The sequence below is a fragment of the Punica granatum genome, chromosome 5, assembly GCF_007655135.1.
Source record: "Punica granatum isolate Tunisia-2019 chromosome 5, ASM765513v2, whole genome shotgun sequence".
NCBI lineage: Eukaryota > Viridiplantae > Streptophyta > Magnoliopsida > Myrtales > Lythraceae > Punica > Punica granatum.
In genome coordinates, this window is record NC_045131.1 from 8,320,101 (window position 1) to 8,382,502 (window position 62,402).

Consider the following 62,402-nt stretch of genomic DNA (forward strand, 5'->3'; position numbering starts at 1 on the left):
TTAAATTTACTCTTATGCCTTAGGTAGGATCTAAAGTGTGTTTTTTGTTTTCTTATTTTTATTTATGAAGTATAAATTATAATATATAATATGAATTGCTAAAACAAATTTATATATACATAAAATCTGTCCGATCCACTTCCTTTCAATTTTCTTTCTTTAAAAATTTAACCCGACCCTTAAGGTTTTTGACTTTTGAGATTTGTTGATCGATTTGGGTCGGGTTTTTCTGAATTTCGGGTTATGGTTGTCATTGCATGACTATTCCTAAACATAATATTTCTATTAATTATTCTGTAAACTTTTATTGAAAATTTGAGTTCACTTCTCTAATTTTTCTTTATTGTATTCTATTGAAATGAAAGATCAAGTAAGAAAAATATATCAACTAGAAATATTTCCTTGAAATAAATTATTTTTAATTGCATTAATTTCATTTTTTTAAATCATTTCTATTATTTTAGTCGTGCTTATCAAATTTTTACTATCCATACACTAGATTTTGCATCAGCTTTACGCGCATTGTAAAAAAACATACTTTAAAATGTTGCCTATGTATTTTCATCATTATATACCATTTGTAATTCTACATAGTTATGCTATTATTAAAAAAATTTAAAGAAATTGTAATAAAATTGAAAAAAAAAATTATGAAAGAAAAGAAAAGTAACTTAGGTTGAGATAGAGATAGAGTGGGGGTTGAAGAGAAATAAGTAAAAAAATAGAGTGAAAGATGACACGTGTGAATTGATAGAGGAGCGAAATAAGATAAATGAGTTTAAAATTTGAATAATTTTATAGTTTTATTCTTACTTTCAGTTTTACTTTTCTTCAATTGAGTAAAAAATAATGGGGAATAATTTGGTAAAATTATACAAAAACTATACATATACTTAGATATAGTGATTTCATTAGTCTGCTAATTTTATATATACATTTATGTTGCGCATATGTAAATACTATTATCAATATATATGCATATATAAGTTCCCATATGTATATATGTTTAATATTATTTATTTATTTTATTAAATTACATTAAATATATTTGCAATCTTAGTGTCATATTAGACAAATCCGTTAAAATTGACAGGAAAATGATGGCATGCTAGACGTGATACGAAACTCAAAATTTGTAATTTTTCTTACAATTACAAAAATTCATGATAGAAATAAGAAGAAGGGCAAATTTTTTGCTTTTTTTGGATCAACAACCTTCATAGATATTATTAACTATTTTTTATTTTATTTATTTATAACTTAAAGTAAGAACAGATTTCTGACTAGAAATTATCACAAATCCATTCAAAATGAGATGCTATTAATTTACTTATAATTTATATATTCCTTTTTTAAAAGAGTTTTTTTTTTAAAATTTTGAACTCATGAATATATTGTGACCCATTAATTTTTTGCATCATTTTACGAGCATATATTATGTCATTCGAGTATTAAGTAAAGGATTTTCGTGCAATGCACGTGTAAATTCACTAGTATTATAAATGTTGCCAATTACTTGTCTAAATGATGTATATGAAAGGTTGACATCCGCGATTAACACAAATCACACAAACACACGGACCCTCAAGACACACGACCACCTCTTTACCGAATGTGAAAGACATCCACGACCGTGTAGTGTCTGTGTTCGTCAAAATTTGAAGTCGTCCTTCCCGCCCCGAGAACAAAATCATGTTGAAGCTTCAAATATGATTAGGTTGATGTCTCTAAATTAATATAATATAGATAGAAGAAACTGATCATGAATGGAGGGAAATAGCGATAATTGCTTACAGCTTGGCGTAATTATCGTCTACAAAAAATGTTTAATTAAAGAAAGACATTAAGGGGGCCCCCAAATGTTAATTTATGGCAGTCAATTGCCTAGGTGACCATTGAATTAATTCATGTTTTTCTTAGAGGTTTCTTAGCCAAAATTAAAATGTCAATCATCCATTCCTTCTGAAAATTTCAAGGTTAAAAGTGTTTGCTGGACATCCTCAATCATAAGGTGTGGGCGACTTTTGCCTGGAGTTTGAATTTAAAATCAAGTTCTGCTAATGACAGATTTATTTATCCTAGAAAAATAGACAAGTAAATGGCTTGTAATTGTCTGATTCTCTAGAATGTTGACCCATGAATAATTGGCATGGAAAGCCAGGAAATATTAAAATAATTACGACATTGAGCCTATAACTTAAAAATACCTATTCCATTAAGAAATCGGCGAGACGTGCTGTCTGGCTCCTTTCCGGCATTCATATCCTACGTCCAGTTTCGAACGGTCTAGGATCTTTATTGTTAAGTGATATTATTGGGACCTTCACGACTTATCTTTAAACTTTTGATTTGTTATAAGGCTTTAATACCGGTTATCTATCGAGGGGAAAAAATGAAAAGTTAGTTGAGCAAGCGAGGCATGTTCTATTACGCAACCTAGTATACAAAACTGCTATCCAAGTATCCATGGCGCGTCTTACTACGGGGTCTCTTAAACTAATTGAACTAAACACTCTCGACTCTTGATTTTTCAATTACGGCAAAGGAAAGAATTGAAATCGTGATGGAATTACAATTCTGAAATCCGATGTTCAATTCTATTTGTTATGATCAGTCCCTGCATTTTGAGTTAATCATCCAAGCAGAAGGGGGGGAAATAAAAGTGAAACGTGATGTCCCACAACATCGATGCTGCACAGATAATCATAGAATTAAGGGGGGAAAAAGAAAAGAAAAAGAGCAAAAAGAATAAGACGGGGGGGAACAGTGGGGGCAGTTATGGGCAGTTATGTCAATTTTGAAAATAAATTATTTTAATTATGGCGAATATATTTGAAAAAAAATAAAAATTGGATGGTGACACCGAGAGATAGAGATAGAGAGAGAGAGAGAGAGAGAGCGTATGGGAGGGCATTAAGGCATGGCAAATTGGACTTTCTACGGAGAGTCAATGGTCAATGGTCCATTTTGCTCATATGCTGACCTTTCCATTCCCTCCTCCACTGATAGTGAAATGTCACGATTCGCCCCCCGCTCATTCTTCAAACCCTTTTTTTTTTTTTTTTCTATAGGCAGATATTTTTTTCTTTGAAGACATTGTTTGGCCATTGTGCATTTTATATCTCCACTCTCTCATGTTTTGCATATGTTAATTAGCTGAGCAATCCAGCAAAAATTTTAGCTAAGTTATCTCATCATGGCATCCCAAAATGTACACGCGACCGCACGAATCAATAGAGAGGGCCGAATTAATGGCATACAAACTTCATATGAACCGACCGTACTCGGACTGGTCAATCCGATACATCTTATGATCGGCACCCGCTCTAACTGGACGAAGTCAGTTTTACCTATAACACAACAATGTGAAGCCATGGTGATATTGTACAATTAAGGCCCTCGGAATCGAGGAGGCATATAAATCAAGGATCATACAGAATTTTTAAAATGTTCACTTTTCAATCAGTGATACGGGGACTTAAAAGTACCGTATGTAGACAGGACGATCGATTTTCGAGTTTCGCATATAGTGATTGATCGGCAAAACATATAGAAACAAATCGTAGATCTGATTATTTCATAGGATGCGCATGGAAACCTAGACATTTTTTTCTTTCTTTCTTTCTTTCGTTGAAAGAGACGGTGGGTGCAGGACGAGATTCGAGAAGAGAAGAGGGCCAGGGCGAGACAGTGAAACGGCCGACACGGGGTGGATTCTTGGACGTGACGACGACGTGTCGTGCAGCTTTTCTTTTTAACCCCCAACATTTAAAACGATATCTTCCGTATCTTAACGGCATTCATTCATTCTCATCTCTCATGCATTCATTCATTAACCTACTACCATACGAAGATTCTTTTTTCCTCATATATATTATGTGAATTAAAAAAAAAAATTTGTTCTTGCCTTCGTCGTTACATTACAGACCTCCACATCTTCTTGGAAAATTCCCCCCCCCTTCGATTTGGGAACTTGCCATTGGAAGGATGGGGACCTTTGCTTGGTGCTTTGGGTTGATGTAGTCGTTGGCATTAGGCGCACGCGATAAGACCTATTTGTATAGGTGAGTCCGGGAGGTGTCGCCTCATGCCCGCCTCGTTAAGGAAATCGAACTAAAGTTCAACTCTGCAAGTTTGTGTTACCCGTGAGTCACGTTATGGTCCTCGGACATAGTGGTATCCTATCCTCTAACGGATTACATCGTGATTTGATCATTTGTAAGGAGACAACGATCTCTCGCGATTGTCGTTGTCCTCTTGCAAGCATCAACAATCTTGGAACTTTATTTTTTTTATTCTTAATTAGAACTAATGATCTAAGATACAAATGCACTCTGATCATTGCAAAAGTCAATTTACTTTGCTAAGTTATAACCGTGAGTAGAATAAAAAATGATTTGACACTTCTTCTTCTTTTAAGTAAATTCTCTAGTTTAAATCTTGTAAATGTAAAAAATCCACAATTTCAAGAGTTTTATTTCTTATGGACCGACTAGAATAATCGTTGAACCCTTTAAATTTCGGAATATCAAGCGGTGAAAAGTTAAAATTACTTGCCAAGTCCTTTTTACGTTGGTTCCATTAATAACAAAGGAGGGCCCACCCATCGCCAAAGACTTCCTGCAGAGCCTCGTTTTGACTTAGTGGGCCGAAACATATCACCAGGCCCAACCTCTCCATCACAGAATTAATTATGCGAACTGTCTTTAACATATCAATAAATGACTTCCTTGACTTGCCCAACATGTCTTTAATCTTCACTTAATTGCTTTTGATGTTTGCGGGAGTTCTAAATCAAATTAATCGCTAAGTGCATGTCGTTGTCGGCAAAGATCAGTCGAAGTCCAACAGATTTTGGCCGAGCTTGTTTGACAAGTTCAGCAGATATCACGAATTCTTTAATAAAGTCGTGAGTGTGACAAGGATACATCATGAGGGCAACGATGATGAGGGTAGAACGAATACACTTCATTAAGGATCTGTGATGATCCAAATCTTGTGTTTTTTTAAAGATATTTGTAACCGTGTGATAAGACTCGTTCTCTAGTCATCATCCACGAGTCCCGTATACGAAGCTCTCAGACAACCGAAGGCGAGAGTAGAATATATGCTTCTACAAGCCTTCTGTAGGTTCGACGGGGAGGAGAGGTTTTTTGCTTCGGAATTCCGATGTCTGTAAACAAGACGAGAGATCTCCAAAATCATAAGCTTGCGGGTTTTATACATGATGATGATGCCAAAATTGTATTAACTGTGATGCGAATCGTAGAGTTGCATATAAGTTGATCCTTGCTAACCACTAGCGCCTTATAGCCTTGGTCATTGTTACATCATATGAAAATATGAGTTTTTTTTTTAAAAAAATAACTTCAAAGAGACAATAATTGAGAAAAAAAAAAAGTACGTAACTCAAAAAGTTGCAAGCTAGGTAAAATCTACCAAAGGGTCAAAAAGTTAGCATTAATAATTAAAAAAAAAAAGGATAAGGAAAGGGAAAGCTGCTCCTGTGGTATCTTTCTGTTTGGGCAAGACAAGTAGTACAGAACTCATCCGACTTTGAAGATTGAACATGATTTCGGGATGATTTTCGGACTAAGACCTATGATTTCGGGAGAGAGCAGCCCTGGCCTGCCTAACCGGGACTTCCCACTCGACTCTAATTCATCTAGAAAATCGTGTCCGAGTTCGACTCGTTTGTTTGGAGTTTGCCAAAGTGGATATCTTTTCATGCAAATAATGCGAGTCTTAGGACACGAGAAAATATTTAACGAGTATTACTCATTCATTTTAAATGAATAAGAATCAATTAAGATATTTATAAGTGAGAAACTGTAAGCCTATTGTGGGATAAGTTTCTCACTTTTCGGGAATTTTCATGGGGGGATTGATTCATCCCAAACATCTTTCACGTGTCTTTCCATGTAGCAGATGCCGAAATTGGCAGCAGAACTTCTGCAGGAAGGACAATAATGGTCTTGCTTCTTGGACTTTCAATAGGAACAACCTTTTCTTCTGTTCCCGTTCTTGCCGAGACCATTATTGCTATCTTGTTCTACTTTGGTCTTTTCGGTGTAAGAACAACAATCAAACAAGCTTTAGGAAATTTTTACGTACCAGCAATGCATAGGATTCCACGAGGCTCCTCCAAACCCGTAAACGATAAGCTGCTGCTGGAAATCAAGAAACAGAAATCTGCGCATTATCTGATTTTACATTTCAGAAGTAAACGCAAGGCATTCCTGCACAATGATCTTGGTATGGTCATTCGCTGTCGCCTCCTCACTTGCAGTACTTTAACCCCATCAACCGCGTCAAGACTGTCTGATCCCGACATTTTTTTTTTCGAAACTTCCAAAACATTGGAAGCAGCACAAAACATATTGATCGACTACAATTTGAACAAGTGAATTCGAAAGGTATAATAGATAAATAACACGTATATTAGTCAATGTTATTTTTCTTTACACATTGTTTGATTCCGGTACAGTAGCGCAGCTTGCATAAAAAAGGTAGAAATACTGAACGAGTGTCCTGCCAATAGTAAATATTCACATCAGAAGACCTGTCTCGAACATTAGGCGATTATGGACACGAGATGCGATTCCAATCTCATTTGTTCTCTAAATATCCTTACGAGCTGAAGATAACTAAAAATTCTATAGACGAGAACTCAAACTCTCCCGACTGGAGAAAGAGGAGGACAGGGTGCATATTTCTCGGGCCCTTCCCTCTGGAATATCAAGGGGGCCTTCAGAGCTCCATTTCTGCTGAGAGTTGGTTCCTGCTGTGCGTTCACTCCAGACAAACAATTAGCTTCTGGCGAACCAGGCAGTCCCTGACAGCTTATGAAAGCCACGCAGATTGAAAATGCTTGTAAAAGAGACATCGATGAATCAAATTCGATGGAGTAGATCCCTTTCCTAAATGGCGTCAAACTGAATTTCGGCCTGCTCGATTGAGCTTCCCCCTGCACAATGTAGAACAAGTTGGAAAAATCAACGAAGGAAACGATTGGATTGGAGACAAACTGCCAACTAAATGCACGTCAAGTACCTGAGCAAATAGTTCGAGATGATCCGAGGTTGAACAGTTTTTCAATTTATTTGCATTTTTACGGCAAATATTCTGATTAGAGAGCATGTGCAATGTGCACCCAACATCCCAACCTCCACAATCACACGATCCGCCTGATTTCCATCTATCAATCAGTGGTGAAGGTTCCCCTTTGTCAGGAACCCCATGAACACCTCCTGGGAGAATCACCGTGACAGAATTTGGATCACTATTTTCATTAGCAGAGATCTTGAACACAATGGCGGCAAGTTCCTTGTTGGGATTGGAGTTTGCTGGCTGTTTATCTGCCTGTCTTGAGTCAACACTGAACAAGACACACTCTGTGGTAATAATCTGCTGGTTCAAGCTCTTCAAGGTCCGATCAAGGCAGGGACTGGACAGCTTCATCTGACCAACAACATTGTATGCAAAATCTCCTCCCTTGGCTTTGTTGCCTTGACCAATCCAACTAATACTCTTCTTTTTAATTTCATTAACCGAGTAAAATGTGCAACTCCTGAAAGAACCATCCTTTCGAGCAGACACTGAATTAGAGACAGTCGCTGCAAGAACGTCGCTGCTGTTATCAACCACGAACTTAAACAATGGGCTCCCATTCTTAATTGTGAGCTGCAGAAGAGCTTGGACAGTGAACTTCTCATGCTTCTCATGGAGAAGTGGCCCCGTAGGATTCACTGGTTTCAGAGGCTGAATATTTTCAGCAGAATGGTGAGAGCGCATCGACCTCGATTTCAGCAATGGGTCTAATAATCTTCGTAGCGGGCTAGATCTGCCTCTGGTCAAAGAATTTGCTTTCTCCTGATTTGAAATGTTGCCACAACTAGTATCTTCATTGGTCACTGGACCAGACTTGGCGCTTATGTAGGTCGGACCCAATTGTGGGACTGACGTTGTTTCCTTGAAGCTAAAGCTCCTTGTCATGCGACCTAAGCTAAAGCTAAATCTGCGGTTTGGTGATGAATTTCTGCTTCTCCTGGCTTCTTGTTCAGGGCTTTCCCGTTCCCCAATTTTCAGTTCAGCAGCTAAATCTAAACTTGCAGCTTTACTGTTTGACCCATGCCTTTTGGCATATTTGAATGGTCTAACACTTTGAAGCTCATCTGATGCTGGCTCAACTGTCGGAGAAACGGTCTCACTTTGCATCGCAACTTGAGATGGAAGTGGGCACGACTTCGGAATTTCCGAGAATATAGGCCCTGAATGAAGTTCCCCTGAAGAAAAGGAATCAGAAAAGCTACTCCAATTTGGTTCTGTCGAACAGGGAGCAGATGGTATCCTTTTCTCATTTTTCTTGAGCACATCTGGAATGCTCTGTGGAAATCTTTTTGGTAGTAGAAGAACAATGCTTTTTTGCTTCCTGTGACGGGGCTGATGAGAAACCTCTTCATCTAACTCTTGGGCCTTCTCTACTCTTTCCTTAGTTTCACCATTAAGAGGGCCCATTTGTTCCCCCGATCGGGATAATTTAGAAAATGAGGAGGCTCCAGCATCTGCAAAATTTCTTCCCTCTTGATCAGTCTTTCGGACATCCGCTTTGCTCGATCCTGTTGCTTTCTTGACAGGTGCAGACGATTTGACCGTCTTCAAATCAATTTCTTGACTTAAATCTTTTCTGTTCCCACACTCACCAACTGTAACCTGAGCCCTATTTCTTCCGGAAGAGCTACTTGCTGAAAGTATCTTTTTGTCATGGTCCAAGTGTATCTTTGGAACACTCGCACAATCTTGAGAGTGCGTGACCTTGTTTTTAACTGGTTTCAGGTACTGGCTGCCGCCATCTTTATGAAATGAGCAAGGGCTGGAGTTAAGAGGACCCTTCAAAGCACTTCTCTGGGTGGGAGTCTTCGTGGAGAGTGCAGTGGGTAAGCTAGAAGGCACCCTCGCGACACTCGACGACTTATTACCACCAGAAAATGACGAAGTGACGGCGCCACCTCTTTTGACGTCACCCTTTTGGTTGAGCTTCCATTTCTCCAGGCGTGTCCAATCAAGAACTCCAACACTCAACACCTTCTCCTGAAAGTTGTCACTTCTATCAATCCGCTGGAGATACGCCGGCAAATTGGACATGTGCTTGACGAGCTCATCATCAGCGGTAGTCATCCCCTTAACAGGCTGCCTGGGACGGCTTTCAAAGATTTTCTGGTGGACCCCCCGATCATCTACATCCTGTCTTCGTTCCCGGTGACGATGAATGAACGGCGGAGCTAGGCAGTTTTCTGCCTTTAGCTTCTCCGGGAACTTGATAGTTTCGGTCCCTCGAGGCGATAAAATCCTCTCCTTTCCTTTCCTCGAGCTCTGCTGGGGGTGTGAACTTCTCTTTAGCTCATTGTCTCGTCCAATGTTCCGAGCAGCGCTTGAATACCCAGCACCATATTTAACATCAGGAGCCATGTGGAAAATTTGCTGTCAGCAATCGAGAAAGAGAGACATTCTTCTTAGAATTCAATGCTGCAAATTCATATAGGAAGACATTAGCGGGTAGATGAGGAAAATAATATGGGCAGAAGAAATTCAAAAGGTTCTCCAGGTAAACCGCATGAACTCAGAAGGCAAACGGAAAGGCAACAACCATTAACCAGAAAAACAACCAGCCGCGTATAAATCACCCGACGAACAAAACGTGCCCAACTCCGAGACAATGCAGGAAATCTTTACCCGGCGAAAAAAAGAAGAAAAACCAGAAATGCACCGTCGAAAAATCCCAAAAATGCCGCAAGAAAGGGAAAGGAAACAAATAATGCCGAAAAGGAAAATATTTTATAAGGAATAATTAAGCTAACAGCATGCTTAGCGTGACCGTCTAAGCTTGAAGATTCCAACTATGGATTCAAGTGTTCACACTGTTCAGAAGGAAAAGCACCCTGATTTACTATCCAAGTCCATGACGAAGAAGCTACTGAAGCATATACCTTCGCCTTACATTCACTCGAACCAATCTTCCTAAAAGAAGCAGCAATCCATGGGGAAATCCACAAGATGAAGCACAGTAATGATAGAGCTGATGCCAGAGATTCACAGATCTACGAAAAAGCTACGGATAAATGCTCCCATTTTGATAGCCACAGATATTAAGCAGCCACAGAATCATCATCGGGAAAAGACGGAAACGGACAATCTGCAATAAATGCAGCGGAAAAGGAACGGATGAGTGATGACGAGTTTCACTTACCGGAGAATGTACGGACATAGCAGGCACGCGGGTGGCCGAGGGACGCCAATCCCGATGAAGATCTCCAGCTATTGCCGCCACTCCTCGCACAATGTGGATTGGAAGCGAAGGAAGGTATTGAATGTAAATGCAGTGTTAAATGCTGGGTTACCAGCAGAGTGTGGGGGAGGCTTCAAGGAGCAGGCAATGGCTTCAGAGCCCGGGAAAGAGGACGGGGTTTCTGCTCTGCTTGCAGAGAGGAAGAAGACGAAAGGTTTCTGCTCCGCTGTGCTCTCCTTACTCTCTCTCTCTACTTTCTCTCTCTTTGACCTGCCAGCGAAATGGAGAGGGAGGGAGGGATCGTGATGACGGAGATGGAGGGAGAGGGAAATATGATGGAATGATGTCCCGCGAGGGGCCGTTTCGTTTTCAATCGGACGGTTAAGGATGGATGGGGACAAACCATTAACCTTTCGGACCCCCCGAAGTTTCACCATCTCTTCACTTCGGTCCCCTTTGATTCAGTTCTCGTTATTTTGGCTCCTGATGTTTGGATTTTGTTTCGATTTGGTGGTAAAATGTCCATGCCCTCGACCGACCGACTCACTCAAGGATCGTCTGGGTCACCTGATACTGGGAATTAGATCCGTCGCATTTGCAAGTGAACTCCAAAAGTTTAGGAGAGAACTGGATGTCTGATCTTGTTGGATAACATATGATATTCATCATTCAATTTGAAAACTTCGTAATCCACGCTTGCATATAACTTCTTTAATATTATGCTATTTCGGAGCTGACAAGTCCGCTACAAGCTATCATAACTACACATATTCGATGCATGAAAAAATGCTAATTTTAGATGTGGTGGTTGATCAGAATGATTTATGGCTATCATACCTCGTTTTACACCACACGGAGAAAGCAAGACGGACTTAAATATGGACTTGGGGGCGAAAACCTAGAGAGGACAAACAACAAGATGATTTTTTCAAGTTAAGGAGAAAATAAAAGAAATTTCATCAAAATTTGAAATATATATATATATATTATATTTAAAAGGGGACGATTGCTAATTCAGTTCCCCTCTCGACCCATCAATGAAAGATGAAAATGTGAAGAATGGCCAAGAGTAGCAACAAAGTGCTTATGAATGGGAGTAGAGAGTACCATTTAATTTCATGTCGTGGTAAAATGCGGAAGAGGAACGCGTGGTTAAGCGAAGTAAAGAGATGGGCCCGAATTATAATTTAAGGAGACAATGATGAAGACGCGTAAAATCAGAGGCGTGGAGTGGATGGAGGTGGGAAATGAAGGGGGCAGAAGACAATTTGGTTTGGGCCATGAAGGAATAGGAAATAGGATAGGGAGTGGGGTGGCTGTGGCGGGGCCCTCATGGCGACTAAGAGGCGTGTATCGTATCCCGATGATGGAGCTTGGCCCCACCCCGGGTCCCATTTGTTGCGTCACCCTCACCGTTCGTACTGTGGAATCTGTGATTGGATGTATTACATATGACCGAGAGTAAGAAAAACGACAAAAAAAAAATAAAAAATTTCGTGGGGACAAGTTTGGGGGTAAAGCGTCATTATAACCTACGAGCTGAAGGATGAACATATGTTAAGCTACAAATATCTGCCCTAATAATTATCATCATTAATATTTTATTAATTACATCCACTATATATCTTCTTGCATTTCTTTTTCATTTGAGGAGACTTACGGGCATGATGGGGAATAGGAGAGGGAACTGTGAATAAAAGCTCCGCATATGAAAATCGAATTGGAGAAAGACCTCTTAATTTTTATTCGAGAATGTTACCGCCGCACATAATTGCATTTTGTATCTCTTATATTTAACTTAGCACCTTGCCCTAGTGAACAACCCAATGGAGCTAATGTTAAATTTCTATCTTATAAGAACCCTTTTGTTTTATTTTCACTTATAAAAATACAATTGATTCTTTTTTTTTTTTGAAGACTCAAAATAAAAATAAAATAAAAAATAATAATAATAAGGGCAAACCAAAATTAGATGGGAGGCTGTGGCTTAGCTATCCATATTGGCACTCTGTTTTGTCTTATTATGAATGCAATAACGCATACTGTTCCCTGCAAAGAAAATGAGTGCAGGCAGATTCTCATCCAAGTTGATGAGGGAATTTTCCTCTGCTCAAATCATTGATTGAAGCCTTCCCTTCCATTTCTGGTGAAATCATCAGTATTTTTCAAAAAGCATACAGTCTATAGCTTGAAAAATTAGCCACTGCCTCGATGGAAGATAAGATCTGTATCTTCTTTTCATCTCTCTCAGTATTTAAGCAAGAAAATTATTGTTATTACCAAAAGATTACTGCATCTCGGGGACGTTTAGTTCGTCTGTCTTAAGATGTGTTACGAATGAGTTCCGCCGACTCTCCACTTCTTCCCCACGCCAACAATGCAGGTTGCAGTATAGAAATAAGAAACTCTCGCACGGCGAAAGCATATGATGAAAATTGTGTATTTTAAGATCGTCAATCACACTGATCACGTACTTATTGAGAAACACTATTCAGAAAGTCGGGTTTAGTAATATAGTCGAGGTAATATATCGTGTTGGTAGAAATTAGCTAGCATATCGAGGGATTTAAATTGGCGGTTGTGCATGTGCTCCATGCATGAATGTTTCAAATATCCTTAGATTCAAGTCCTAGGGGTAATACTAAGGCCCCGTTTGTTTTTGTTAGAAATTTGATTTTAACTTTAACTTTAACTTTAACTCAACACACTATACAACAAAAACACACGTTTTCCAAGTCAAATTTATAATCACATCTCATTTATCATTTTCCACAATCAAAATCAAAATCAAAATCAAAGTAACTTTAACTCTGAATCCAAATGGCCTTCCTTAGATCGAGTATGGATAACCGGTCTTTGACTTGCCCGGGACATCGATGATCAGTCAAGTTAAAATTAAGAAATTAGTGAAGGAATTTTTTTTTTTGTGGATTTACATATATGAAGGGAATAAAGGCACCAAAGCCAAAACCCTACATACGGAAAATGTGGGCAGCAAATTCTTGTAGTTGGTAGTCATAGCTGAGTATTTTTCTTTTTATTATTCTTCAAACTTTAATTTTTTAGGTTTGTCTTATTCCAATCTTGGCATGCCATCAATTCTTTTTCATCACTTTTGTTCTTAGTGTGTGATTTGCTTCTTTTGTCAAAGAAAGAGGGCGAGAGAGAAAATCCCCAGTCCCCAAAAGCAAAAGCACATAAATAAAGCCCTCAAATTATAAAGCAAACAAAGCATGCAGCAAAATAAAATAAAATAAAAATGGCTCTTCGTGTTAATTTAATCAGAAAAAAAGAAGAGGAAAAAGGAAGAACATCGAAAGGAAACTAAAGCCATTTCTTCCCTCCTTCGAAATTGAAATTTTAAGAACACCAAATCGAGCCAATATCAGACTTCAACGGATCGAAGTTACAGTCATATTAGAACAATATTATTGAGAAGAACTATATGTATAACAATTTAATTAGTTGATGAATTTATTATGTTTTATTTTGTAAGAATGATAATTTGAGGACATAAACTGCCTGACATAAGATAATGACGCCAACAGTGTGGATATTTGGCATGCGGGTGCTTGCATGGCATAACCTTGTTATGGAGATTATTTTATTTATTTTTGAAAAAGTGGTGCTCCTTCTCATTAATCACGTCAATATGTACAAATTAATTATCAGTACCCCAAGGAGGTTATTAACTAATAAACATATATAGGTGTACATTTATGACCATCAATAAAATAGAAACAAGAATCAAAACGCCATCGTTCGATTAATTTTTTGCTCTAAAAACTCTTATGGAATATTATCATCGAGATCTCGCAAAGCCTCGTGAACCAAGACAGCAGAAATGAACAGTTCCACACCCGTGAATGATATCTTGCAGGGAAAAGTCTATGTATAGTTTATAGCATGAACTGTATGCGAGACTTTCATAACCGATGGACCAATACTTGGTGGTGGGTCAAATGTTAGTCCGACGAACCGTAGGGATGGGCTGTCATCTCAGCATCGCAGGCCCACATAGCCACTTTGCTGATTCCCAGAAATGACCGGGCTCGCATTCTCAATTTTGGCCCATAATTGAGAGACAATCCAGATTCGAGATAGATCGACTCATTAAGGGGTAAAACTCTCTTGATCGTGAATTTTATCCATCCAAAAAATTGGAACATAAAATCTTTGTTAACAGGATCAAGCATTGAACTGTTATTTTAACAAATTCACGTTGGTACTGGCCGAAGCCTCACTAGCCGCGTGAGGTGAATTTCATTATAATATAAAGTCATATATAATGTTCTATGTATGAAAACTATCTATACATGAGTAAAATACATGATATGTACAAGGTAAACCATAATGAAGAATATTCCTAAAATACAAGATATTCTAATCATCTCTATTAACTTCCGCATGCCATGTCTTGTTTAAACGAATTTGATTTTGGTCCGGGAGAGGAACAAGGGACATTAGGCTTCTCTAATACATGGCAAGATAGCTTATAATCAACGTGAACCACAATATGGATCCATAATCACATGGGTAATGGTAATTATATAGTACTAGGAGTTACTTCATAGGTCGGTTGCATTATTGGATAGATGCATATCTTAACTTGTTTTCCCTATCCTCTTGCCCAGACTTATGTTGGGGCGGTTTCTCTCCTATATGGATAATTGTGAGAACAGATGTTGGAGGTAATCCCATATGGAAAAAGTTAAGAGGAAATCCATAGATAGATTTATAAGAGACAAGGTCTAGCAATCTATCGACTAAACTTTTGAATTGCGGATAGATCCAAATTCGAAGTAGGCCTGTAAATTTTTCCTAACAACTTACTAGTGTCTTGTCATTTACATTTCCTACACCTTGGCCATTCGTGTTACATATTTAAAAGGAGATGAACACGAATCTTTAAAATGCGTATCGAGAAGAGAGGTTATCGATACTATTATCCATAAACTCTCCGTCACATCCGATGCCAGGTTGTGTTAACATTACGATACATGAAATAATCCCTCTTTCCAACATTCCCCTTAGCTAGCACGCGAACGATGAATGGCTGAAGAAGAATCAAATTCAAAAAGCATAAACGGACCCCACGGACGAACATTATGAGAGTGACTGTTAAATCACATATACTCATATGTATGTATACAGATATATTTTCATCTCCCCATCAAAGAGGATTCCTCAGGTCGGGAGAAATAGAAAAATGCATTATACAATAAAATGGAATCCACAATCTCTCTGTAAAGTAGATGCTTGCTTTTACTCGGTACTCCTTTCTTTTTCATCCTATAAAATGTCGACTGGTTCCTCTTCATCCCGTATAGAAAAACAAGGAACCTTTCCAATACCACACATCAAACTAGAACCATCTCCTGCTACGCAAAAACATGTTCAGGGGCTACAACTACAGGCGCGATCACGACCATTTCAACAACAGACCCGAAGTCCGCCATGAAGGCAGTCTTGTTAGAGCTCCGACCTACCATGGGGGCACTCATGATCACGTGGCTCCGACCTACCATGTGAGCGCTGAACATCAGATGGCTCCTCTTGTCAGCGGGAGGATCGATTGGAAGGAGGCCTCGACTGAGCATGTGTTCAAGGTCGAGCTTCCGGGAGTGAAGAAGGATGAGGTGAAGGTCGACCTGCAGGACAACAGGGTCCTCAACATAACCGCGGAGAAGTGTGTGGATATGGAAGACCATGCCGACCCATGGCACCGGATAGAAAGGACCTGTGCCAGGTTCGTAAGAATACTCAGGCTGCCCGAAGATTCCAAACCCCACCAGACAACGGCGTGCATGGAGAATGGGGTGCTCACTATCAGGGTGCCGAGGGAGGAGATAAGGATGAACCCTCATGCCATGTCGACCCGCATTCCCGTTCAGTAAACATATATAGCTAGTGTACAATATATATATATATATCAAACCATGCCGCGGTGATCACTAGCATGCGAAAAATAACTGGAATCTAGCTATATACCGTTAAATAAGTGGTTTGTGTTGTACCTATACAAATTATAAACTAGTAAATCATAAAGATATACATACTATAGAGGCGGTGTTGGCGTATTCGTGCCTCTACTAACGAGATTTCGGTTATTATACTCGAATCAAGCTACAGCAGCAATCCATGACATTGGACCGTCGATTGCTGGACTGATCCAATACCAAGTGTGTATATGTATATGTATATGTATATATATATGATCATTTTCGTTTGAAATGATTGGATTGGCCGAAGTGTATTGGATCAACCCAACGAGATGTTGAGGCCGGTCTCGGACAGCAGTAAAATTTGGTTACGGATCGATATCGAAGGTCATGTTTAAGGCTTCCATGAAGCTTAGCGTAGTGTTCCCTGGGCCTAATTTTAGCCCAGTAAATGCTCCCTAAGCTAGCCCACAATATCCTTAATATTTATCCCTTTGAATTACATAATTTACATACAATTTAATGGTTCTTAAGTTCACTAATGATCCGTGGCCTTAAGGTCAATAGTGACCCCTCCCTTCAAGCCCCATAATAGGCTCAATCACCTATTCAAGTCGGGGCAATAAAATCCCTACATCATCTCCAAATAGTAGAAGTACGATATCAATCGGCGGCCAAGGGCTCGACCTCCATAGGCCTAATGGAAACACGAGAGCCTATCAAGCCAGTCTTCGCAGCTAATGTCTTTTTCCTGTAGGTGTTCCAAACAAGAACCAACCAATCGCAGAACAACGGCCCACACACATCTACCTGAAGAGCAATGCTATTTGTGCCGACCTAATCTGCCGAAGATTAGCGCTACAAGACGTGGTGGCGTGGCTGTAATTTTCTAACAAATGATGGGAATCCATATTGATCAGGGATTCGGCATCCTCCGAATCGGAGAAAAAGTATTTTCCCCTCCCAAAATTGATCCGTCTTCGACATCTCCGTGCAATTGCTAATGTAATGTGCGGTGTCCAATAATTATCTGTTATCAACAATAATAAATATTAGGTAACAACATCATAATACACTTGTAACTGCGTCATGTTATCGTTCAAGTCTTATCTGTTTTGATTACTCTGATGCACGTCCGCACGAAAGATCAGCCTATAGCTCATCGAACTTTACCATCATTATCTGTTTAAATATTCCCCGTGGGGATGTCAAACTTATAATTCTATAATATATTGCGTCAATCAATCGGGTATGAAAGATATATAAATGTTGAGGCCCTACCTAATTGCACAATAAGTCATCTTTCAAACACATAAAACCTACCAGAGCTATAATTGGTACGTTCTTCCCATAAATTATTGCCATGTTCAGCAAAGACTAATGTTATTAACACTGTCCTACGTGCACGTACGCATCAATCTTCTGGGTTCACTACTTAGATCTGATTAAATTAATCACATTAGGCATGGATCTTGAACGGTATTCTTGACGAATATATATTAATATATATGTACATATGTTACGTGCATATATATATATATATATATATATATATTTTAGGGTGATTCTGCATGGTTGGTTGAGCAAATGTGTTGACAATACAGACAGCTATAGTGACCCCGCCCGACACCCATTCCTTTTGAACATTGTAATACGGCCGGAAACCTTTGATGTTTCACTGCATCGTCAACCAAAACTAATATTTAGTTTAAATTATCTTCTCTGGGGACGCCAAAAAGAACTATTAATTTCTATCATAGATGTGCGGTTGGTTAATTAGGACATCAAAATAAAATACCATTTCTAATGCATCATCCCGTGCTTCGCTCCTCGGGTTAATTAAGTAAGATTTTGGATTCGAGTTCTTGTGAATGCAAAAAATTCACGCGGGAGGAACTTTATCCCTTAATGGACCGACTCGGCTCAACTGGATTAATCTAGACCCAATTGGACTTCTGGATATCATGGTTCACACCGATAAAATACCATTTCTAATGCATCATCCCGTGCTTCGCTCCTCGGGGCTTGACCGTGCGTGGACCAGCAAGTTTTCAATCAAAATATATGTTTACTGAATTATTCAATGAATTTAAGGTTCCATCTTTCATTAGTACGAGTAGCAGTTGATAGCCGATAACAACTGGAGTCTGACATGTTGGGTCAAGCTCGATCAAGGCGGAAGAAATACGTACATAAGATACTTCTTGTGAGAGTGTGTTGCGGAGAAATTTGGGGCTCGTCAATTTGTCCAATCGATTCCCAATCCAATAATAATTACATTAAAATTTCTTAACTATAAAATAAATGACCCTATGATGGATATATATCGATGCATGTGAATTTCTCATGTCGTCAAGGGGTTCTTCCAACTACTCCCCATGTGAAGTGGAACTCCGACGACGGACTTCAACCTCATTTCTTGCCAATCATGACGGATGCTAATTCTTCCCTTCTTTCGATATAATACATACGGAGCATTTGCTACGTTCTATGTACGAAATCAAATTATACTCTACATATTTTCGTCGACCATATGGTTCAAGACGCAAATAAGCCGATTCCCTTAAGGACGCGAAAGAGAATGACCAGAAATGCTCGAAGGATAGATAAGGTCCAAGATGCAAGACCATATATATGACTTATTATCTGCCAACTTTATAATTTTTTACTTAGATCGTGTAGAATGTCGGATCTCATACCTCCGACGGACATAAATAAGCAAAAATAACTTGCAAGATCCGAACGATCCTAAAAGAAAAATATAAACTTGCGCTAAAAATCCATTCAAGAAAGCGAAAAGCCACAACGATCACAGCAGGTGCCATAAAATTCTTTTTCTAAACTATCAGCACATACAGAGTAATTCTTTTAAAAAATTTATAAAAGAGGTCCATAAATCAAGAGAAGCTCTAAACGGGATTTGTGTTTCGTATAATAATTAAATAAAAAATGAACGAAAATTGTAAGAGGGGAAGTTCAGGGAGGAGGAAGATGCCAAAACGACAGTGCAAACAAAGGAAACGCATGACCTAAAGTCAAAACGTAGAAAAAACCCCATGGGCCTCATTAAAACGCACAATTCCGACCAGCAAAACGACAACCTCGTCGACCGGCCCTAACGTCGCTGTCCCCTCCTCCCGGCTGCGTCACGCGCACACGACAGCGCGTGAGATCGTCACCACCGGTCGTGCGAGCCACTATTAGTGTACTCTGGCCCGGGGGGCTACGTCTACGACATCGACATGCTTCCCTGAACGGCAGGCTCGCCGGCTGCAAGTGCAGGCTAGGGGAAAATATCAATTATTGCAAGAGTAGGGCCGCAGCTCCGGCGGGGAATAGGTCGGCCTGCCGCCGCCCGCCGGTGACAGCGACGGGAAGGCCCGTTGACGAGTTTCGAGAGACATTGAAAATGACGGTCACTATTATTTTGCTTTGAATGCATTGCAAGTGCAACATTAAGGGAGGAAAAAACATTAAAAAAAAAAAAAAAGAAAAGAAAGAAAGAAGCAACTGCCCGCGAAATGATAAAGGTTAAAACTAATAATTAATTTTGTCAAATTTAAGCCAAGATTAATTTTGTCAAAATTTAGATTAAAAAAAGCTCAGTGGTGGTTGCAAATAGTGATAGATCAGTTGATAAGATACTCGAATTATAAATGCTAATTTGTATGCAAACAACAAACAATTGGGACAAAAAGCCCGCGAATTTAAAGACTGAACTGTCAGTCGATGAACGATCGTGCTTAACAAACGTAAAAAGTCAAATAAGGTATGTAGTAATTGTCCTGTTTGCCAAATGTTCCAATCACAATGTAATATAAGCAACTCGCATTAAGCAAAGTCATAGGCAAATATTAAAGAAGCTACAAGTGGAATCATACTTCATCGACTAAGGCAAGCTAGTATTATCCCTAGTGTTTGCTGCATCAAGCAAATAGCTCGAAGCGATGTACTGCCCTTGTACTACTTTGTTTTCAATTTCTCCCAATTGTCCCACTAATTACCCAAAAAAAAAAGAGAGAGAGAGAGAGAGATAATTACATATAAAGCATGGTCGAGTTTTAGACAAAGCTCGCGATGAGAAAGTCAAAGATTAGCTGGCTAGTTAGAGAAGTCCACGAACCTATAGGTTTGTGTTATAGAATCTCCGATCCACTTAAGTTAATTTCCATAATGTTATAGAAATATAGGGCAAAGATAGCCCACAATGGATTGAATGAAAAGATTATACACGATTCCTTAACCATACGTTCCGTCGGATAAATATGAGACCCTTTCATTAAGTTCATCCAACGATATGTAGGGGCTAAAGAGATGGATGATTCAAGAGACCGGACGACTAACGTACCTTGAGAATGAGAAGGAACATTAAGGACGGTGGAAGACATTAGACAAAAATAATGTTTTTCTTTTCCTTTTGGCGAGCATGGAAAGTGGAAGACATTAGACATTGGGCACATCAAAGTGACACACCTCCCAAGCAAATTTTATAATACTTCGAGCTACGTACAACGTTGAACCGTGCACGTCCTTCCATGTTCCACTTTCTCGATCGAAACCCAGAAATTTTATTCTTAAAAAAAGAAAAAAAGATTAGGGCTTCTCGAATTCTTGAATGACATAAGTCATAAACTTTAGAATTGCTTTTTTCTTTTTTCTTTTTTCTTTTTTCCACAGCACAGCAGGGATGGCTTTACACCCATTACTCCATGTGACAGCCCACCCACAACCAGCCTAACTCCAACACAACAATTCAGATATATTATCACTCCGATGTGGTCAAAACCCATTTTTATACAATTAACTCATCTGTTCACTGATTCTTCTTGGGCAGTCTAAACATCATGTTCTTGCCCTCTTTCAACAAACAAATTTTAAAATTTTCGATGAAATTATATATAGTATCTCTCTCAGTCAGTAGTCTATCAACTGGAACTAATCCTGACCCGTACATGTTCAGTCCAAGCCATAAGGTGCCTCCATCTATTCCATCACATCTCGCGATTAATAAGATAGATTTAGTGGGTTAGAACAATTGGATGGGAAATTAAGATGATCTTTATTGCAGGTACATCCATAAAATTAAATGAGAACACTATACAAATCGTAGAATAATTGCACTTGCATTTCTTATCCATATAATATATATATATATATATATGACATTTATATGCCTAAAAGATCTGATCAAAGGGGTCGAAACACTCTTTGCAAAACATTGGACCAACCCCCCTGACCTGCTTACAATCCCCCTTCAATAAAGACTTGTTTAAGCCCACCCCACTAAGAAAAAGAGCCAAAAAAAAAAATGAAAAACAGATTCCACTTATTCTCCAGAACGTTAAACAACAAAAGAGAAACTCCCAAATCATTCTCTTCTGTTCCCCCAGCAAACCCCAAAAGGGAAAGAAGCTTAAAACCCCATCAAAAGACCAAAAGAAGCTGTTGCTGCTTCTTGCCTGCAATTAAGCTTCAACCCTTTTCACCTTTCACATCCCTCCAAGCAGATGAAGATGCCGAGATTTACTTGCTTTATTTTATTTAACCACCTTTCTTCCTAACCCTAATCACAAAATGCCTCCTCGTTTGCTAATGCTTCTTCATCATCTTCCTAATGCTAATAGTACTAATTGAGAAAACTAAAGACTAAACATATTAACTTCCTTTACTTTTAAACCTAGTAAACCTGTCCTATACCAAAAGGCCTATCTTCTTCCCCTGTCTGTTTGTCCTTTCACCTCCCAACTTCACCTAACACTTCAATTGAATTCCAAAAGCCACAAAAGAATGCAATTAGCGGCGGAACGAATCTCGGGCGGGCTCGGCTCGGCTCGGCTCAGCGCAGTCAGTAAGTCCACTCCTGAGGCAGCCGGATCTCATGGTTCGGCACTGCCTGCGGTCGGCTGGTCCTGTTCTGCTGAGCTGCGATGCCGTTTATCCCCAGGTTCCAAACACAATCTGAAAAGTTGAACACAGAAAGGATGAATTAGAAGAAGAACATCACTCAGTTAAAAAACTGAAACAAGAAATAGATGAAGACTCCTTTTGTTTTCATTCAAATGCTTAAACGATCAGTTAGCTACACGTGTCTAGCTGCATTGAGCCCATATCCCACAATATCGACTTCGATCCGTCGCTTAACATGTTGATTCAGACTCTTCTTTTGTCTTCGTACCTATAGATCTTGAAGATCAAGAAGTGAGCTCACCATTTTCAGGAGCCAAGCAGCCATTGAAGCGATGCTGAAGGTGGGGCTGAGCACCCACATTCTCCAGGTTCAAGTTCAGTGCTCGAATCACTTTATCCGGGAGGAGAACTGTCGCGCAAGCTGTTGATCGATCAAAGATAATAGAGAATCATCAGAGGGGTTTAGTTAAAAGATCAATTAATTTGGATTAAGATTAGATACGCCCAAAATGCACCATCACAATATTCAAAGTTCAAACACAACATCTATGTCGTTCAACTCAGCAGTTTCACCAATAAATGCGAAAGAATTAGATTCCTCATCCACCCCAGAGACCATAAACTTAGTCAAAATGGTGGACGAAGACATCCAACAGGATCCAAAATCCACTGACACTGCCGTGCTTTAATAAGAAACCAAAATACAGAAAACACCACAAAAACACTCCAAGGACACCCACCGAGAAGTGAAAGTGACCCTAACCTGGCTTTTTGCGGGGCTCGGGTTGGGACCCAGCACGACGGGGCAAGAAGACGCCCGTCCCGGCGCACTCCCTCTTGCCGCTCGGAGGAGCTCCGAGGATGACAGCCCTCATGCCCCCTCCACTCTGCTGCTGCTGCTGCTGCACAGATGGCCATGGGCTGGCTGCCGGCGCCACAAGTGGTCGCACAGCAGAGTCGGGTTTCCTTCCACCGGTTTGGGCTGCATGGTATGGCCCGTTAGCGGGCTTTGTGTTCATGCCCCAATTAGCTCCGGCGCGCTGCTGCTTCATGATTGCCTGCTGCTGTTTCAGCTGCTGAATCTGTGAAAACAGAACCGAAAAAGTTTTAGAAAATTTCTTGGAGGAACTGACAGAGCCAATCTCCAACCACTGTTGGGGGATTAAAATCTCCCAACTCACCTGATTAGCGACGAGCTGTTGATGAGAGAGCGAGTGGTGGTGATGGGAGTAGTTGAGTCCACCATCAGTGACATGGGTCTTCAACGGAACAGGAACCGGAGAGCGCCTACCGGCTGCGCCGTACAGGCCTTCTCCGCCGGCCCTGCTGCGGCTGAGGGCGTAGAGCTGCTCGCTCAGCCTGAGGCGAGCAACCTCCCCGGCAGCCTCGCACAGCATGTCCCACCCGGGGCACAGTGTTGACTGCGGCGAACCCGACAGCAGTCTCACCTGAGAAGAAGCAGCAAGCTCCATCATCAGAACCAGAAACTACCCAAAACAGAAAAAGAGGAAGGAAGAAAGTGGAGGGGACATTCCTCCAGTGACAGTTACCTTGGAATCGGCGGTTTTGAAACCGTCATCGAGGTTGGAGTAGCCCATCTTTCGGGTCAGGTCGGCGAGGAGGTCCTCCTCGTCGCTCTCGGCCTCCAGAGACCCGAGGAGGGACTCGACCGGGGAGCTGAGACCCGATCTGGATCCGCACCCGAGCCTGCCAAGGCCGAAGCCATCTCCGGCGGTGGCTTTGGGGTTGAAGCTCTTCCTGCCCATAAGGAAGTCCTCCTCGTTGAGGAACTGAGGGGGGAGCCAGAACTCGGCGTCGTCCAAGCAGTCAGCCATGGCAAAGAGAGCACAGCAGTTCGGAGGCGGAGAGGGCCTTTAATGGAAGGATGTTGCTGCTCCCTCAAGGCTTAATAATGGAGGGCAGCACCCCACACACTCACAGTGGAGTTGATTTTGCTTCGGATACGGTGACTGTCTCAGGGGCCCAGAAAACAGCGAAGCACAGAGAGAGAGAGAGACAGTGAGAGTGGGGGGAAGGAGGAGGAGAGGAGAAACCGATGCTTTATAAAAGGTTGAGGGAGGGGCTCTCCTCTCATCATACCGTAGCTGGAAGTTACCATGGTATTGGTGGACGAAGATTTTTTTTTTAAAATATCAAAAAATATATATATATATTTTTTTTCCGATAAATCACCAGCATCGTTTCCTTTATTACCTATGGATCGAGAGTAGTTATTTTATGAATATGTTTTGTCTTAGTCACGAGCTTAGTGTTTGAACTTTATAAGGCATGCTACAATCGAGTGTAACAAGCAAAGTTTGCGAGCTGCACCATCCGTTGTGATTAATTAAGACATGTAAGTCTCCGTTTTGTCTTTCTCTATCATTTTTACCTCTTCCGTCTCTCTAAATCGGAAAATTAATTTATATTGCAAAAAAAACCTGACTTATTTAACTTTTCGTGATTTCATAAAAAAATAATCATTAAAATATTTTAAATATTAATTTTATGAATGAATAAAATTCGAATTGAAATCTAATTTAAAGGGCTCACCGCACTTTTCAATTGTCACATCGAAAAAAAAAAAACAAAGAATATGTGTTTTGAAAATCGAAGCAACACTGTCCTCAATGAGTACTCCAAGTCTTTAGATTTTTGTAGGAGGGCGGGGAATCGAGTTAGGAACGCCGGAGAAGAGGAGCGTGGGGCCAACGCGCCGGGTCCGGTGGGGCAGTGGCAGAGTTGCAAGCCAGGTAAGTTGTACAGAGATCCAGTTGAGTAGTGGGGTCATGGGATTGGGAGGGGAGGGTGGAGAGGGGTTATGAGTAGGGCCCACGACTGACAGTTTTCGGTACCCAAATAGGAGGGGGGGGGCATGTGACAGATGGGCCCCGGGGTTGAATATCTTTTTTCCTTTTTCTCTTTTCATTTTTTTTCCCCCCCTTCTCGCTTTATCTGGAAATTAAGGGGTGGGGGAAGTGTAGGGCAGCCACAGTGGGTGAGGAGTAGCCAATCACGGCCCCTTCAGGGACGTGGGCGGGTCTCATAGTACTGGGGAATGATTATCGGGTGGAATTATTGTCCCAAAACATTATTTATCATCAATTATTCAACTGATAATTTATGAGTTTCGCCCAAAAATAGAAAAGGTTCGAGTGAAATTGACTAAGAAATCGACATATATTGGTTGACGGCTTAAGTCGTCTTATCGAACTGACATATATCACAAGCATGCCAGCGGTTCATCGAAGCCGTCTCTTCGCCGTTGAGTTTTACTCCTCCTAGGTAAATTACATTACATGTGATCAATTCTATAAACTCGATCCAGTGGACTCAGATCTATATAACATACATGCCTGGAGTGGTTTGCATCATACTCAAGTTCACATATCGTGAGATTTAAGTTGTCAGTGATATTATACATGGACCGTGAAAATTAAAAAAGGATCTCAAGAAATTGCATTTCAGTAAACATGGGCTCAAGTTTAGAATCACAAAGTGGGTTTCATCTTCCATACGAGGGCGAAATTAATTATGAAGCAGGTTATCTCTTTCTCACTTGGATTAAATTGACCACGAGTTCCACATGGTGGCACAACAATCATTTATTGATCCACTGAAATTTACCTGGTGTCAAAGCGGATTACGTATTCGATTCACGCCACACTAAGTCCAATTTTTAGATAGTCAAAGTGTCGCCTCGTGTTAGTTAGGCGGAAGTGTGAAACGTCAGGTCGAAGTGCAAAACTCGTGGTCAGTTTAATTTGATTTTTGAGAAAAATCTCGCCCCATAGTCAATTATCCCCATTCCCCTCTCGCATAAGTATGGAAGACGTTTAGGTCGTAGTTATAAGTCTCGAACACAGAGGTGGAAATCCAACTCGCAGTAAGTTTTTGAAAACAAATGTTCAAGTTTACGTGACAAGTAAAAATGTCAAAAATCACATGTTGTCACGTAATGGTGAATGTTGAGAGTTCTCCGACATAATACCATGAGTTATAAAAGAATGAGTACTTCAGGGTCGCGATTTTGTGGCAGTTATCCAAGAAAGAAAAAAAGATTTAGTGGCAGTTAGGGGTAAGGTTGTTTTGTTACCTTTTGAATTGGAGATAGTTAAGGTCCCAATCACGGCCACCAAACTTCGTTTTGGGGACAATAGATGGAGAGAAAGCCCCAACCGTCGGGACTGCACCCTTTCTCCCTCTTCAAAAATTTCAAAAAGAGAGAGTTGGGGGACATTCCCAGCGGTGGGTGCTACCCCGTGGTGACTGCCCCCTATGGGATGTCATCGGAGGGCTTCGTCACCTCCAGCAAGCACCTCTGGGGAACAAGTCATCGGAGGGGGAGCTCCTGCCAATGATATATGCCTACAAGAATTTTTTCATAATTTTTTAGTTTATTTTTAATTTTTATTTTGAAGTTTTTTTTTAAGTTTTAAAAATCACACTTACCGTAAAAAATTATTTTCTCATTGGAAAACGTATTTCGTAATGGAAAATATGACATTCGGACTAAAATGGAAAAAAAAAACAAAAGGTTAAATGATAAAAGTAAAGGTTTAGTTGAAAATGGTAAAGAGGTCAATAGTTGAGAACCAAAAGTTTTTTTTTTAAGCAAACCATTCACAGTTGAATTTTCGATATCAGTGTTGTTATATTCTTTTAAAATTTTAAAATCTCATTGGTATGAATTGTAATTTACACAATATCAAAAACTATTCAATGGATGCAAGTAAAATTTTCAATTAGGCAGGTTTTTATACACCTCATCTTGGAGGAATTAGTACTCTTTTTTTTTTTTCAAAATATAAGGTGGAATTACAAATTAAGCGAAAAAAATACTAAATTCCCTAAGTGATGTACTTAAAAATCTTCTTAATTCAAAATTTCACTCACATATTTTGAATAATCCTTAAGTATTGTATAAAATTATAACTTATATGATTGTGAGTATGATTTTAAATTAAGAGATTTTGAATTAATTATTAAGATAACAATGATAACATAGCATCAATGACTTGATCCCAATGCGGGGAGAAGAGGATTTTTTTTTTCTTTTTTTTTTTTCTTTCTGGTTGGGGTGGGGGTTAAAAAAGGGACAGGGGGATTGCTTTGCTTTCAGCTTTTGGACGGACCAATTCCATGAAACATCACTGCGCAAATCAGTGACCGGACGAGAAGATTTTCCCACTCTTTCCCTTTTCCTTCCTTTTTTTTTTTTGGTTCAATTTAAAATTTTACACAGTGAAAAATTGCCTCCTTTGTGCGCATGCAGATATATAGCTAAACTTAATAGTAAAATAGCTCATCCCAAAATACGATAAATTAATAATTTAACCCCCCAAAAAAAATCATATTTGCAGGCCAAGCCACGAACATAAAGTTAGAGTGAAACCTTTGCTGGAAATGGCGAGAGACCATAGGTCCATAGGTCCTTCCCGAGCATCTGAGGTTGCTCCAAATCTATTTTATTTTTGCTCCCGCTTTATCCACGCAAAGTACCTTCTGATATCCGTATTAATGCTCGACTCAAGGATTATGAACATAACAAGGCAACCGTTTATCTCTTTCAATAATCGATCCCAGGGATTATCGCAAGTGGAAATCACTCAGGTTGTGCGCGATTCGAACTAATATACTGCAGTCCAGTCCACATGGTTGAGCAATAGCACCCCAAAATAGGCATGCATGGAAAATTAAGTGGAAATCCAATTTTTAACACAGAATTGTAACCAAACACGTCAAATTTAATTTCAACATGTTAAATACAAGCCATCTTAACGACGCATAACGTATATCAGGGACTTCCAGTCAATCCCAACTTGGGCTGGCCTCGTTTTTTTGAATCGGATTCGAACCGATGGTTAACAAAAGAAACTATCGGACGTTTTATATCTTCCCTATAACCGAGAAGTTTCTATAGTTGCCTTGACACACTGCATCTCCCGCTTTTGGATCGCCCACATCTCCCTCACTTTCTCTTCTCTTAATAAGATCCAACGTTGTTAAGCAGGGGTCATAGGCACCATACCCGGGGGCTGGGGTCCTTGACGTAGGATGGGACTGCATGCTCTATCACGATCAAACAACCCTTGAGCGTGCTCGTTGTTATTATAATTACCTTCCGGATTGCGGCTATAATGACATGGGTTCACTCTGACACGCAATTCTCCTACATGAGATGCGCCCGAGGCCCGCAGGCAATGTGGCATCGGATAGTGAGGGAAAGCGCTATCATCCCTTTCCAGGGTCGTGTTGAAAAATGCCTTCCCTTCCGTCTGTTTTAACGGAAAAACCACCCTTTCGTTTTGTGCCGGGGAGAGGTCATTTTTATTTCGGCTTGTCCTTTTCAAAATGTTATAAATCATTCATACTGCTGCCGGCGTTAGACGGCGTGCTCTCCCATACATCGTACTATTCCTTCTCTCCCTCCCCACTCCCCCGGACGCGACATCCCTCCCGTCCACTGAATTTAATGAATGCCTTCAAGTCACAGATTTTTTCTTCTTTTTTTTTTTTTAAATCTATTTGCCAGGATAAGCTCTACCTCTCCAGTAATAAATCACAATATCATGTTCGATTGGTAAGAATCATTGTGGTACGATCATAAAAACATGATTATGCGTAGCCAGGAGGAAGTCTTATGTGATTTCTCCGGGTAAGTTGATCTTTCGAAAAGTGATGATTCGATGTCATCGTGACACACAGAGCTTTCCACAGTTAGATGCGCGTCAATTTTGTGACGCACTACACCATTCAACGATGAGATGACTTCGTGTCTCAATGATACGAAGTCATACTTGGTCAATGTTCACATTATACCACAACCATACGTTTCATATGTTAAAAGGTGCTGTGCATGCATGTTAATTGTTTCCACTCAAAAAGAAAATTACTAAAAATTTCTACATTAAAGAGAGAGAAAAAAGAAGGAGGCAATAGGAAAATAGGAAAAAGAGAGAAAACGACATCTCATTATTTTGCGGTGTTCCTTCCCTTGTGAGAGAAGTAAGGTCTCAGTGCGCAGTGATGACATTCGTCCAATCGATTTTGCCCACTAATTATAACAAAAAAAATTTTACATAGCTTTTAATAATGAAGTTTGATAATGAAATTAAATTTGATTTGAGTAGATAAAAAATAAAAGTAATTGAAAGAAAGTAATGAATAATGTTGTTGAATTGAAAAAAAATTAAATAATTAAAAGAATTTAATGATTATGTTATTAAATTTTAAAAAAATATTAAATAATTGAAAGAGTTCAATAGTAGCTCTTTTTTTTTTCCAATTCCTTTTCCGCCGAAAGAGTTGGATTTTCAAATTTTTTGTTTTATTTTTCTCTTCCTTTTGACTCTCTGCTTAGGATTAACATGATTGCTTGCTCAAGATCATATTCCCCTGTCGACATGAGGATGAGATAATTACCTATTATGCCAACAATTGTCCGTGTGATTACCGCTTCTTGGCCGCCTCCTCTTTCGGATGTAATAAAAAGAAAACTAGATAGGATCGGCCCGATCACTTTCCCAAATAGATTGACAGCATACACCCACCGAATTAATTATCCTTTAAAGAATAATAACTCAAACTGAATCGGTCAGCAACTGTTCACGCTACTCTTGAGGACTAGCTCTAAAAATTCAATAGTTTGAGTATAGACTTCGTTCTTGTTTTGATTAATCAAGATCAATTTAAGGGAAAACGAGTGATTTCAAATTTGGACAATCGCGAAAGAGAAGTAGATGAATCATCTTGACAAGGACTTAAGCGGATCAACTGGATCTACTTTAGCTGCTGCCTCTCTTTGATTATTTGGATTAATAAGAGAAAAAGGCTAACACTGGTGCGAGCGTGACATGAATAGATAACAACAACGTTGTTTGCGACACGTACATTAATTAAGGTGGAATATCAATATGAAGTGCTTGGCTTGGTGAACTCTAGGGAAGGAAGTATCAAATCATGCGATTCTACCTTTCAAGTGAATGCAACATATTGCATTTGGGAATCAAAATCACATCGACCCAAGTGAAAAAAACAATGGTCCCCCCATCAAATTTTTTTACATGGTGTCCTTTTTTCTGGTTGTTTTTTTTTTTTTGTTTTTGCTCCTTGTAATAAGGACATGTCAGAGGATGGAGAAGCATGTTTTTTGATAGCTTGTTCGGATTGTTGTGACAGCTTATACAAGGTTGTCGCCTTATCCAGTGCCTCCCCCCAAGTAAGCAATCATGTAGGACATATATACCATATATGAATTTTTTAATTTTGTGCTATCATTCATAATAGCTGTCCATGATCGTTTCCTTCTTGCTATGTCGGTCCATTTGATTGATTGTAATTAATTTATATGAATCATGCACTCCTCTCTTTGCTTCAATTTGCAACGACATTTCTCCAAGAAATCATAGTGGTGGCACGCCGAATTCCATTTCGCGTCCTCAGATCTTAGTGGACCCATGGAAAATGATTCCAGTGCCATGATAAAATAAAGTCATGCATTGGTAGATTTGATGGTGGAAAAGTGCAAAAACTAATATATTTTTAAGCCTTCGATATTTTATAATTAGTTCCTACATTTTTTTATAAGATTTATTATCTTAAATACTCTAATCTTCCTATCTGTCCCACTTAAAATCCGTCCCATTAGCTCCTCAATCCAAATCATATGGGTCCTCCCTGATCGTACGTACACCCAACGAGCATGGTGCATCGCCACGAACAATTTAGAGTAAATTTCACCGTACAACACGATATTTTAAAATTTTTTATCATATAACACATATCGTATTAATTTTATAAAATTGCACGATATTGTAAAATTTTTTCATAGCATAACACGGCATCAATTTTCCATCAATTCCTTAATGGAGAGTTGACGTGACCGACGTTGTGAGCCCATTTTGACTTTTTATGAGCTATGAAACTTTACACAGTATAGTATGAGACTTTAAAAATTTTCACAATGAAGAATATATAATATTAATTTGTTCACGGTATGGCACGAAATTTTAAAAAATTTTACAATATAGCACGTATAGTATTAAGAGTTGGCCCGCAACGTCACCGTCGTCGGCTCTCTGTTAAAGAATTGACGGAATATTGACGCGTGCTATGTCATGAAAAAAAAATCAAGATATCGTGTAATTTAGTGAAATTAATACGATATGTGGTGATAATTTTCAAAATATCGCGATATACGGCAAAATTAACCGAACAATCTATGACGAGGTCCTGCGCGTCTTTCACCAAATTTTCATCTTCTTCTCTTTCCAATTACCTCCTACGCTAAAAATAGATTAACATTTATCACCAAGTGCATCTAGTTTTAGATGCACTGAATTCAATGGAAATTTAATGTTATCGTATATGTACCATACGATCAACTGCAAGCGATGTTAGAACTTTTACTTTGATGTAAAAAGTGATAAACTGAAGGAACACGTTGCGTTCAAACTGTCATAGTTTGAGCATGCAATAAAAATGACGTTCATTTTGTTCGGTAAGCTCACAACGAGACCAGAGCCGACTACAAAGAAAAGGTACGAAACACAAGGGCAAGGTACCGAAACTCCCACAATATCAACCAATATTAGCGCTTCTAGACTGTCGGCGGCTGCTGATGAAAATCAAGATCCAATGATGATTGTATCATTCTGCACACGAATTAGAATTACCTTTCCGATACGCGTTCCACATCTTGACGGTCCACGCTCTCTCCAGTAGTCTTGTGATAGCCCCGACAATTGGGGGAAATTGCGCGGCACGTTGGCTAGAAGTTTACAAATTAATTTCGAGTGGGCCTCGAGGATCACCTCTCTGACTCCGGGCTTTTCACGCAGGTATGTTCCATCCCTGAAAGCGCTCCCCACAGCTCGGCTGTAGCTGCTGCGGCTGTACCGATATTGTGGGCGAAACCCGACACCCACTGACCACTCATCTCGGGTCTAGCCATTAACACCTCGCGCGCATCGCTCGGATTCCCGTGAGAAGCTCCCTCCGTGCTAAGCTTGACCCAACCGATTGGTGCGGGAGAGACCACTTGATCATTCTCCACTCTCTGTTGTTGTACAATCGGAGGCACTAGTGGTAAAACTCCTCGTAACAGTGGGCTATATATAGAGGCTGGGGGCCCAACCAGATCGGTGAATTATCGCATATATCGTATGTGCAGTCTATTGGTGTATCGGGATGCAGTTGCTCTCAGCTTTACAATCGATAAAATATTACCAAAGGGGGTAGATGCATGATCATTCTAAGCAGGGTAGACCTAGGATTTTGGTTGAGGGAGAAAGGTAAAAGGAAAGTTACTTTACAGAGTTAAAAAGAGCGAATATAAATAATTTCACTGAAAATAAAATAAAATATATAATTCTCATATAGCGTCAAGATTATAAAAGGGCGAGAGCAACCTTAACCCCCTTCGGTCCATCCTGATTCTAAGATGATCTGACAATTTATAAAAGCGTATTGATCTCTTGAATGGATCATAGTATTTCCTACTATTACCATTAATTATGGACTTGATACGGGGAGAATCTCCACAATGATAGTAACATGCATCTTGTTCACGGAGGAGTGACCTTTAAGATTGTTCCCAATTAGTCATTATATTCTCTCCCTATGTACATGTGTCCTTTTCCTTTCACTGATCTACTTTCTTTAGGCTGGCTTCTTAAAAGTAGGTCAGCTTCCATACCCAACGATTTGTTCTCTCTCTCTCTTTTTTTTTTCTTCTTGAAATATCTTTTTCTTTTTCTCTCAATAGTCTCCCAATTTTAAATGAAGCACTATATATTTAAGAAACGGTGCGTGGTACAATGATACACATCTTCGTCTAAGAAACAAGAGGTTTCGTATCCGATTATCAAGTGGGAGTTTATGTACTCTTTTATAGGTTTCAGTTTTTTTTTACTAGATCTATAAATATCTTTTTGTAGCTGAAAAATAAACTATATATTTATCACTTATAAATTATAGCTAGTAAAATACCAAACAAGGGCAATTCAAACTGATATCTATTTGGATCTTTATCAATTTAAACAGATCTGTTATATGACACTTTTTTTAAGTAATGTAATCAGGACAATTTAGTTAGCAGAAAGACCCACTTGGAGGTCCCATTCCTTCACATGCCGTGGAATCTATTTAAGTCCGAAGGCACAAGCCTATGAATCCATTGACATCTAACCCACCATAGATATGCATAGCTTCAGTGGACTTCCACAGAAATCTCTGTAACTAGCTACCAAATCTTAATTCATGTCTCAGCTTGGTCAATCCATACGTAGCAATAATATTATCATGAATACTCTAGTCGTCGATATAGGTCAATCACTACGTATTTAAGTGATGGCAAACTACAGCCGGTAAAAAATATGATACTGTTGCGTCATACTTTTCATCAATCCTTGCATCGGCGTAAATTGTTGTCGATTCATCATTTACTCAAAATAGTGGTTTTTTTTTTCCTCGGGTTAATAGTCCCGATAGCAAGAGCCAGTGGGACAATCAGTAAAAAAGCATAAGTGGACTCTAAAAATCACTCTAGCTAGGATTGGATCTTTAGGAAAAATAATTCTCGGAGTAGGTCCAAAGTATTCATCATGAAGTATCAAGAAGATTGATAACTAATTAACGGGCCATCCTGTGATCTGAAATAATGACAAATATAAAACTGATTAAATTATCATGATGAAAGTACACTACGAGAATGTGACTTAACGATAAATTAAATTTTCATTTGGTGAATTTTAGCTATAGTATATAAATTCAAACTTCACTGAAAGTATTTCGTGATTAATATCAATTAAAATTCACTAAAAAATTTTCATGATTAATATCACAACGATATCTAAACGGAATCAATGTTATCCAATAAATTGATAATATCGATAAACTCAATTTAAAAAAAAAAGCACCACCACAAAGAATTGGGGGGGGAATGGGAAAAGCAAGGACATGTCACCTTGATTAGCGGGGGTGGAATGTAGTGGGTTTTATGTTATTTGTCCTGTCCTTAAGGTTGTCTTTTACCCTTAATTCATGATCGTGATTCATGACGATACGATTCATGATGGGGCTGCCTCGAAAATGTCCGCACAGAACAAAAATAGTTTGTACTCGAAAACAAAATTCCTCCTAAAACTTTGACCAAATGTGGGCCCACCCCCAAGCATCCAACTCTTTGACCCACACATGCCCCAAGGTTTCATTGGATCCCTCCGATCCGGTGCAGTTTCTGGCTGCTCTGTCTCTGCTAAATGTTTGTGGAGGTTAGCCTAAATTAAGCAGTTCATCCTAATGTTGTGTATTTTGTTATGCTCAATGGGGGTAATTAGAGGGTAATATATTTAGCATTGATAGTGTGACCTTTGGACCGAAAGAACAAAAAGAATTGTCAGTGAACGCATATCAAATCCGAACTAGTACTTGTAAAAAAAATAAAGAATATCATTTATTCATCTAACGATATGTTGTTTATACGTTATTAACTTGACAGTCCCGTGTGACGAGTCTTGGATGAATTGTTATGGAGTCCACATCTATGAGACAATACAAGCAGCTACTGTAACTAGATAAGATATATTATGTTTTTTTTTTCTCGGTGGAATCGCTAGGTAATAAAATTTCGATCACGGAGTAGTTTCGTTGGATAGCATGATGCCAACTTCTTGATAGCTCGTATACGACTGACTACTCACGTTTACATAGCTATGGGATCGTCCAAGTTAGGTGTTTGGGATGTGTATTAGGCTCGAAAACATGAAAAGCACAACTCCTGAAAATCTGCTAGTGCTGTCAGATTGGTGCCAACCTGCAGGCTGCAGCATATATTGGCTAAAAGTGAAACCGAATCCTCTTCTTGTCCCCACAGTTAGTAAAAGTTAAATACAGCTAAGAAAGGGTTGTTTGATTTTAAAATAAAAATTTTATTTTATTTTGTTTAATTCAATTCTTTTATAGATTCAATATTCATTACTGTTTTGTTTTGTTTTTTTAAATAAAAATATCTCACTCATATTTTTTTAATAATTTTTATAATTAATATTTTAATAATAAATTATCTATTTTCTTTACTTTTATATATATATATATATATATATATTTCTCATACATCCATATAATTTTTCAACATTTGTAATAATTATTTTTTTTTTATCTTTTCTTATTTTTTAAAATTGAGTTAAAATCTTAACTCAAAAACCAAACACACCACAATCGCGTAAAATTATTTCAACCCTTTCGTCACTTATAAAAGGAGAGTGTAATATAGTGACAAATACTCTCACCTGATAATCAAGAGATTTCTGATTTAATATTCACTCGGACTATATGTGATCATTTATTAGCTATTATGATTTTTATTTCATTATATTAAATCAACGCGACTTTCTCCTAATAAAAAAAGAGAAAAGGAATGGTTACTTGCACATATATATTATCTTAGCTACTTTTAGTCATGCAGGTACAATCATGAAAAGTCGATCGAGCAACTCGCAAAGAATTGGTGCGGTTCCTTGAATGGATTGGATCGAAGAGATTTTCTCTAAGCACAGAATTAGTCATCGGGCTAATTTCTGTATTATCCGTCGTCAGTGTCCAAACTATTGCTATGTATTGCTGGGGGTTGATCATCACTCATCAATCAAATGTGGGGGGGAAAAGCATAAAAACAAAAGGTTTGTTACCATACCACCGTCCGACAACCATTCATAATCGCCACCGTGTTTGTGTCCTTAAAAAGATACATAAATTCAAAAGCAAGTAGGATGTACGAACGATTCGAATCAAAGGGGGGCGAGATCTTTACGAAAGTGAAAAGGAAATAAGGGACAAATAGGCAAAAAAAAAATCATTAAAAATAATAGTAAAATGTGAATTTCATTAAGAATTTTGCTGTTTATATGTCAGTGTGAAGCGCATGTTCGAGATCGAACATTCTGATCTTCATTGGTACATATGTTCACTTTCGCATCTACAGAGGGGATGTGGAGTCGAGTCCGAGTGAAGAATTGGGCTCCGATGATCGTGTTTTCTTCCTTGCGAACCTAATCGCGGGGGGTGAAGATGGGCCGCCTGGAAGCCCAGCCCAAAAACCAGCAACTAATTTATCCGAACTGAGCTTCTTAAATCTTAATCCCATGCAGTTTTTATTGACCAATATTTTCTTGCACCAACCGTAAACAGCAAAAAGCAAGAGGCATCCTTCAATGAACGACGTAACAGACTGGCTTAGTGAACATGTAACGGTCCGATATACTATACCAAGCCTTCTAAAACCGTCCGATTTATTGACATCGGAACTGTATATTACAGGACTTCCAACTTTGTTGGCTTTTATTTCTGGAATCCACCTAATACAGAGACTGGATGGAGCATGCCTCAATTATAAGTAAACTTTCGATCGAGACTTCAGTTCATGCATATTCAACGGACCTGCTATGGTCCAGAACTTCAGAACAGAAACTATGAATAACCAGCAACATGCATAGTCGGCCGGCCGGCCGATGATGTGCTGCCTACTTGGAAGCATTCATCAGGCCCTTGGAGTGGACTTTAAAGAGGGCAAACAGTCTCTCCTCCTGCTGAATGGGCTTTCCCATGTCCCATTCAGCTTCACTTCCTCATTAGCCATAGTAATGACTTAGCAACTCAGAAGGATTATGTGATTGAGAGATGGTCGAAAATTCTTGTTGGAGATTAAATTCTTCCATGAATTTATGGGGTTAGTTTTCTCGGCCAGCGAGCCAGTGGTTATCTGGTTGCTTGGTTTCTTACCAATAGAACTTGGGAGTTCGTGGTTCAACCTCATTTATTTATTTGTTCATTTACTATCAATAAATCAAAGTTCAAGCTTTATCTAGTAGCGAATGTTTGAATAAAGTAACGACGGATCCGGACCGACGGCTCCGTTTGTCGTCACCGATGATGTCTGCTATATGGGTTGACACCAACTCCGTTCATATGATTTTACGCCGTGTAACTATATTAGCATTAGACAACAGTGTGTCGTGTTCAAATAATATAAAAGAATGTGTCGAATTAAAATGATATAAGCATGATTTAAATTTAAAAGCAAGTAGAATATATGATTTAAATTGCAGACTTTTGCTGATTTAAACCCCTACGACTAATTTATCCCGAATTGAGCATCTTAATCTCATGTATTGTTTATAGAAATATTTTCTTGCTCCAACTGTAAATAGCAAAAGCAAGAGACATCACTTTCTATGCCTTCATTGAAATGAAACAGCAGACTGGCTTACTGAACATGCGATGGTCCGATATACAATGCCGAGCCTTAAGAAACAGTTTGACGTTATTGACATCGAAACTAGATATTACTAGACCTCAACGTCATCCACTTTATTTCTATAGTCGGCCTAATACAGACTGGATCTGGCTGGCCTCAACGGACCTACTATGGTCCAAAACAGAAACTCTGGACAACCGGCAACACGCATAGTCCGCCGATGTACTGCCCTACTTGGAAGCGTTCTGGCCTCCGAAGCGGGCTTTGAAATGGGCGGACAGTCTCTCTTTCTCAGGCAGATTATCCTTTATAATGGGGCAGCACCTGAACTCTTCTGCCCATTTCCACAGCGTCGGGAACTTGTCCTCCGTGAACAAATCGACACCCGCGGCTTCCTGAATGATGACGAGCCAGTGGGCCACGAAGTTCGCCGAGATGTCCAAGAAACCAACGCTGTCCCCTCCGAAGAACTTCTTGCGCTTGAGCTGCTCTTCGAGTGTCTTGAGGTGACCATGGGCTTCCTCCTTCAGCTTGGCCCTCGCCTCCCCCTCACTCGAAGCAGCTTTCCACGAGGCAAGCAAGCACTAAAACGAGTAACAAAAAGAAGTGATAAGTCAACCACATGTCCCAATCCATCTCATATGAAACACCGTCACTTGCGGGAAAGATGTGGAATCGACCTCGAGAAACCGGTGTCAATAACTAGCAACCATTTTCCCTGTATCTTCCCGATTAGATGATCTTTTATGAGTCCGAAGGCAATTGAAGAAATGGAACTTACAACCATATGGTTAGACCATATGATCCAGCAGGGAAAAAAAAATTACAACCATATGGTTAGAGATGACTAAGGAATTCAGCAATTACCTGCTCATCTAGGAACCTAGACCAGAAACGAGCCATGGCTCGATCGTATGGATCCTCAGGCAAGAGAGGGTAAGCGGACTTCCAAGTCTCGTCGATATACTCAAGTATAACCAGAGACTCTACAATCGGTAAAGAATCATCGGTCAAAGTCAGTGACTGAATCAAGAGCATACCACTTTAATTAATTGGACTGAGATCATATCATAATGTTAGTCAATCGGGCCACCTGCTATAGGCTTCCCACGGTGGACCAGGACGGGGATCTTCTTGTGAACCGGGTTGTACCTGAGAAGGTCCGGGCTCTTGTTGGTGAGATCTTCGTCGAAGAACTGGTACGGGACGCCTTTCAGCTTGAGGGCTATCTCCACCCTGCTGCTGAATGGGCTCCCCCATGCGCCATACAGCTTCACTTCCTTATTAGCCATATCAAATTAGCAACTCAAAGGTTTATGTGCTTGAGAGACGGTCGGAAATTCTTGTAGGGTTTGATAGATCATTGAATTGAATTCTTGAAATGATATATAGAGGTAAGCTTCCTTGGCCAGGAAGCCAGTGGTTGACTGGCTGCTTGGTTTCTTGACAGGGGGGCCTGGAGTTGGTGATTCAGCCTTATTTGTTTAGTCGTATATTATCAACAAGTCAAAGTTCAAGTTTTTCTTAGTAGAGAATATTATCACGGTAAAATAGGACTAAGTAAATCCATATCAATCGATTCAAATGATTTGATATTTATTTATTTTAAATAAATTCTCAAATTTACATTCACATTTTGTGAATAGAAAAAATTGAAAGGATTATACCCTTAGTAGGACCATCAGACTTGAATTGAATTATTCGTAGACTGTTCGGCTTTCGGGAAAAAAAGAAGGAAAAATGAATGAAGTAACGACAAGTTCGGACAGGCGGCTCCGTCTGACATCACCGATGATGTCTGCTGCATGGGATGCACCATCTTGTTGGGCCGATGCTAGTCTTTCCACTGGGCCTCGTTAGGGCCGTCAAGTGGGCCAAAGGCCCAGGACCAGGTCTAGTCTGCTGGCGTAATAATCGACATATATAATGGTTCGAAACTGAGGGCAATCCTGTTGCTGGAATTGCTTCTGTAATTCTAATAGACCTGCAAAGTTTATCAGATTCCATACGATGTAAATTTATTACATCTTTTATCTTCTTAAACTACAGTATCTCTATCCCATTTAACTTTTTTCGGTAAACATCTTAACAAGTCTAGTCGTAAATATCTAATGAATAAGGTTTACCGGGTGGACCATAAAAAAAGGGGAAAAGATTGAACCATATTTGACGATTTTACTTCCTTCCGGTATTGAAAATATATATGTCAAAATCTTTTTCTTTTTTTTTTTAAAAAAAGATGACTTTTGCTGTTGGGAGGAGCCTTTGGTATTGATTTCAGTTCAAAATTGGAACACTTAATAATAGGCGCCTTGCCACGAAAGTTAAGATGCAACAATTTAATAATGTTCTTAATCTCAAGATAATTGGAAAAAGGATCCTCCGGTTGAAAATCTAACACAGCCGGCGTTAAGTGCGAGCACGTTTTGAGAAGTAACCGCATATTGTCCATAAAATTCCGTTACAACCAACAGATAATTGTTAAGACAATCATTAAAAACAAAATGAAAATGTGAATTACATTAAAATTTTGTTGTTTACAGGTCAATATCAAGCGCATGTTCAAGATCGAACATTCTGATCTTCATTGACCAATATTTTCTTGCACCAACCGTAAACAGCAAAAAGCAAGAGGCATCCTTCAATATACGACGTAGCAGACTGGCTTAGTGAACATGTAACGGTCCGATACACTATACCAAGCCTTCTAAAACAATCCGACTTATTGACACCGGAATTGTATATTATTGGACTTCCAACTTTATCGGCTTTTATTTCTGGAATCCACCTAATACAGAGACTGGATGGAGCATGCCTCAATTATAAGTAAACTTCCAGTCAGGACTTCAGTTCACGCAAACTCAACCATCCTGCTATGGTCTAGAACTTCAGAACAGAAACTATGAACAACCGGCAACATGCATAGTCGGCCGGCGGATGATGTACTGCCTACTTGGAAGCATTCATCAGGCTCTTGGAGTGGGCTTTAAATAAGGCAAACAGTCTCTCCTCCTCGGGCCGATTGTCCTTTATAAGGGGGTAGCACCTGAACTCTTCGGCCAATTTCCACATCGTCGGAAACTTGTCCTCCACGAACAAATCGACGCCTGTGACTTCCTGAATGATAATGATCCAGTAGGCCATGTAGTTCGCCGAGATGTCCAAGAACCCAACGCTGTCCCCTCCGAAGAACTTCTTGTCTTTGAGCTGCAAGTTGAGTGTCCTGAGGTGATCACGGACCTCCTCCTTCAGCTTCTCCCTCTCCTCCCCATCACTCCATGCAGCTTTCCACGAGACAAGCAAGCACTAAGGCAAGTAACAAAAAGAACTGATATATACGTCAAAACATATTTTGTGACCCGTCTCCTCCGATCACCGTCACTACGTGCGGGATAGATGTAGAATCGACCTCGTGTTACTGATGTCGACTAGCAACCATTTACCCTGTATTCCTGATTAAATGATCCTTTACAAGTCCTTATGCAGCTAAAGAAATGGAATTTGCAATTATACCATTAATATAGCTGAGGAATTCAGTAATTTGCCTTCTCATCTGTGAACCTAGACCAGAAACGAACCATGGCTCTGCCATTATGGAGGTAACTGAATTCTTCAATCAATTAATTATGGAGGCAAGTTTTCTTAGCCAAGTAAGCCAGTGGTAGTCTGATTACTTGGTCTCTTGACAAGGGGCCTCGGAGTTGGCGGCTCAACCTTAGTTATTTATTGATGATAGTATAAATAAGTCAAAAGGTGTCAAAGTTCAAACTTCATATAGTATTTATCCCCCAAAAAATAAAATAAAATATTATTAGGAGGAAATTGAATAAAGCAACGACAGATTTAGACCGGCGGCTCCGCCTGTCATCATTAATGATGTCTATAAGTGGGATTTGCGCAGAATTTGGATCGAAGGAGCGAAAGTTTTATGAAAGTGAAAATGAAATAATGGGTAAATAACAATTATTTCATTGAAAATTAGAAAACTAAAATAAGTTTCTATCAAAGTTTTATGAAGAGGACTGCCCCTTCTTTCAATCCATCCTCGTAAGTAATTGATCTCTGTGATATTGAGGATGTATATTTATTTCTCTTACTATATGTGTCAATATCTCCAGTCTGCATTCAGTTCGCACTTTTAGAAGGTCCCAATTCTCGATGTTGGGCTTCCGGTCCAACGGCAGGTCTGAAACAAACCGGGCCTTACTGAGCTTCACCCCTTCCGCGTCCTGTAAGTTACAGGTCGTATCACGTGCACGTGGAAGATCGACCATTCCGATATTCAGTGATAAATATGTTAACACTAGCATCTACAGAGGGGACGTGGAGTCGAATCTGAATAAATAATCGGGCTCGGGTGATCGTGTTTTCTTCCCTATGAACCTAATCATTGGGATGAAGATGGGCCTGTAAGCCCAGCCCAACACCGGCAATTAATTTGTCCGAATTGAGCTTCTTAATTATCCATTCTATCTATATCTATAGATAGAAAAATGAACTATACGCTTCCAATAAATGACCCTAATAAACACAATCAGTATTCTACAGATAAATAAATATTATAATTAACCTTTAATAATAATAATAATAATAATAATAATAATAATAGAAATTACGATTAACCTAAATATTATTTAATATATATACGACAAATAATAATAATAGCAGATATTATACTTAATCTACTTATATGATAAATATAATGTCTCATTATATAAAATAATAACAATCTTACCAAGAAAGGATGATTATATAAATAGGAAATATAATATTATATAGAACAATAAAGATCTTTATTCAGAAAAAAGATTATATAAAATCGGGAAAAATAATATAAAGGGAAGAATAATATAAAATATTACAGTTAATCGATACATACAACAAATATATATAAGAAATATATAAGTTCTCATCTATTATATGTATAGAAAAGTAATTAATTGTATGTGCAGTGAATGCTACTAATAAATAAAAAAATTGTAGGATCGATTAAATACAATAAATGAATGTTAAATTTATATATGATAGTATAAATTCAATTGAGATGTAAATAATTTATTATATTCATACGATTTTCATATAAAAAAAATCATAAGCCAGTAACTGTATAATCTTCATGTAATATAAACTCATATATCTAAAAATAAGGATGTCAGCAATTAATCATGCACATACAAGATTCATTCGAAAAACATCACAACACAATGATTTTATGTTATTATGGTGATATAAAAATTAAATATTTTAAAATCAAGGTGTCACAAATATTAATTTTGGAAATTTCGAAAAACTAAAGTCGTGAAATAAATTCAATAAATCTCCAATTCATAATAAGAACTTCGGTTTTAAAATTATAATTGAACTATTCAAAATTATTCCTGCAACTCTATTGAAAATTATTTTTGAAAATTAATTCTTGGGAACATTTGTTTTCAATAAGTAAACAATTAATCTTTTAAAATATGAGGACTATCATAAGTGTGAGTATTATAAGTATATGAACATAAACTTATGCAATGTACGAGATTGAACACTAGCATATAGTAAAACAATGTTAACAAACTACATTTTACATTTAATAGGGTAATAATAATTAGGGTTATAATAGTTAATTTACACGTAGAATAATTTTCATGAAATAATAAATGAATAAAATTAACTAATTATGTAAATAAGAGAGTATTATTAAATAGCAAATTAGACAAAAGAACGAAATTGAAGTTGTTTTTAGTTCAAGACGGAAATTAAAGAATTAATTGAAGGAACACTATTGTAAATGCATATACTAAAGTAAAGAGGTAAATTATCCTTTATTAAAATATATTTTCTATGTAAAGGTCATTGTTTGAAATTTCGAAACTAATCATTGAAATAATTTGATTTTTAAGAAGTAAGTTATAAATATATGATATGAGTCCATATGATACAAGGGATATATAACTTTATAAAATATAATTAGCATATATAATATTTCCAAAGAGAAGATGAACAAAGTAATAATTTTATAAACATATGGTCATGTAAAAAAAATAAACATTTAACATTTGAAAGATTCCTTTTGAAATGAGTGCATAATAAATCAAAATGTGGTAAATTTTGTATTCTCTTAATATTAAATAAACATATAGTACCTATTAAATACGACAAATAGATGCAAAATTACCTATATATTATTTAAAATTAGCCTAATTTTTATAAAAAAAATGATATTTTAAACTTGAATTAATTATTGAAAGTTCTCACTATTAATCTTATTAAGAAATTTGAGTTTCACAAATATATGAATAACTTCTATAAGAAATAATAACAGATATATGATGATAGAATCGTGTGAAAATTAGACCTTTGCAATAAATGTGATCAATAAATGTACCTATTACACTTTGAATTTTTTTTCTAAAATAGTAAGTGATTATAATAAACAAATATGAACTTAGATATTATAATAATTTATACTAAAAAATAATTGATAAAGCATATAAATAAATTATCATAACACACTGATTATATAATTTTACAAGCATATCAAAAATAAAATTTAATGTATGAAATTAGGGTTTTGAATCATCTAAATCCCTTAATAATTAAAATAAAATAAGAGATACATAATGATAATTAAAATATATAACAAGAAATAAATAAATGAGAATCATTATTAGTAAAATTAACAATTTTTGTCGTAAATACTATTAAAAAATGGACCAATTATACTTGAGATATTTTTTGAAACAACAAAGACTAACAAAAAATATGAAAATATATATTAGAATAATTTATTTTTAAAAAATAATTAGTTAAACATATTATTTATTACCAGGTTGTGCTTATCATAAAAATTTACTAGCATATCAATGGTAAAATTTAACTATTGAAAATAATGACGGTAAATAATATTATTTCAAGTAATTATGTGCATAACGAAGTTTGGAAATCCAAACAGAATGTTTTTAATGTATCTTTGTACTGTATTGGTAGTTCAATAAATATGCGACGTATACTAAATAAAATAATTAGTTACCTATACATAGGATTTTTAAAAGAACCAATATAAGACACTAATTTTGTGAAATTAGTGTAGCAACAAAAAGTAAAAAAGATAAAGTAATGGTATAACAAAATATTATTCTAAAATTATATATTGAGAATTAGTAGCAACTTGTCACTAGAAACCATTCTAAATGAGTCTTTGGATATATTAAGATTATTCAATTAAAATTTTTAGTTACTATTAAAAATTCTAAAATTGCGAGTAATTACCATAAAAGCAGAACCGTGCAATGCACGGGTTAGAACACTAGTATATTGTAGACAACAATATGTTTTTGCTCCAACTGTAAACAACAAAAGCAAGAGACATCACTTTCTATGCCTTCATTGAAATGAAACAGCAGACTGACTTACTGAACATGTGATGGTCCGATATACTATACCGAGCCATTTGAAACAGTCCGATTTTATTGACATCAGAACTAGATATTACTTGAGCTTAACTTTATCAACTTTATTTCTATAGTCGGCCTAATACAGACTGGATCTGACCTGCCTCAAGTATAAGTAAAACCTCTAGTAAAGACTTCAGTTGGCAGAGACTCAACGGACCTACTATGGTCCAGAGCAGAAACTTTGGACAACCAGCAACGGGCATAGTCGGCCGATGTACTGCCTACTTGGAAGCGTTCTGGAATCCGAAGCGGGCTTTTAGATAGGCGGACAGTCTCTCTTTCTTAGGCAGATTGTCCTTTATAATGGGGCAGCACCTGAACTCTTCAGCCCATTTCCACAGCGTTGGGAACTTGTCCTCCGTGAACAAATTGACACCCGCGACTTCCTGAATGATAAGGATCCAATATGCCACGAAGTTCGCCGAGATGTCCAAGAAACCAACGCTGTCCCCTCCGAAGAACTTCTTGCCCTTGAGCTGCTCTTCGAGTGTCTTGAGGTGACCATGGGCTTCCTCCTTCAGCTTCGCCCTCTCCTCCCCCTCACTCCGAGCAGCTTTCCACGAGGCAAGAAAGCACTAAAACGAGTAACAAAAAGAAGTGATACGTCAACCAAATGTCCCAATCCATCTCATCCGAAACACCGTACCTTGCGGGATAGATGTGGAATCGACCTCGAGTTACCGGTGTCAATAACTAGCAACCATTTTCTCCGTTTTTTTTCCGGATTAGATGATCTTTTAGGAGTCCAAAGGCAATTAAAGAAATGGAACTTACAACCATATGGTTAGACCATATGATCCAGTGGTTAGAGATGACTAAAGAATTTTGCAAGTACCTGCTCATCTAGGAACCTAGACCAGAAACGAGCCACGGCTCTATCGTATGGATCCTCAGGCAAGAGAGGGTAGGCCGACTTCCAAGTCTCGTCGATGTACTCAAGTATAACCAGAGACTCTGCGATCGGTAAAGAATCATCGGTCAAAGTCAGTGACTGAATCAAGAGCATACCACTTTAATTAATTAGACTGAGATCATATCATAATGTTTGTCAATCGGGCCACCTGCTATGGGCTTCCCGCGGTGGACCAGGACGGGGACCTTCTTGTGAACCGGGTTGTACTTGAGAAGGTCCGGGCTCTTGTTGGCCATATCTTCGTCGAAGAACTGGTACGGGACTCCTTTCAGCTTGAGGGCTATCTCCACTCTCCTGCTGAATGGGCTCCCCCATGCGCCATACAGCTTCACCTCCTCATTAGCCATATCAAATTAGCAACTCGAAGGTTTATGTGCTTGAGAGACGGTCGGAAATTCTTGTTGGGTTTGATAGATTATTGGGAATTGAATTCTTGAATTGACATATAGAGGTCGGTTTCCTTCGCCAGTAAGTCAGTGGTTGTCTGGTTGCTTGGTTTCTTGACAGGCGGGGCCTGTAGTTGGTGATTCAAGGCCTTATCTGCTCAGTCGTTTATTATCAATAAGTCAGAGTTCAAGATTCTTTTTAGTAGACAGTAGTATCACGGAAAATAGCATTAAGGAAACTTTTTTTAATGAACGTCCAAAAAAACTGTAGTTGTAAATACGTAATGAATGAGGTGTACCGGGTGGACCACAAAAAAAAAAGGAAAAGATTGAACCATATTTGATGATTTTACTCACCTCCAGTTTTAAAAATATATACGTCGAAATCATGAAAAAAAAGAAAGATGACTTTTGCTGTTGAGAGGAGCCTTTGGTACTGATTTCAGTTCAAAATTTGGAACACTAATAATAGGCGCCTTGCCATGAAAGTTAAGATGCAACAATTTAATAATGTTCTTAATCTCGAGATAATTCGAAAAAGGATTCTCCGGTTGAAAATCTAATACAGCCAGCGTTAAGTACGAGCACGTCGTTGTCCAAAAAATTCCGCTACAAGCAATATATAATTGTTATTTGCAACGCATTCATCATAAATACAACAGTTGCATTTAAATTTTAACTACAGAGGAGTTGAATATAAAGTAATTTATTGTTGTACTTCAGTCTTCTCAAAATGAACCCCGAACCCGACTATCCTGTCCTCGATCCCATAGCAAAATTAACGTGGACTAGCCTTGATGTTCCCTGTGAATTCAATAACGTGAAAAGAGTTATGATGCTTCTTCAAATACAAAAGTTCGAATTTCAAAAGGAAAATAGTTTCCACGGAGAGAGAAAGTGGAAAAGTAGAAACAGCGGGGAAAGGGACAAAGGCTCCTCCGAAACTGTTTTCCATGAAACAACGCCAAATGTGTCGATACAGAAACTTCCCTTGTCTCAATAAAAAAAAGTTTCGGGGGGAGGAACTGCTTTTGTCAAGTCATCAACTGAATTAAACAATTCCTCTTTGTAAAACATTAGTCTATGTTTTATATCGACGAAATCGAATAATAAGGTACATTCATTAGCTTCCTTCGCGTATGATTATCTCGAGTCTTGTCTTGCTTAAGATTGTCTATTGCTAAACACGACCATCCATGGACTCGTCATAAATTTAACGTTACTTTTTTTTTGAAATTGAACTGGCCCGATAAATGCCTCTCGTCGTTTATAGGTCAACTCTATGGCAGTGGAAATGTACGGTTTTATGATTGTGGTCCTATCTCAATTTGTACTTAATCAGTTGTCCGACTATCTAATTCTCTTGTTTATGTAACGATACTCGGATCCTGATGTAAACAAGTTCTCGTAGTAAAGGAAAAAAAGATAAAAGGACTCTCTCAAGTCCTATTATTTTCGGAGAAGACATGTCTGAAGCGTGTAAAAAGTAACTGAAATGACACGTAATAGAAAATATATTAGAATGAAAATAACTATATTAGTAATCTACTGTGGTCGAAAGTTATAGCTCTATAAGATTTAAGAGTGAAATTCTTTATAGTTGAGACTGTCATATCGAATGATGGCGACGAAAAAACAGTTGCATGGTGTCAACAACGTAGAACATACATACCGCACCAACTGTAGAGTATCTTCGAGCAATATTTCTAAATTATAATTTTAAACTCAGGGGAAGGTTCATTTTCAGAAGATGCCATTTTTTTTTTTTGCTAAATATTTTCAGAAGATGCCATGATAGTGTCTACTTGGAGGTTTAAACTTGCAAAATAGAAAAATGGCAGTGAGCAGAAACAATATTCTCGAATGGAACAGGGACAGGACATGCTCTTCTGGACAAAAAGTTTATATGGTCTCTCTGTCGTATCCCTTGTTCTGTTTAAGCGCAGCTTCATACTCACTGTCATGTCACTGAACTTCCATTAAAACCCCGAATCCCCCGAACGAACATTCCGACATTCATTTTGCTGTTTCCTCTTCCATAGGAGACATGTGCTCGGCCCTCTCATGGCTTCCTCTTCCACCCGCATTCAGGACGACGAAGAGACTCATCAGCAAAGCAACCTGAACGTCACAAACCACCTCAATCCCTTCAACCCCTTCTCGACGTTGAGCTTCTGGGTCTCGAGGTCATTCCGGAAGCTGCACTTCACCTCTCGCTTCACTGACGGGTCGTCCTGTTCCACGAGGATTTGTTACAGCGGCATGGTGGCGAACAACTCTGTCTTCTCTGCTTCTTCTTCTCCATGTTTTCTTGGGGAAGAGAGGTGCGAAACTGCATTCAGCTCTGATCTATCGGCATCGGCTATAATGAGAGGAGACTTCCGGTGCAGCTCCGAGGAGTCTTCTTCGGTCTGTTCGGTCTTTTGGGGTTCGAATAGAATAGATAGATTAGATTGTTTTACCAGTAATGGCGGCGAGGAATGTGCAGAGAAAATGGCTCATTTGACAGAGACAAGCATGGAGAAACGAGGGTCTACGATCTCAGGTACTTTTTATTTGAATATCAAGTTTGATCAATCATCATATTGTACGATTTGCATATATATTCTAGGCGTGTAATATCCTACTTAGTACACCAAATAAGTAATGCTCGGGGTGTGGCAGTCGTAACTTCGATAAGTTGGTTAATCATAAGAGCGGTTGCAGATATGAAGATGATGATGGAGAGGTTCTCGAAGTTGCTTCTCGGGGAGGACATGTCGGGATGTGGAAATGGGGTTTGCACAGCACTCGCCATATCGAATGCCATCACTAACCTTTGTGGTACATTACCCATTTATTCATTAAGTATATAATCTGGACTCCTGTAAGACTATGTTTATTAGCTATACTCAATGATCTAGCAACCCTGTTCGGGCAACTCTGGCGTTTGGAACCCATACCGCAAGAAAGGAAAGCCATGTGGAGAAGAGAGATGGAGTGGCTTCTTGGCGTTACGGATCACATTGTCGAGTTGGAGCCCTCTTCGGAGACATTCTCTGATGGAAGCAAACTCGAGGTAAACAGAACTACAGGCTTTAGTCATTTCCCAAATTTGTACACGCTTTATCCAAGCAAGTTCTAGGACATAGGACGGTGAATATACAATTCATTTCATCGTATTCAGATAGAAGTCCAGGCAAATACCAATGAACTCATAAGTTCCACCCAACTCTCTTGGCTTATTTAGTTTATGATTGACTCATTCAGGTTTTCATTAATTGTTCTCCAATCGTTGCTCAGGTCATGACTTGCAGACCCCGATCAGATATTTACATCAACCTCCCTGCACTCTGCAAGCTAGATAACATGCTGCTTGTAAGACTTCTCAAACTGTTACCTCGTATGCCAAATTCTGGCAGAGCGTTTGAGGTATTGAACTTGTGTTGCAGGAGATATTAGAAAGTTTTAAGGACACGGAATTCTGGTACGTCGACCACAACATTTTTTCCCTAGGCAGCGAGGGATCATCTGCTTTTAGAGAAGTGCCACAGCGCCAGGAAGAGAAATGGTGGCTTCCCATTCCTCGGGTTCCCCCGGGAGGTCTAAGTGAAGATTCACGGAGGAGCTTACAGAACAAGCGCGATTGCACTAACCAGATATTCAAGGCCGCGACAGCGATAAACGCCATCACTTTAACAGACATGGAAGTCCCTGAATCGTATATGAGAGCTCTTCCAAAGGTATGTATCACGAATTAGGCAAAGAAGAAGTAACATATTATGAAGAGTCGGCGAATGATTTTTCAGAATCTTCACAGATTCTGATTAGTACAAGCCCAAAATTGTTGGTTAATATATTTGGTTTGACTTGATCGCAGAATGCGCGTGCTAGCTTGGGAGACATTGTTTACCGTTACATTACATCAGATCAGTTTTATCCTGACTGTCTGCTCGACTGCCTCGATGTGTCCTCGGAACATCAGGCAATAGAGATAGCAAACAGGGTCGAGGCCTCGGTATTCTTATGGCGCAAGAGAACCAGTAAACCTAACAGCAGTATCCATACTAGATCGAATTCCAAGTCATCTTGGGAATTGGTCAAGGAGCTAGTGACCGATTCCGACAAAAGGGAGCTGTTTGCTGATCGAGCCGAGAGCCTGTTGCACTGCCTGAAGCAGCGGTTCCCTGGTCTCCCGCAGACAACCCTGGACGTCTGCAAAATCCAATTCAACAAGGTTCGTCCTAAGGTCTTACTCCAAAAATTCGAGGAATCTCCGCAAGACATTTTACCATAACGTCGTCTAAAAAAATTTCCGGTTTTTTCATTCGCTTTATTTGGAGACTAACTAATTGAGTTTATGATCTGGCTCTCTAGGATGTTGGAAAATCCGTTCTGGAGAGCTACTCGAGAGTATTGGAAAGCATGGCATACAATATTGTGGCTCGTATTGATGATCTACTCTGCGTAGATGACCATACCAAACGACCAGACAAGTTGCCTCCTAACAACAAGGACCTTGGTCAGTGTGCTCCCAAGAGAAGCAGTCCTGCAATCCCGCAATCCATGCCAGCCTCAAGCACTCCATATAAGACTGCTTTCACCACTCCGAGTTTTTCTCCTGCACGCATGTTTAGTCCCTTGAAGGGAGATCAGCAGTCACTCTATATTACCGTGCCAAGATCCCTGTTAAAAGGGCCCTGAACGATTACTTCGGCGCAGATGGAAAGCAGAAGGAGTCTGGGACTTTAGCTGAGAAGCTGGGGTACTCGTCCTCACACACGAGCCTAGAAGTGTTGGCAGCCCAAAATGGGAGAGAACTACTGAACTTGCAGGAGGTTTAAAGAGATCAAGTCGGGGAGGATTGGCACGGCGTTTTCTGATGAGGAGCAGTCCCTGTAATTTAATTTTCGATGTTTGCTGCTCTGAGCAGGCCTGTGCTTGTTTGTACTGAATGTTCTCACCAAAAATTTGGAGCAAAGCTGAAATTCGTCGAGCTGAGTGCGTCTTGTTTCATACATTTCAAGTGTCTCTGATCGCTAAAGCAATTCAATTACACTCGAAGACGGGGAACGAGAGACAAGATAAATAAACTCCTTTGTTGAAAAATAATTGTTAAGATGCTAGGGAAGTTAGAACTGAAGATAGTTCCTAAGATTGGATTCCGAACTATGGATAACTAGGCTTCTGACATCGATCGATCTGTTACCAACCAAGAAGTAGTCCGCTACGACTTATTCTTAATAAATAATACAAGAAAGGACCGCATGATATACACTAAGAGAAAATTACCATAAGATCTCGTGAAAGTCCACTGGAGCAAAATGCATTACCGAAATCTTGTTTGCAAGCATAACTAATTAGATTTCCTAGTTAGTGGTCAAACAAACATGTCGTTGTAGTATAGTGGTGAGTATTCCCGCCTGTCACGCGGGTGACCCGGGTTCGATCCCCGGCAACGGCGTTTTTGTTATTATTATTTTTTTTTCCTCCCCTTATGTATAATTAAAAAGACTAATAGCATTTGATTGACTTTATTCATTATCCATTAGTTAAACATCCGTGTATCGAGAGTTTGTTTGAAACTCAATTTGCTTGCAAGTATGGATTCCGACTGCAAGTAGTAATTAACTGTGCAATTCTCCGAAAACTTGATTTGAAGCGAAAATGTTTCCGATATTTCGGTGAAATTCAGAGAACATAATTAAGATTATCAATGAAGGGAGTGTCTATTTATTTATTCACTTACTCTTGACAGTGCTGAGAAGTAGTTAGGTTCTCAAAAGTTGATTACACGTTGTCCACAAATTCGTAGCCTCATTGGACGAAGATGTACCCTTGGGGAAGTTCTAGACATTGGTCGTGTTATACGAAGAAACGGATCGATATTTTATGATGATTTATGGTTAAGCTTTGCTTGTTTCTGAGATAATGGTGCGAGGATTGGTGCCGTCTGCATCTTTTATTGGCTCTCCGATGGTGAAATCTAAACTGTTACACGTTCGTTCCTCATGGCTGATGGCAATTACGGTCGCTTTCTCTGCATTTCGATTGGATAAATTCAGCGTGTCCAGCACTAGAACCCAGGGCCGGTATCCGTTTACACTCGGGACGTCGATCATTTTGCTTCGGATAGGCGTCAGAAACAAACCTTAATTGGAACAATAAAGTAACACGCTATTGCTCCAAAATAATATTGATATTGCCAAAGTTGGTGTGTCCATTATCAAAATAACAAGCTAGTGCTCCATTTAGGACTGAGTGCGGTAATTGCATGAACCACCTTTTGTTTCCCTTTTTCTGCCATATATAAAACCCCTCCCCCCTGGGAGTTTTGATTCACTTCCAATACTTGGAATCAATAGAATTTAAGAGAAAACTCTCTCTATACTCATCAGCACACAAAAAATGGCGCCAAGTTTCAAGTTCATTTGCCTCTTTGCACTGATTCTGGCCATCGCCATGGGGCTCAGGACCTCCGAGGCGGCTGGCCCTTGCGGAAAACCGAGCCCTGATGAGGAGGCCTTGAAGCTGGCTCCCTGCGCCACTGCTGCACAGGATACGAAGGCTCCTGTATCCGACAGCTGCTGCGCGCAGGTGAGGAGCATCGGCCAGAACCCGAGCTGCCTCTGCGCAGTCATGCTGTCCAACACGGCCAAAGCATCTGGGATCAAGCCCGAGATTGCCATCACCATCCCCAAGCGCTGCAACATCGCCAACCGCCCAGTTGGCTACAAGTGTGGAGGTAGGTCCCTTCCAACTCTTTTTATAGAAATCGTTATATTCGATTCAATCTCTCTCTCTCTCTCTCTCTCTCTCTCTCTCGTTTAACTGCAGCCAGAATAGTCGATCGCTACGCATTGATTGTCATCATGCTCCTGCCAATCAATGGTCGCGACGGGCCCAACCGACATGACCCTTTAGAGAACCTTGATTTTATATAGAATCTCATAAGATCTATGTGGTTTGGCTTTTTCGACCTTTTCAAGTGTCATTGTTCGGATCGACTCATTTCGTATTCAAACCCTGTTTTCTCCCATTGCTTTGCAGCTTACACCTTGCCTTAAAGGGAAGAAACCACCGATATATCGACTGAAGTCAAGGCCATATGGTTCGGGGCAGCCTTTCTTCTCCTAAGCTGGTCTTGTAGCCAGAATAAAGGCAAAGCCATAAGCTTTGCACCTATATTCCAGTAAGAAAAATAATACAAGTTGTTCTCTCCTTAAAAATAAAAAATAAAAAATTACTTTTCACTTCTTTTATGAATACTTTCAGTTACGTAAATTTCCAGCAGAAGTTGCTGGAGAGAGCACGAATCTCATCGAAGTACGTATTCTCCAATATTCTTCCCAGTCAAAACCGAGCTAAAAGGAACAGGACATGATCAGTTAACCGGCCAGGATATGACAGCGACCTTCGGTCGTTTCGTCTCCGAAAAGGATCGATGGAGAAAACACATGAAAAGGAATAGTCCCAATAAGAATCAAGATGTGGCTTCGAGTCATTTGTCGTCGTCATGAAAAAAACAGTGCTTTAACGACCAGAACTTGAAAACGGATGTTAACTGTCGATGGGATAAAAAAGCAGAGGCTGCCCCACACGCAAACTCACAGATAAGGGTACGACTAAGGCTAGCTGCTTTTGATCTTGTGGATGGATGCATCATTTACTTTTATGTACATAATACATATCAAACATATCGGAAAGCACAGTTCAAAGAGGAAATCAAAGCATCACCTGGACCCCGCAAAGCCGACTATTTGTCTAGCTTTCGAGCCACTTGGGTGCTCTGGCAAGTCTTGGCCTCGGGGCGAACCTAGATCAGGCCAAATCGCGCTCGGAACTTACATATGCCTCGGAGACGTAAAAAACAAAATGACGTTCGCCAATATTGCAACTTTATTAAAGAGTTACCGGTTTACAGGAGTTCGCCATACAGAATGCAAAAAGCTAAAATTATTCAAAGATTCGATGAGTTCATAACGTATAAAGGTGAGTACTTCTCGACCACATTGTCAAGATTGTGGTGGAAGTTGGAGTCTTCCCTTTATACCTTAAAAAAAGCACACACTTTACAGCATCTGAAAGGAAAATAAAAACAGACTGCTTGACAGATACTAAATACGAACATATGAGGGTGGACGAAACTCCGAAGTTTCGTGCGACTTTGCTCCTAGTCTCTGAGGAACCGAACAACAGATTCTGACCCGACGACTATCTCTATCTTCACTTACAAGGAGTAAGAAGCCAAAACCCGCTATCCTGCGATGAGACGTATGACAAGGAATATCTATTAGCAAGTCAATATGACTTTTATAGCACTGAATATGTCAAAAGCAAATCTCAGGAAATTACAAGGAGGACTCCAAATCAGATGATCAAGGGTGAAAGTGATGGAAAGGGCGAGGCTACCTCGTAAACTACTGAGCCTTGATGAGCAAGCCTTCAGTAATATAGAGACCCTGCATAAAGTAAAAAAGCACGTAGAGAGGAGAACTAAGTCGATGGCCTCATCATAGACCAAATTTTTAGACTAAAGAACAGCTATAAGTTCTACCTTGCCACCAATTTCCTCTCGAAGCAGTTCCCGGATCATCTTCGCCCGGATCTTTCTTAAACTGCAAGACGAACAAAACTTCTTAGCAAACTCTCAAATCAGATGATTTTTTTTTTTTTTTTCTACTTAGCGTTTTGGATGAAACATTGGCCAAAAATTATTTAGTGCATGAACTAAGTCGAGATGAGCTCTTATTATCTATGATAAAGGCATTCTTGTCCTCTCAGCTCACGTAACTCAAGTTATGTCATTAATGGAATAAACTTTGCCAGTCAAAAGAAGCAAAAAGAAAAAAGTTCTGAGATCAGAGAAACTAATATAGAATATGATGCTCGGCGGATTTCTGAAAGGAGGTCTCTGCATAAAAATCATATGGCTTCTTGTCGTACAATTTCATCCTATCAGTGTCTTAAGAGACTGAATAACGGCTGCTCCATCAGCTGCATAAAATCAAAACCTAGAAACAGAAAATAGATTGACTAACCGAGTTCATGCTCGAGCCTTGGGTGTTCTGGGGATGAGAGTAGTTCTCTTGACCTCCATAATAAATCGAAGAACTCAGATGGCATGGGTGTAATCTTTGTTCTTGATAAATGGAACTCATCTCCCAGTTCGGTGCGCTCTGAATTCCCCCATCTCCACTCTTTGTTGTGTCATCTGGAAAGACCAGAATTACAGCTTTTTCGAAATAGAGAATTAACGGACTTGTCGACATCAATGATATATCTATTATTCAACCGCACAACTTGCACTTTTCTAGAAAAACTCCCCAACATCATCAGCAAGTAAAAGACATCCGAATAGATTGCACTAGCTATTAAGACTCTGCTCAGGAGATTACCATATAAATAGGAGACGAACAAACACGTCTTAAACAGTTTGAGCGTATATAACAAAACTGTGTGTCTCAGACATAAAGATGCATATGCTTAAATGAAAAATTGTGCAAAACATAATCAGCATCCAGTAAATGGTCTGTAATGAAGATCTTGAACCATATAAGTATGAACCAAGTAGCTTAATCCATATATAGATTCATAAGCATTCAAGACATAATAACTTCAATCAGTTGAATCAACTGAACTCTTAGTCCACGCAGAAAAGAAGAACACGTACCCGCTGGAGTCTCAGATCTGTTGCTCCACGGCTCGTTCGAGAATTCCCGTTTCTTTTCGCTCTCCGAGTGCAGAAACTCTTTTCCTACAATCTGGTCAATATCCAACAAAAGAATAAAATATCAGTTAAAGAGAAATCGTGACTCATTCTGATGAACTACAGATGATTAAGAGGGTGGCTTCTTCCTATTGTCCGCCTAAGGCTTCATCGCTATATGAAAAAGACCATTCATTCCTCGTTACATTCCGCCCCGAATCAGTGCAATGACTAATTCAGATCACTCGATATCGTCTCAGATAGACGGAAATAGTACTTATTGCTTCGAAGCGAAACAGAGCTACTCGTCTAAACTGCCACTGCAGCGCGCACTGAAACTCCGCAGACCCATACGAGAATGAGAGCAGAACCGAAATGAATAGCACGAGGCCGAATATAATGAATGTCTAAATGCTCAGACTCGAGTTCTGATTCGGCCAGAATAAGGGAGAACAGGGGAACAAAAACAGACGTGGGGGAAGAGAGAACAGGGGAACAAAAACAGACGTGGGGGAAGAGAAAACAGGGCGACAGACAATCACCTTAGAGTTAGACGGGGGCCCGAAGATTGACCCGAAAATACCCGTCGAAGAGGAGGCAGCCGGGTACGTCTCCCTGGAGCCGAACAGCTCCGAAGCCAACGACGAAGAGGAAGATGAAGACGACGACGGACACCCCACCTGCTTCCTTCCCTCCATTACCTCCTCTCTGTTTCTCAAATGGAACTCAATACTCTCTCTCTATGTAAAGCCACCCACCCCCTTTCGACCCTCCTCAGAGATAACAAAAAGCCGGGCCTCGATTGGGGTATATTTATCCGCGAGCAGCACCGTCAATGGAGGTGGGGCGGTCCCGGGAAAGGGAGAGGAATTGCGGGATTCCTTGCAGAAGAAACCAAAAGAAACACGAGCAGGGGCAAGGAAGAGAGAGAGAGGAGGAAGCGAAAAAGGAGAGAAACACCCCCGACCCAGAGAGAAGATGATGACGATGAGAGAGAGAGAGAGAGAGAGAGAGAGAGAGAGATGTGAAGGTCGCACGCCGATGGCAGAGTAAAACAACGAAACCGTCGCTCGCTCCTTCAAAATCTTCTTCCCTGTTCTGCGTCCAAATAAACAATTCCTTCCTTCACACTATGATCTCTTCTTCTTTCTGTTCTGGCTCTGCAAATCTCGCAGCTTCTTCATCGGGTGTTATATAGAGGGAGAAAAGGGAAGATTTTTGGGTGGGCTGAATTGATCTGTTTCTCGGTTCTCTTTCCTTCCTTCTCTGTCTCTCTCACCGACCCCGACCGACGATCTCCTCTCTCTCTCTCTCTCTCTCTCTCTCTCTCTCTCTCTCTCTCTCCACTGGTGAAAAATGAAATGAGTCAATCCTTAAAAAAAACAAAACAAAAGTTTTTTTGCTTTTAAATTTTTTTTTTCTGTTTTTCGGTTTCTGTCTCTTTCTCGTATTTACCTGTCGAGAGGGCTAACAGATGGAAGCCACGTGTACATATCTAACGTCCAGGTGGGTCCTCCGCAGTTGTCCCCCAACCTTTTACTGCCACGGGTCCTCCCTTAATGGATAATATTCACCTCACCCAACCGAAGACCCCCCACCTTTTTCACTTTCCTCTCCCTCGGCGTCCTCTTGGGAATTCCCACCCTTTTTTTTTTTCCCCCCATAAGTAATAACTTATAATTCTTACGCATATATAGAATATATAATTTGATTTGATTTTGAGGAGGCATAAATAGATTTGATTATTATAGCAGTGGGAAAAGAGGTTATAATTGAGTTGCATGAATGATACCCTCCTATGTGATTTGTTTCCCTTCTTAGTATATCACTAGTATCATATATTTCTATATTGAGCGGCATATTATAGCCAGGCTAAAATCTCCAAACCGTGTGTAAATTTTATAAGTTTTTAAATGCCTCATGACGGTGAGAACTATCGCGAAATTCATTCCTGCAATGTGAGAGAGATCTCGTGTCTCTGTAACCGATCTACATAGAGGGAGAAAATTTTAGATAATTCTATCTCAAATAACGTAGTGAAAAAAAATCAATAAGAATTTTTTAATGAAGAATAATTATGTCAATTATTTGTGTCAAATCTCATATAAACCAATGAATTTTGATTCATCTTTTCTATGTGGGATTAATATTCTCAACAATTCGAGTAATCAACACCAAATGTCTAGTTTCATGTAATTTAATTGGTGCTTTCTCACGTCACGTGACGAGATAATATCATCCAATAACTCTGGTACGGGAGCGTCAATGCAGACAAAATCAGCATGCATGACAGTTTCACATGCACGAAGAGTCCCATGAACCCTTCTCACCTTGCCGGTCCACCAAATGCACTGAATGCATTGCGATGACTGGAGTGACTAGCTAACTAATGATGTAGGTCGACTGTGAAAACTGAAAAAAAGATATATACACACGGGAGAGATCTTGTATATATATGTATCAATCGGTCGGTCGGTACGACCTTTGCATCCAAACAATCAAAATCAGCAAGCTTGCACACAATATTAACCGCCACGTACGATAGCAGTAATTAACGCTTTTATAACGGCGACTTGAGTAATTAACAGTTATAGTGGAACTCATTCTGGCGTGTTGGAGTGATCCATAATAACCAACTGGTATGGTTGATGCATCCATACAAACAAAATCAGCATGCATATGGAGTCCAAAGCATCCTTCTCACCTAGCCGGTTCACTAAATGGATTGAGATGACAATGTCCGTGATTTACGACTGTAGTAACTAAATCTAATCTATATAAATTACCGACTTCCTCAAAAAACAAATTTCACTTTTAGGAGGAAGGAAAAGCTGCACTATTCAGCCTAGCTAAAATAGAAGAAAATTCTGGACCCCTTTTTTTTACATCTTTCTGCATGGTCCCTTTTTGAAGAGAAATTTTGATTGATCTGCCAACAAGTAATTTCCTCGACCAGGGAAGGAACAAAACAGAAGAACCCAAATTTTGGTAAACAATTCAGAAAGAATGACATGAGCTTTTGACCTTATCCCTTTATCTTGTCTGGCCGGACATGGGAGGGTATTCCTCAAGAACACGCATGGCATACCACTTTAAAATTAATCATGATACATGGATAAATCACACTGTGAGCGTAAAAATTGAAAACGCATTTTATGATCATAATATAAATTAACGTTCGATAAGCGACTTTCTAACCAAAGAACGACCATATTTCTAGTTTTTTTATTTTATTTAAAAAAAGACTTAAAAATTCCAACTACAATAACATATATATACACACATATATATATATATATATATGCACCGGCAATTGCGTGTGGGAGTATACCGTCTTTTCGATAATAATAAAGTATTGAGTCGAATCTAATTGGATTTAATTAGCATAATTATGATATTCACATGACTTTATAAATAATAAAATATTAAAAATCTATTTAGAAGTTTAGTCGGTTGGGGGTGGGGTCCCTTCAGTTAATGATGGGGCAGCCCTACACAAATTAGTATTTCATCTACCAATCTACACTTTTTATCTTGGTTTGGATAAGAAAGATAGATAGCACTGTCATTTTGACCATTCGTGCGTGGCTTCTCTTATCCTTTTTCGGCTAATATCACGAGGTTAATCAACTAAATTTCCTCATAAACAATAGTGTCGAGACTGTTACCTTTTAAAAGTTTGGTCTTTTCATCTCGATTGTTATTAACCGAATGGATAAAACTGTTCCGCTCGAGCGAATCTTCAAGAACTCTCATGTAAGAGCAAGACCCAGTCGTAGATTCTATGGTATCGGATTGAGAATTTGATTGTGAGATAAATTTTCATGGTCATTTGGATCTTATCGAAATCTGTTATATGAGGACAGAGAAGAGACTTCTTTAATCCTTTGAATGTAGCCTAGCTTGCAGTTTTGGATACGGGTTTTCTTTCAAAGAAAAATGAACGTTTACTGAAACAAAATAGTCATAAAAATTACCAGGCGGAATATATAGCTATCAGATAAGATCATGGATGGATTGTCAATTTTCTCGAGAGTTAGTGGTCTCACAAAAATATCAAAAAGCCACTTGCAGTACCTGAGATTTTGAAATAAATTTGGAAAAATTAAAAAAAAGAAGAAGAAGAAGAAGAAGAAATAAACAAAGATGTGATCGTGATGAGAGAACAGGGAAACTCGAGGGCCCACCATAGCAAAGCTAAGGGCTGCGTAGTGAGGGCCGGGCCCACGTGATGGGCTCAACTGGAGGCTCACCACTGAGGATCGCCGCATGGCCTACGTCTTACTTAAGACTTAATGAGGCCCACACACATGGGTCTGTCACATCGTTCACCCTCACTATATCGACGTATGTATATGAGTCGATCCTGAAATCACATGCACTCGATTATTCATTTCTCTTTCATGCCTACTACGAATTATAGGTCAATACTATGATCGGAATGTTCTATCGATGATTAATCCATGCAACAATCAAGACTCTTGATGTTATCCTCTGAAATATATATATATATATATATATATTTTTACTCTTCAGCTTTCTGCGTATTTTCTATTTTTGTTATGAATCTTTTTTCTTTTGAATTTTTCTTCGTTTTTTTTATTCGTCCAGTTTTAGTCCTGCTTACATGACATTTTATTTAAATGGAAAAATATCTAAAAAATTAGGATAGCTAGAGAGAGAGAGATCGAAATTCGGATGGAGAGGGAGCCATGGGCCATGTTGGTGGCACCTCACCGAGACCCCTTGTGCCAGAAATGGAATCGAGAGATTGGATTGAAATAAATTTTTATTTTCCTTTCTTTTGGTGGGTGGTAAGCCTTTCTTCTTTCTTTTTGTAGTCTATCTTCTCTTTTTTCTTTAAGGATTAGAAGATGTGATAATGCCATCAAAGGGTCCATAGTTCACAATTGTGCCCACTTTCTTATCTACGGTAAACTTGTCTTTGAGAGAGAAGGTTGTTTTTGTCTCTGTCTGTCTGTCTGTCTGTCTGTCTGTCTGTCTGTCTCTGTCCCATTGGAACATTTTTATTCTTGAAGAACTTTTTGGGCTTTGCTTCTTAAAACTATTTGGGCTGTCCATTGGACCATGGGCCTTTTGGTCGGCCCAATACAGAAGATCTTCTAGAAGATGTCAATTTTGCAGAAAACCAAATCAAACCTACCAAATCAAATTTGTCTTAATAAATTCCACGTTGATTATTTTCATTACCTTGACGGGATCAAACTCGCGTTCCCCTCAAAATAATGAATCATCTAGGTTTATAAGAAGAAGAGGCTAAATCGGGAAGGTTTAGAGGGGTCATCAATGAAATTCGGCCCTATACAAGAAGTTTGGAACATTCAAAAAGATTGCAGGGATGACATTTCAGTTAAGTCTTTGCGTGACGACATATCCCAGAGTTCTTAGAGTTTATGGACGCCGCTCGCACGTAATATAACTCGATCATCATAAGTTGCTTCGTAGATTTTCTCGTTTATCTTTCCGCAGCGATTCTTAATGGGATTTGTTTGCAGAGTTCTCTTTTTAAGCTGAGATTGATGCTGATTAAGTAAGAAGATAACCTTGTTCGACAGCTGATACTCGGGATTTTGACAAAGCAAAGGCGCAAAATTAGTTGCACGCATGCGGTACTTCTTATTCCAAACATATTGCACCTAACTAAAACCGTGAACCAGGACAGCACCCGATCAGTATTGTTGAGCACATAAGTGAAACTGGATGGCCGTTCGGGGTCACGTCTGCATCCGCTTCTCGATCGAAATGCCCCTAACTAGCACAAAATTGACCGCAGCTATACGTCTTCCTAGCATATGATACATACACTCGAACACATACTAATACTATAAATATAATGACACATACGGCAGGCAGGAGGTGGTGGAAAGCAAGAAAGGAAGGAAGAGTGCATTGTTAACTTAATTTCCATGGGAGGCACTGCAGCTTATCAGGGCAAGAGCCGGTCCACGAAGTCAGGCAATCGGCCCCGCTCTCACTGCAGCACTTGCAGACGATCCCGAGACTGTTAAAAATCTTAGTAATACTATCCCCGCTGCCATGTTCTGGATGCTGATGATTGGGGAAGTTCGATGTCAGCATCCTCGCCTCGACACCAGCTGTTGCACTCTTGGAAGAAGCCGAGATCGTAGTCAGGACAAACAAGAAGAGGATCACCAGTGATGAGAGCCTTCTCTTGCAGTTGCAGAGGAACATTTGGTCTTTTCCTTCCCGAGTTAAGCCAACTAATGTCGAGGAAACTTGAGATATATGCCTATGTATTATATAAACCTGTATTTATATATATATGTGTGCGCGTATAAACGCTGGGCGAAGAAGTCCACGTTGATGGGAAAAATATGTGAGATCTAGAAGGAGCGAAAAAATATTCTTTTAACTGGAATAAATTAATGTAAACTCGAGATATTATGGGACGACGGGTTTCTAGAACAGATGTCGGCCGCCCCCTGACGTTTTCGGCTTCTTCCGTCCCATGTTTCGAAATCGAACCAATACTCCGGAATCGGAAATATGAGGGAGCCAGAGCAAGCCGGTACAACACGACAGGGCGAGTGAAACACTCGAA

The 62,402-nt window shown here is 39.3% G+C and overlaps 9 protein-coding genes and 1 non-coding gene across 15 annotated transcripts; 4 read left to right on the forward strand and 6 right to left on the reverse strand.

Moving 5' to 3' along the window:
* Window positions 1-6,419: 6,419 nt before the first annotated feature.
* Window positions 6,420-10,622, reverse strand: LOC116208172. Of its 4 annotated transcripts, XM_031541448.1 has the most exons (4): window positions 10,247-10,622; window positions 9,987-10,097; window positions 7,054-9,480; window positions 6,420-6,967 (listed from the first exon to the last, which is right to left on the reverse strand). In XM_031541448.1, the coding sequence occupies exons 1-4, from the start codon at window positions 10,262-10,264 to the stop codon at window positions 6,671-6,673; spliced, it is 2,853 nt and encodes a 950-aa protein (XP_031397308.1). In that variant the 5' UTR covers window positions 10,265-10,622; the 3' UTR covers window positions 6,420-6,670. The 4 variants fall into 4 exon arrangements, with proteins under 4 accessions (XP_031397308.1, XP_031397309.1, XP_031397310.1 ...); XM_031541449.1 differs by lacking the exon at window positions 9,987-10,097 and having other exon boundaries at window positions 10,247-10,621; XM_031541450.1 differs by lacking the exon at window positions 9,987-10,097 and having other exon boundaries at window positions 7,054-9,525; window positions 10,247-10,620.
* Window positions 10,623-15,604: 4,982 nt separating this feature from the next.
* LOC116206618 (18.1 kDa class I heat shock protein-like) lies at window positions 15,605-16,395 on the forward strand. The gene has a single exon (XM_031539394.1). It carries the CDS (start codon window positions 15,679-15,681, stop codon window positions 16,180-16,182), a length of 504 nt encoding a protein of 167 aa, XP_031395254.1. The 5' UTR covers window positions 15,605-15,678; the 3' UTR covers window positions 16,183-16,395.
* Window positions 16,396-21,329: 4,934 nt separating this feature from the next.
* LOC116208608 lies at window positions 21,330-24,183 on the reverse strand. The gene is made up of 5 exons (XM_031542139.1): window positions 23,685-24,183; window positions 23,316-23,582; window positions 22,898-23,216; window positions 22,436-22,555; window positions 21,330-22,185 (listed from the first exon to the last, which is right to left on the reverse strand). The coding sequence occupies exons 1-5, from the start codon at window positions 23,967-23,969 to the stop codon at window positions 22,073-22,075; spliced, it is 1,104 nt and encodes a 367-aa protein (XP_031397999.1). The 5' UTR covers window positions 23,970-24,183; the 3' UTR covers window positions 21,330-22,072.
* Window positions 24,184-37,282: 13,099 nt separating this feature from the next.
* Window positions 37,283-38,838, reverse strand: LOC116209712 (glutathione S-transferase U8-like). The gene is made up of 3 exons (XM_031543448.1): window positions 38,484-38,838; window positions 38,258-38,376; window positions 37,283-37,974 (listed from the first exon to the last, which is right to left on the reverse strand). The coding sequence occupies exons 1-3, from the start codon at window positions 38,680-38,682 to the stop codon at window positions 37,621-37,623; spliced, it is 672 nt and encodes a 223-aa protein (XP_031399308.1). The 5' UTR covers window positions 38,683-38,838; the 3' UTR covers window positions 37,283-37,620.
* Window positions 38,839-40,339: 1,501 nt separating this feature from the next.
* Window positions 40,340-40,982, reverse strand: LOC116208929 (probable glutathione S-transferase). Its single transcript, XM_031542505.1, has 3 exons — window positions 40,969-40,982; window positions 40,834-40,876; window positions 40,340-40,696 (listed from the first exon to the last, which is right to left on the reverse strand). The coding sequence occupies exons 1-3, from the start codon at window positions 40,980-40,982 to the stop codon at window positions 40,340-40,342; spliced, it is 414 nt and encodes a 137-aa protein (XP_031398365.1).
* A 3,669-nt stretch (window positions 40,983-44,651) lies between these two features.
* Window positions 44,652-46,225, reverse strand: LOC116209324 (glutathione S-transferase U8-like). Its single transcript, XM_031542928.1, has 3 exons — window positions 45,894-46,225; window positions 45,668-45,786; window positions 44,652-45,407 (listed from the first exon to the last, which is right to left on the reverse strand). The coding sequence occupies exons 1-3, from the start codon at window positions 46,090-46,092 to the stop codon at window positions 45,054-45,056; spliced, it is 672 nt and encodes a 223-aa protein (XP_031398788.1). The 5' UTR covers window positions 46,093-46,225; the 3' UTR covers window positions 44,652-45,053.
* Window positions 46,226-48,020: 1,795 nt separating this feature from the next.
* LOC116207189 (rop guanine nucleotide exchange factor 7-like) lies at window positions 48,021-51,106 on the forward strand. Its single transcript, XM_031540072.1, has 7 exons — window positions 48,021-48,676; window positions 48,838-48,954; window positions 49,035-49,189; window positions 49,414-49,488; window positions 49,563-49,853; window positions 49,991-50,347; window positions 50,488-51,106. The coding sequence occupies exons 1-7, from the start codon at window positions 48,196-48,198 to the stop codon at window positions 50,812-50,814; spliced, it is 1,803 nt and encodes a 600-aa protein (XP_031395932.1). The 5' UTR covers window positions 48,021-48,195; the 3' UTR covers window positions 50,815-51,106.
* Window positions 51,107-51,502: 396 nt separating this feature from the next.
* On the forward strand, window positions 51,503-51,574 carry TRNAD-GUC. Its single transcript has one exon. It is a non-coding gene; the product is annotated as a tRNA-Asp (tRNA).
* An 868-nt stretch (window positions 51,575-52,442) lies between these two features.
* Window positions 52,443-53,372, forward strand: LOC116208232 (putative lipid-transfer protein DIR1). The gene is made up of 2 exons (XM_031541572.1): window positions 52,443-52,855; window positions 53,161-53,372. The coding sequence occupies exons 1-2, from the start codon at window positions 52,519-52,521 to the stop codon at window positions 53,175-53,177; spliced, it is 354 nt and encodes a 117-aa protein (XP_031397432.1). The 5' UTR covers window positions 52,443-52,518; the 3' UTR covers window positions 53,178-53,372.
* A 602-nt stretch (window positions 53,373-53,974) lies between these two features.
* Window positions 53,975-57,140, reverse strand: LOC116208231. 3 transcript variants are annotated; one of them, XR_004157021.1, is made up of 6 exons: window positions 56,362-57,139; window positions 55,784-55,874; window positions 55,152-55,324; window positions 54,668-54,728; window positions 54,466-54,572; window positions 53,975-54,372 (listed from the first exon to the last, which is right to left on the reverse strand). XR_004157021.1 is itself a non-coding variant. In XM_031541571.1 (6 exons), the coding sequence occupies exons 1-5, from the start codon at window positions 56,515-56,517 to the stop codon at window positions 54,556-54,558; spliced, it is 498 nt and encodes a 165-aa protein (XP_031397431.1). In that variant the 5' UTR covers window positions 56,518-57,138; the 3' UTR covers window positions 53,975-54,372; window positions 54,523-54,555. The 3 variants fall into 3 exon arrangements, 1 of the variants encoding a protein (XP_031397431.1); XM_031541571.1 differs by having other exon boundaries at window positions 54,523-54,572; window positions 56,362-57,138; XR_004157020.1 differs by having other exon boundaries at window positions 54,523-54,728; window positions 56,362-57,140.
* Window positions 57,141-62,402: the final 5,262 nt, after the last annotated feature.

Coding starts and splice junctions, on each gene's coding strand:
- LOC116209712 (XM_031543448.1), bottom strand. CDS start 38,682: ATGGCTAATAAGGAAGTGAAGCTGTATGGCGCATGGGGGAGCCCATTC. Junction 38,377..38,483: donor CCGTGGGAAGCCTATAGCAG/GTGGCCCGATTG, acceptor TACCGATTGTAG/AGTCTCTGGTTATACTTGAG. Junction 37,975..38,257: donor CTAGGTTCCTAGATGAGCAG/GTAATTGCTGAA, acceptor TACTCGTTTTAG/TGCTTGCTTGCCTCGTGGAA.
- LOC116208172 (XM_031541448.1), bottom strand. Junction 9,481..9,986: donor CGAGTGAATGTAAGGCGAAG/GTATATGCTTCA, acceptor GATTGCTGACAG/CAAATTTTCCACATGGCTCC. Junction 6,968..7,053: donor ATCTCGAACTATTTGCTCAG/GTACTTGACGTG, acceptor TACATTGTGCAG/GGGGAAGCTCAATCGAGCAG.
- LOC116208929 (XM_031542505.1), bottom strand. Junction 40,697..40,833: donor CATTTAATCAGGAATACAGG/GTAAATGGTTGC, acceptor TACTTGCCTTAG/TGCTTGCTTGTCTCGTGGAA.
- LOC116207189 (XM_031540072.1), top strand. CDS start 48,196: ATGGCTTCCTCTTCCACCCGCATTCAGGACGACGAAGAGACTCATCAG. Junction 48,955..49,034: donor TGCCATCACTAACCTTTGTG/GTACATTACCCA, acceptor TCAATGATCTAG/CAACCCTGTTCGGGCAACTC. Junction 49,854..49,990: donor ATATGAGAGCTCTTCCAAAG/GTATGTATCACG, acceptor ACTTGATCGCAG/AATGCGCGTGCTAGCTTGGG.
- LOC116208232 (XM_031541572.1), top strand. CDS start 52,519: ATGGCGCCAAGTTTCAAGTTCATTTGCCTCTTTGCACTGATTCTGGCC.
- LOC116208608 (XM_031542139.1), bottom strand. CDS start 23,969: ATGGCTGACTGCTTGGACGACGCCGAGTTCTGGCTCCCCCCTCAGTTC. Junction 23,583..23,684: donor TCAAAACCGCCGATTCCAAG/GTAACTGTCACT, acceptor GCTTCTTCTCAG/GTGAGACTGCTGTCGGGTTC. Junction 23,217..23,315: donor AACAGCTCGTCGCTAATCAG/GTGAGTTGGGAG, acceptor CTGTTTTCACAG/ATTCAGCAGCTGAAACAGCA.
- LOC116206618 (XM_031539394.1), top strand. CDS start 15,679: ATGTTCAGGGGCTACAACTACAGGCGCGATCACGACCATTTCAACAAC.
- LOC116208231 (XM_031541571.1), bottom strand. CDS start 56,517: ATGGAGGGAAGGAAGCAGGTGGGGTGTCCGTCGTCGTCTTCATCTTCC. Junction 55,875..56,361: donor GGCCCCCGTCTAACTCTAAG/GTGATTGTCTGT, acceptor GATATTGACCAG/ATTGTAGGAAAAGAGTTTCT. Junction 54,729..55,151: donor AAGGCTCGAGCATGAACTCG/GTTAGTCAATCT, acceptor TTCGTCTTGCAG/TTTAAGAAAGATCCGGGCGA.
- LOC116209324 (XM_031542928.1), bottom strand. CDS start 46,092: ATGGCTAATGAGGAGGTGAAGCTGTATGGCGCATGGGGGAGCCCATTC. Junction 45,787..45,893: donor CCGCGGGAAGCCCATAGCAG/GTGGCCCGATTG, acceptor TACCGATCGCAG/AGTCTCTGGTTATACTTGAG. Junction 45,408..45,667: donor CTAGGTTCCTAGATGAGCAG/GTACTTGCAAAA, acceptor TACTCGTTTTAG/TGCTTTCTTGCCTCGTGGAA.